Source organism: Euphorbia lathyris, chromosome 8 (genome assembly GCF_963576675.1).
Source record: "Euphorbia lathyris chromosome 8, ddEupLath1.1, whole genome shotgun sequence".
Classification (NCBI taxonomy): Eukaryota; Viridiplantae; Streptophyta; class Magnoliopsida; order Malpighiales; family Euphorbiaceae; genus Euphorbia; species Euphorbia lathyris.
The window spans coordinates 43,870,321-43,942,409 of record NC_088917.1 but is presented as its reverse complement, the minus strand read 5'-3'; the positions used below and the strand labels follow the sequence as shown (position 1 = coordinate 43,942,409).

General features: G+C 37.5%; 3 protein-coding genes and 1 non-coding gene across 6 annotated transcripts; 2 read left to right on the top strand and 2 right to left on the bottom strand.

Annotated features, from left to right (window-relative positions):
* Positions 1-28,451: 28,451 nt before the first annotated feature.
* LOC136202904 (probable beta-1,4-xylosyltransferase IRX9H) lies at positions 28,452-32,328 on the top strand. Its single transcript, XM_065993886.1, has 4 exons — positions 28,452-29,904; positions 30,818-31,067; positions 31,406-31,614; positions 32,104-32,328. The coding sequence occupies exons 1-3, from the start codon at positions 29,015-29,017 to the stop codon at positions 31,574-31,576; spliced, it is 1,311 nt and encodes a 436-aa protein (XP_065849958.1). The 5' UTR covers positions 28,452-29,014; the 3' UTR covers positions 31,577-31,614; positions 32,104-32,328.
* A 9,824-nt stretch (positions 32,329-42,152) lies between these two features.
* TRNAS-CGA (transfer RNA serine (anticodon CGA)) lies at positions 42,153-42,234 on the top strand. The gene has a single exon. It is a non-coding gene; the product is annotated as a tRNA-Ser (tRNA).
* Positions 42,235-43,938: 1,704 nt separating this feature from the next.
* LOC136203731 (TOM1-like protein 9) lies at positions 43,939-52,541 on the bottom strand. Of its 2 annotated transcripts, XM_065994950.1 has the most exons (11): positions 52,167-52,541; positions 51,327-51,461; positions 49,082-49,160; positions 48,799-48,897; positions 48,592-48,705; positions 48,267-48,427; positions 47,536-47,617; positions 47,218-47,303; positions 46,164-46,352; positions 45,094-45,545; positions 43,939-44,700 (listed from the first exon to the last, which is right to left on the bottom strand). In XM_065994950.1, exons 4-11 carry the CDS (start codon positions 48,853-48,855, stop codon positions 44,075-44,077), a joined length of 1,767 nt encoding a protein of 588 aa, XP_065851022.1. In that variant the 5' UTR covers positions 48,856-48,897; positions 49,082-49,160; positions 51,327-51,461; positions 52,167-52,541; the 3' UTR covers positions 43,939-44,074. The 2 variants fall into 2 exon arrangements, with proteins under 2 accessions (XP_065851022.1, XP_065851020.1); XM_065994948.1 differs by lacking the exon at positions 51,327-51,461.
* A 16,576-nt stretch (positions 52,542-69,117) lies between these two features.
* On the bottom strand, positions 69,118-71,626 carry LOC136203811 (D-amino-acid transaminase, chloroplastic). 2 transcript variants are annotated; one of them, XM_065995050.1, is made up of 5 exons: positions 71,245-71,626; positions 71,053-71,099; positions 70,783-70,961; positions 69,756-70,351; positions 69,118-69,401 (listed from the first exon to the last, which is right to left on the bottom strand). In XM_065995050.1, the coding sequence occupies exons 1-5, from the start codon at positions 71,432-71,434 to the stop codon at positions 69,301-69,303; spliced, it is 1,113 nt and encodes a 370-aa protein (XP_065851122.1). In that variant the 5' UTR covers positions 71,435-71,626; the 3' UTR covers positions 69,118-69,300. The 2 variants fall into 2 exon arrangements, with proteins under 2 accessions (XP_065851122.1, XP_065851121.1); XM_065995049.1 differs by having other exon boundaries at positions 69,756-70,432; positions 71,245-71,625.
* Positions 71,627-72,089: the final 463 nt, after the last annotated feature.

The following is a 72,089-nucleotide window of genomic DNA, read 5'->3' as shown; positions in this document are numbered from 1 at the left end:
GGATGTATTGGTAGATAGAATCTTGTACCTGGTCCCAATGCTTTTGGAAGAAGAAAGTTGGTAGACCATCCGTACCTGGGGCCTTTGTTGGGTTCATGTCAAAGAGTGAAGCTTTAATATCTGTCTGGGTAACTGGTCTAAAAATATTCCTCATCCGAGCATCATCCATATGTGGAAATGACTCTGTTGTGTGAATGAGCCCACCTTGCGGGTCTACCTCATCCGCGTACAACTGTTTATAGAAAGACAAGGCATGTTGCCTTATCTCCTATAGGATGTACAACCACTTTCCGCTTCCATCCTTAATGGCCTCAATCTTGTTCTGCTTTCTCGTGATAAGAGTGGAGAGATGATAGAATTTCATGTTGCGATCCCCTTGGGAGATCCAGTGCAGCGGGATTTTTGGAACCACATGACTTCTTCCTACCTCAAAATCACAGTGAGTTCATTTAGTAGGGATCTCTCAAGTTTGATCAGGTTGCTCTTGTTTCGGGCTGTTAAAGATTTCTATACACCTGCTAGCCGACCCAGAATTCTTCATTTTCGAGCAAAGAGGTTACCAAAGGTATATTTATTCTAGCTACTCACCTTGCTTTTGAACTCAGTGGCGGCTATCACGGGGTGCGGCTTCCCTATCCATGATTCATTAACGATACGGTTGAAGTCTGTGTGCTCTTCCTATGCCATTAAGTATCTAAATGGGCGAAGGCTCTTGCTTCCCACAAACCCTTGAGATTTGAAGAGGATTGGGGCGTGATCCGAGTGCCAGAATGGAAGGTTGATAACTGAGGCATCCTGAAATGTCGTTCTACTCTGCAGGTTGCCGTAGACTTTATCCAATCAAACAGCGAGGTACTGTCGTCGCCATGTATAGCGTAGCCCAGAGAACCCAAAGTCAATGACCCCACAATCATCCATCAATGCCTTATGGTTAATGGCTCTTGTGGCATAATGCACACTGCCTCCTTGTTGATCCTGGAGGGATCCAATATCGTTAAAATCCCTTAGAAGAAGCCAGGAGTATGAAGTATTCTTACTGACAGAGATAAGCTCATCCCAAAGATACCTCCTTTCGGAGGGGCACATGGACGCATAAACCACAGAGATGAAGCTTATCCGCTTACCATTCTGAGCAACTTTACAGTGGACAAACTGCCGATGGACCTGAAGAATCTGGACCTGCACTTTGGATTCCTACCAGAACACCCATATCCCTCCTGATTTTCCCCGAGCTTCCGATCTCTCACAGTTCCATCCTTTGAACTTTTTCACAATATTATCGGCTGCGCTTCCGCTAGTTTTTGTTTCTAATTGGGCAAAAATTATGGGTTTATAAAGCCTCAACATGTCTTTTAAGTGTAAGTGAGTGCTCTTACTCGTCGCACCTCTCACGTTCCATATCAAGCAATCCATAAATATAAGGAGAGAAAGGAGGCCTGACCAGTCCTCATTAGGGGGAGCGTTTTGCACCGGGTCCCTTCTTATTAGAAATGAGACTTTTGTTTTGAATGTTCTGCTTCTTATCCTTTGTCGCTTGATTGTCAGCTGGATTGGTCTGCCTCTGGTTGTTCAATGGAGGTTTGACGGCTGGTTCTTTTCGCTGGGCTAGGTTCTTTCCCTCAGTACCTTCAGGGTTCTCGAGCATAACCCTAGCTTCAATGCCTTCCATAATGGCACTACATGCTTTGTTTGTTTGTGCAGTTATGGTGCAGACATCCCGTGCTACATTATTTGGTTGCACCTCCTCTTCCATATCATACAAGACGTTGAAATGGGAGCCATCGCCCATCGGTTCTGTAGGTGCATGTTGTTTCCTGTCTTCCGTACTCTGATTCCCCGACCCTATTTGTTCGGGAAGCACAACTTTAATACCCTGTGTATCCCCCTCTATGCTTTCCTGTTCAGTGCCTTTCTTCCCCATTGTAGAGTGGAGTTTTGGTCGCCGTTTAGCTGGTTTTTTGGCCGTCATCCACGGGCCGTAATCATTGGCAATGACCTCACTGGTAATTTTATCTAGATCCGAGCTGTTCTCTGTCACCTTCCATCGTATCTCCTCCGCCTCTTTTTCTTCTACAGACTCAGGATAGTGTTCCTGGATGTGACCATACCTCCCACACCCATAGCAGATAGTATGCAGTCCTTCATATTCAATCCTGTAGATTATGTTCCGCAATTTGAATTTCGACAACAAGGGCTTGTTAAGGTCCACTTCTACACAAACCCTCGCGAATTTCCCTCTTTCAGCTGTACCAGATTTCTTATCGACCGAGTGGATATCGCCCACTTTAGCTCCAAGCCGTGTGAGAAAGCTATGGTTGTAGTATTCAATTGGTAGCCCAGGAAATCTAACCCAAGTGAGAATACGATTTACCTTAGCCCCATATGGATCAAAGTTGGTTTTCCATCTTTGGATTGCAAGAACATGATCAGCTACCAGGTACGACCCTCCCCAGATTGCTAGTTCAAAGTCATTAGAACTAGAGAATTTTGCAATGTAAAAGTCGTTTTCTAGATCAATTAAGGAAACGGTACCTTCTCTTACCCAGAACTGAGTAACCCTTTGCTGGAGAATCAATTCTTCTCCCTAAGACTTTGATGATCAGAGATTGGCGCCATGGCTTCCACAAGTTTCTCTTGTCTTCCACCGACAATTTTATGGAGGGGCAGAAGGGATCCTCTTCCTCGTCGTCAACTTCCCCGTTGTCCATAAGCAAGTCTTCCTGGAATAACAGGTCTGTTTCTGGGACACACTCCATGTCTGAATCCTCCTCCTCCGAGCGGCCCAGTACAGTGCTCTTCCATGTAACCTTCCTTCTAGCTGGCGATTGAAGAAACTCAGGGACCCCGAGCTCTCAGAAATTCCATCGGCCCCTCTGGCTTTTTTCTTGCTCCTGTTTTGCTGGTCAGGAGATGCAAGGAAAGTCACCGGCAGCGGATCCCCAGGGGTGCTGCTCATGGTGGGTGAACAGTAGCCTTATCTCTATTTGTGTTTCCTAGAGAGAAATGCTACAGTAGTCAACGTGATAGTTTTGTCCATTACTAATTGAAGGGAAAAAAAAGATGCAATTCCTAATTTTCAAACATGAATGCATACTTTAATTTTATTTATTTTTTATTAAACGATGTATACTTTAATAAACTATCATTTCTTGACTTTTATCTAATTTATAGATAATGATAAATTATAGATAAATGATAATGAATAATGATAAATTATAGATAAATAATAATAATAATGATAATAAATTATATATAAATAATTATAATTATAATAAATAATGATAAATTACTGAATACTGAAATTGAATGCTGAACTGAGCTGAACTGAATTGAACTGAACCGATTGTTACTGAAATCAAGTAATAAAAAACAAGACCTAACTCTTTTTATTTGGTAGGCCTAATGCTTCCCCAGCCTCCTTAACTTGTCCAAATTGGTCATTTTACCCTTCCAACTCATCGAATGTCATATTTACCCCCTTAACTCCATAAAAGTGATATTTCTCACCCCTCAACTTGTCTATTTACCCCTCAAACTCATAGAATGTCCTATTTACCCCCTGAACTTCATAAAAGTGGTATTTTTCACCCCTCACAATCCGTTATTGAGGCCTATATTGATACATTTTTTAAACGTTAAACCTATAATTGTGCTATTTTATACATGAAACCTAAATTGATACTTCCCCAAAAACCACAGGCCTATTTTGGTACATTATCCCTACATATAATGTCTTTAACTTGTTTATATTAATGTTTTTGTTATTTGTATCTTTTATTTATTCCTTTTCTATTCAACTTTTTTTTTCTAGTTAAATTTTGATTATCTAATTATTGTAATAAACACATAAAAGATCGATATAATTATCAAATTAAAACAAAATAAAAAGTTGATATTAAAAAAATATATTTTCGAACTCATTTGAATAAGTCTTATTAATTTTGCACTGTAAAAGGGTAAGAAATACCACTTTTATGGAGTTAAGGGGGATAAATATAATCATAAGGGGTGAGAAATACCACTTTTATAGAGTTAAGAAGGTAAATAGGACATTCGATGAGTTGGGGAAGGGTAAACTGACCAATTTGGATAAATCAGGGGGGTGAGAAATACCATTTTTATGGAGTTAATGGAATAAATAGGACATTCGATGAGTTGGAGGGGTAAAATGACAAATTTAGACAAGTTAAGGGGGTTAGAGATTAATAATTTTGTTTCAAAACAATTGATTACTCATATTTTTTCCACCAAAAGAAAAAATAAGTTTAATATATGTAAAATATGAGTGAAACTTTTTTTTACATTATATTGTCTATAAATATTTCATTTTACCATGAAGTCATATTTTTTATTTTCCAAAATCACAATTTTTAGAGTTTTTTTTCTCTAAAAATTCACTATCTTTCAACACCTATATGATCTTGGAATATTTTATTTTGAAGCCATCAGCTTTTTTTTAGGCATTGAGTGACCACGGGTGTTAAAATATGTCAAGTTGAATGACTTTTATGTTAAATTTTAAAGTTCAGTACCCATATTATTAAAAAAAAGTTCAGTGGCTATAGGTGTAATTTACCTTTTTCTAGAATATTATTATTGCCATAAAAAATATTATTATTGACTTTTGACAAAAATAAATCACTAGACATGTTGGGTTTTGTTTTTATTACATGGTGAACTTCCAACTTCATCTTCAACCAATTTAACAACAGAAACTCTGCTTCCATTTATGTAAAATCATTGGCCTGCATGAAGACCGCCTGAACAGGGGGGCTGAAAAATAAAATTTATAGGGATTACTGGCGGCGACTCGGGGCTTCACCCCTGGTGTCTGGTTCCGCCACTGTATTTGACCATAATATCTCAGATGGAATCGGACATTAAAGGTGAGTTTAATGGATCATTAGTTACTGAACTTACATGGTTATCTTAAAATTGTCACTTAACTTCAATTTGTTTCAATAAAATCACCCAACTTTGAGTTTTGTCTCAATTAGGTCACTCCACTGATTTCATTGGTTAAAAGGTTGTGCGACATGTCAATATTAGTCAACTAACATCTTTGATCGAAATGAAATGTGACAACCACATGTCGGTTACTTTTTATAAAAAAACACTAAATGTTATCTTTTTCCATAAAAATAACCTACACATGATAGCGAGCTGGCGCATATATGGACGTATGTGTCGTTTCAGTCAGAAATCTGAGTTTACTCATACTGATGTGTCACTTATACCATCATTCCGATACTTTTTAATCATTGAAATCGTCATAATGACCTAATTAAGACAAAATCCAAAGCTAAGTGATTTTACTGAGACAAATTAAAGTTGAGTGACCATTTTGAGACAACCATGTAAGTTCAGTGACCAATGGTACATCAAACCTCATTAAAGGTCCATTTAGTATGACGTAATGCAATGTAATATAATCAAAGTTATAATGTAGTATAATAAAATATTGATTCATTACCATGTTTGGTTGACAAATTAAAAAAATTATGAAATATAATTACCATTATAATACTTATATTTGCTTAGTTAAATGTAATCATTAAAATTTTATTTATACAATTAAAATTAACGAAAAATATGAAAATGTGAAAAATGAGAAAAAAAAACATGCAATAAACGAAAAATAAAAAAACCGTGAAGAATATTAGATTGAAGGATGAGAATAGAAATTACGAATTTCTTTCCAATAGTATGAAATACTTTTTAACTTGTTGATAATAGTTTTGCTCATGGTAAATATAAATATGTGTTCATATATCAATTTCATTATTATACTATGAATTTTTCGATTTTCAAATGTAAACTTTCATCATTTCACATAAATTTGAGAATATGTTTACAATGGACAACAACAATAAAGTCTTAGTCTCAAAATAATTCTGGATCGGTTAACATGAACCGTCATACGAAACCATGAAATCAAGTCTTGTCAGTGATATAAATTCTCTCCTTCCATTATGTCCTATCCACTATCATATTTTCCTCAACCCCAATAAACTCATATCACTCTCAATCACCCAATTCTAAGTTTGCTTAGGCCTTCCCCTACTCCTCACTACTGCATCCCTTTGTCACTCTTCAATCCTTCTAACCGGCGCATCAAGCTCTATTCATCTTACATGGCCAAACCACCTTAGTCGAGTTTCCCTCATTTTATTCTCAATAGATGTAACCCATACTTTTGTCCTAATTATTTCATTACTTACCCAATCTTTTCTCGTATAACCACACATTTATCGCTACATACGCATCTTATGAATGTGACAGTGTTTTACTGTCCAACACTCCGTACCATATACCAATACAAGTCTAATTGTCGTGCGGTAGAATTTTTCCTTCAATCTATTAGGCATGTTGGGGTCGCAAAAGAAACCCGTAACACTCTTCCACTTCGGCCAACCCGATTTAATCATATGAGCAACATCTGCATCCACTTCTCCATCCGTTTGAATAATAGACCCTAAATAACGGAAGCAATCCGAGCCCTGGATAACCCTCCTATTTAGGGTGATTGTCTCTGCTTCCCTACCTCTATCGCTGCTAAACTTACACTCCAAATATTTTGTCTTACTTCGACTCAACTTAAAGATCTAGATTCCAATGTTTGTCTCCATAGTTCCAACTTCCTCTCCACGCCTTCTTTTGTCTCATCAACCAACACAATATCATCTGCAAACAATATCCACCATGGTATACTGTTTTGAAGTGAACTCATTAATTCATCCATAACGACGGCAAAAAGAAATGGGCTAAGTGTGGAACCTTGATGCACTCCAATCATAATAGGGAACTCTTCAGTCTTCCCAACATTGGTACGTACACTCATGCACGCTCTCTCATACATGTCATTTATGATGTCAATATATTTCCACAAAATACCTTTCCTTATTAAGGCCCACCAAAGTACTTCTCTTGGTATCTATCATATGCTTTATCTAAGTCAATGAAAACCATATGCAAGTTTTTCTTCTTATTTCGATCGTGCTCCATTAATTGTCTGGATGACCTCCATAGTTGATCTTCCCAGCATAAAGCCAAATTGGTTTTCCGAGATCTTCACGCTCCTCCTTAGCCTTTGTTTGATCACTCACTATGACTCATTAATTTGATTCCTCGATAGTTGGCACAATCTTGGATATTACCTTTGTTCTTATATACAAAGGGATTATGATACTTTTCCTCCATTCTGATGGCATCTTATTGTTTCTCTAAATCTTGTTGAAGAGAGTCGTCAACCATTCGATTCCTCTCTCTCCCAAACATCTCCAAATCTCAATAGAGATGCCATCAGGTCCTACTGATTTCTTCAATCTCATCTTTTTTTATGTCATTTTAACTTCACCCATTTGAATTCTCCACATGCAGTCACGATTTATCATATCGTGAGGGATACTTATATCTCCAACATCTTATCCGCGATCTCCATTAAATAAGTCATCAAACTAGGACCTCCATCGTTCCTTGATATCCTTATCTCCAACCAGGATTCTTTGGTCCACATCCTTCACACATTTAACTTTTTCGAGATCTCGCATCTTCCTATCTCTCATATGGGCAATTCTATATATGCTTATTTCCCCTTTCTTCGTATCTAATCTTGTATATAGATCCCGATTCACCTTTGCTCTGGCACCTCGTCTGACCTTCTTTGCTTCCCTTTTAGCCTCTTTATACTTTTCGTAGTTCTCATCACTTCTGCATTTCTCCAATATTTATAATATTTTCGCTTACTCTTTATTGCTTGTCGTACTTCTTTGGTCCACCAATAAGTCAAAATACAATATTTAATTTTTGTTTATGTTTTCATTGGAATGGATTGCGTCTTAGTCTATTGCAAGCTCTATATTTTTTTGTTATTCGTGTTTTCATGTTTTTTTTTTCCGTTTTTTCGGATTTTTTTTTGTGTTTTTCAGCTTTTCAGTTTTTCAGTTTTCACGTTTTTCATGTTTTTTGTTTATTTTACTGTTTAATAAGAACTGCGCATAATAAGTATTAATAATAAAAAATGTAAGAGTTACTCATAATGAGGATTCGTGTATATTCTTTATGTAAAATTACATAAATTTGTAAGGAAAAATTGAGTGATGTATTTATGATTCCATTATAAAAAAAATATGACTAATCAAAACATGGTAATAAGTGTAACCCCCATCCCAGGTCACATTAAAAATACACAAGAATCCAATCAATTGTCATAATTGCATACAAAGAGCAATATAATTAAATAAAGTGTCCTTATTCAGTATTGACTATCAAAAATACATATTCAAACGGTTCAGTAACCAATAAAACAATGTAATCGATCAATAAAAGTTCACTTAATCTAAACAAAGTAATTCAGTTCAATAATCATTAAATCCTAATAAATGTCCATAAAATTTCTAATGAGAATGAGACGCTTGTGCTAACCAGTCTGAATGCAGGATAAATCTGAAAATCTAGCAAATAAGAGAACCTCTCAACCTAGCCTGAAAATTTCAACGTGGCAAGGGGTGAGCTGTCTACTCAATAAACATAATTACCTATGTTTATATACATAAATACATATATATAATTAATTTCATACATCGTAACATTTGATAACTCAAACAATCAACCATCAATCAATCAAGAATAAGATATAAAAACATCATCTCGTATGTGACTCGATTTACTTCAAACAACAAAATTTTAATTTATTATCTTTATATTTTAAGGGCCCAACTAGACCTAAGTGAAATATGTCTAATGATATTATGGTGTTCAACATCAAAATAGGTATGCGTTATCATCTACTCTTGCAAGACACACATCCTTGAGACTTCATAATATAAGTACTTTTATAGCGGTACTACTATCGTCTAATCTTGCAAGACACAGTACCTCCAAAATTTAATAACACCCTATCGTCTCCTCTTTCAAGACAGGTGTATACGATCACAGTATCAACAAACCTCCAGACCATTGTACCTATCCACTTAAGCTAGCTATTTTGTTTTCTTCTAACTCACATATAATCCAACACAATTTCATAATTCATCTGAACTCATATACGTTCCCCTTTCTACAATGGTATAATTTCATAACTAATTATCTTGATAGATAAATACATGAGCAACCCGATTTTAAGAGAAACAAAACCTTATATTAATAAATTCAACTATACAGAGAACATTTAAAACTTCACTCCTTAAATTACTATATGTATAAATAAACACAAATCAAATGATAACTAAATACTCAACATTTATTTTTATTATTCTATGATAACATATCAATAGACAATCACATAAATAGATAAATATATATAAACATAAACAATTAAGTTTACCACTCATCTCAAAGAGCTAATCAAATTATTCGAGTTTTAATGGACTTATCGCTTGCTCCCCGGAGTGTCGCCAGAGCGCGGTGGTCGGCCACCGGAAGTTCGCCGGAGATGTCGGAATCACGAACCTAGACTATCACGAGATAGCCAACGATCAGGGGAGTCCGAAGGTACATCCCTTACACAACTAAAATTATCTAAAAGGTCGAGATCTAACACTTTTTTGGTGAGAAATACCCACTCCGGTCATTATATCTTTTACTCAGAAAAATATCAATAGTGATCTTAAAATCTTCCTTATAGAATAAGGAATTTAATGGTATAATTTTTATTTCAAACGGTGATCGGAATAAGAAGTTAGGAATTAAAACAGAATGAAAGGAAATAGAAAAAGAAGCAGAGATGGAGCCGGAAGAAAAGAAAAAAAAGAAGGTCCCTGCTATAACCCCTCCTCCTCAAAATAAGCTAATCCTATAATAATAATAATAATAATAACAACAATAATAATAATAATAATAATACCCATCTTTAATAACTACTAACAACTTATTAAAAATAATAATATAAAAATTGAATAAGTACTGTTAACATTAATCAAAAGAATAACAATTATCATGTATATTAAAAATAATAATAATAATAATCTAAAATAATGGATGGGTGATTAATAAAAAATTAATAACTTGATTATATATATATGTATAATATAATTATATAATTAAAATTTTATTTCAAATACAGTCTATAAAATTCCGAATGTTACAATAAGTCTCTATTATAATGGACATTCCATTATAATGCAAATTAAAGTGTACCAAACAGGACCTAAAGTGAATAATTTTGATATCATAATTTACTATATAATTATACCCATTGTAATTGACAGAAAAATACATTGTAATTTACTATAATTGAAGGTTGAAAAAGCGAAAAAATTTTGAATATGGCTACAAATCTTTAAGTCTATATTATGAAATTAATAAAATTCCGGACCCATTTGTTTTACCTACTGTTTGCTGTTTAAAAAAACGATTTTCTAAAAGATTCTCTATTTTTGTAAAAGACTATATATAAAAGGCAACAGAAAGCCACTAACAAAACACAAAAACTCTTTTTTTTTTAAGTAAAAAGATAAACATGAGTATAAAAAGGAACAATCAAACATCAAATTCGTCAAAGTTTCCTAATTCCTTGTATTGAAAACAACTTTCCTTTTTAATTCATTTCCTCCATAAAAAAAAGCTCGATACCGAAAAAGACTTGTTACAATTGGAAGTCTCTTTTAAAAAAAAAAATTCCCAAAAACATATCTGAAATGATCTATCAAAGTCAATGCATTTAATTTCTACCAACATTTAAAGATTAATGATATGCAAACTGGATTTAGCTAATTTTAGAATCTTAATTGTTTTCAACTTTGAATTTTGGAGGTTTTTTTTTTGAATCAAAATTTTGGAGCTTAATACATCAGTAGTTAAAAAAATCGAATAAACACCTAAATTGGTTTTTTTTGAAGAGCAAATGAACGTTTATTAATCCTCATAAGGGAAAGCAGTAATAAAAGGAGGGGGAACAGACTCCCAGCTCCTTGGTTTAGACGAGGAACGCACTGCTCGTGCAAAGGCATGTGCAATGACGTTCGCTGAACGGAAAACAAATCTAATCGAACATGATTCGATAGAATGCAAGAGTGCTTTACACTGAACAATAATATAATTAAAATAAGAGGATGAGCAGGGGGCGTTGGCGAACGCCTTAACAACTAGAAGGCAGTCCGTTTCCATCACTACGTTTGTCTATCCCTGCTCCTGTATCCACTCGAGAGCCTTTCTGCAGGCTAGTGCTTCTGCTAGCAGTGCGTTCATGGGGCAATTTATACTACCGTGCCATCCTGCAACGAATCTTCCTTCGCTATCACGAGCCACCATTCCAACACCTACTAGCTGCTCATTCTCAAAAACGGCGGCATCAACATTAACCTTCAACTGACCTCTCCTCGGAGGAGACCAAATGGCAGGGGGAATCGGTGTCTCTAATTGTGCTGAACCACAACCGCGGGCCTGCCTCCATCGGGAAAGGTAAATCGTTGCTCTGCTAAAAACAACCCCTGCTTGTTCGTGTTGTTGCTGCCATACCAGCGCATTCCGAGCATTCCATATCGCCCAGCATAAGACCGCAGCCTATTCACCAACTCGATTATCAGTCATAATCGCCACATACGTCCAGAAGCTCACGATATTAGGGCAGACCGAGCTAACATCACCCAGTAGTGAAAAATGCCAAACTTCCTTCGCCTTTGCACATTCGATCAGCGCATGGAAAAGGGATTCCGGGGCCAATTTACATCTCGGACACACCCCATCAACCGGCACAAACCGAGCTTGGAGATTCTGTAGAGAGGGAAGGCAGTTAGCTGTAGCTCTCCAGATCATGTTTTTCACCTTTGGTTGGACATTTAACTTCCATATGAACGCCCAATGTGGAGCTGATCGATCCCCTGTAGCCTGAACCTCACCAACAACCTGGATGTACCCCGATTTGACAGTGAAAATCCCGTCTTTTTCATGACACCAATACCAGCGGTCAGGGTTCGGGCTGATAAAAATCGGAATCTGCAAGATCAACTTCCTGTCCCTCTTGTTGAACATATCCCGCAGTAAGTCATCATCCCATTGATTCGAACCCGGGAATCGCAATTGGTTGATCGTTGTCAGTTCCAAACTTGGGGGGCAGGGGCTCTCAATGCACGGATTTGGTGCATGAAGCCAAGGCGACTTCCATACCAACGTATCTTCTCCATTTCCGATCGCATGCCGCAGGCCCCTAGTGATAACCCGCGAAGCCAACACACTCCTCCAGATGTAGCTCGGGTTGTTTCCAATCTGTGCCTGCAAGAAATCACAGTGTGGAAAGTACCTTGCCTTATATACTTTTGCCACTAGCGACCTTGGATTAGCCATGATCCGCCATCCTTGCTTAGCTAGAAGAGCTAAGTTGAACTCATACAGCTTCCTAAACCCCATACCTCCAAATTTCTTAGGTATGCAGAACCTCTCCCAGGATTTCCATCGGATACCTCTAGCCTGATGTCCCGTAGTACCCCACCAGAATGAATTCATAATTCTCTCCAATTCAGCGCATAACAGCTGTGGCATTAGGAACAACCCCATAACATACGAGGGTAACGATTGAAGAACAGATTTAATCAGCACCTCTTTGCCTGCCCTTGAAAGGAACCTGGCCTTCCAACTCTTTACTCTTTTCTGAATCACCTCTATTAAAAATTGGAAGACCTGAGCTTTAATCCTACCAATAAGAGAGGGCAAACCAAGATATTTCCTGGGCCTATCGATAGGGGAAACACCAAGCAAATCACTCAATCTCGCCCTTACCTCTTGAGCATAGTTTCTACTGAAGAACATCGATGATTTCTCAAAGTTAATTTTCTGCCCAGATGCTAGTTCATAGAACCGGAGGCACTCCTTAATGGTATTTGTCTCTTCCGTAGAGGCCTGAAAGAACAGATAGCTATCGTCTGCAAAGAAGAGGTGCGATATCGGGGGTACTGACCTGGCTATTCGACATCCATAGAGTTTCCCTCTCTATTCCATATTAACAAGCATTGCAGAAAGGCCTTCCGCGCATAGTAAGAACAGATACGGTGAGATAGGATCCCCTTGTCGGAGACCGCGCTATGGAACAATCGGACCAATTTTATGTTTACCATTGACAATGAAGTATTTTGTTTTTGATACACACTGGGTAACCAATGCAATGAATCTCTCACCAAAACCAAGTTTGCGCATCATCCCCTCCAAAAAGCTCCATTCGACCCTATCATAGGCTTTAGACATGTCTAACTTGAGAGACACATATCCCTTCTTTCCCTGTGTTTTCCTGTGCAAGTAGTTGTTAACCTTAAAGGCGAGTATTACATTATTAGTGATTAACCGACCTGGAATGAAAGCACTCTGATTCTGTGAAATAACCGACGACATCACTTGTTTTAGCCGATTAGCGATGGCTTTGGACACAATCTTATAAATGATGTTGCATAGCGTTATTGGCCTTAAATCAGTGACCAGTTCAGGTTTGGATTTTTTTGGGATGAGAACAAGAGTAGTTTCATGTATAGTATCGGGTAACTGACCTGAATTTAACCAGTCCAAACATGCCACTGTAACCGACGGTCCGACAATCTCCCAGAATTGTTGGTAAAACCCCGGGTTGAACCCATCAGGCCCCGGGCTTTTGTCTGGATGCATGCTAAACACCGCCTGTTTAATCTCCTCTGCCACAAACGGTATCTCCAACTCCACTGCCATCTCACTTGTTACCTTAGGACGGACATATTGTAGTACATAATTGGCTGAAGAACCACCTGAAGAGAAGATAGCCTGATAGTAATCATGGATGTGGTTAGACAGACCAGAGTTCCAATCTAGCCATTCCCTAGAGTCATTCAATAGTCGCTAGATAATATTCTTCTTCCGTCGACTCGAGGCCGCTGCATGAAAGTATTTAAAATTTAAGTCGCCGGAGCTCAGCCATAGTTGATGGGATCACTGCCGCCAAAAGGACTCACATTGGTGTAGTAGAGTTTCAAGTCGATCCCTCGCAGCATGCACACGTTCCTGAAGCGTAGCGCTGTTCGCCGATTTGTACTTCCGGATTTCGTTGTGGCAGTTCCTCATGTCTTATCGGAATCGACGACGGAGCTGCTCGCCCCATTCAAATAGAGCCGATCCGCACTGATTCTGTCGACTCACAATGTCCGATCCTTCCATGCTCTCCCAAGCTCCCCTTACTTGATCACGCAACCCCTCCTCCATATACCACGAATTCTCAAACCTGAATTCCCGGTGCTTGAACCCATACTGATTCCAAACCGTTAATGCAATTGCAGCATGATCAGAGGCACACGCATCTTCATGGACTGCTACTGCATCAGGAAATAATGACAGCCAATCCGATGACGCAAACACCCAGTCTAGTTTTTCCTCGATACAGTTTGTAGACCCTCTACTTCTTTCCCACGTAAACCTGTGGCCTATGGTTTTCACCTCATATAACTCGCATTGGTTGATAGTATTACCAAAACCACTCAACAATGATTGTGATGCGGACATCCTAACTGGGATCACTGATCACACGTGCTTTGGCGGATCCTCAAACATCAGACCCACGGAGGTTGTACCTAAGAGGGCGGATCCCCAGGGCATACAAGCGGGGCGGATATAGGGTACGCCAGGAGGCGTATCAACATCTACCCTGGGCGGATCTCTAGGTTTACTTCCTCCCGAAGTAATTCACCCACAACCCTGACAATCCGTACCTGTACCATTGTACTGATTGTCGGGGCGTATCACCCTTTTACCCTTTTATGGATAGCCTTATCGGAACCCTAGTAGGGGTAGTCCTTGTCTTTTATTCTTATTAGTAAGAGGTATTTAAACCCTCATTTTGTAAGGATGTAACAACTTTTTATCAATCAAAATCATTCTCTTTGAGAACTTAAGGTTTATACCTTGTTATTGGGATTCACTCCTTCTAGTTTAGCTAGAGAAGAAACTCTTTGTTGGTTTACGATTAAAACCTCCATTTATCGCTTTCAATCTGTATCAGATTGGGGATGAGGATTCACACCACACTTATCTGCAGTAGAGAGCATATCGTTGAAATCCCCAATTATGATCCACGGGAGAGAGCTAGCCCATTTCAATTGCTGTATAAGATTCCACGACTCCCTCCGACGGCCCCGCTCAGGATAGCCATAGAAACCGGTTAATCGATACTCCGGAAAACCTTGAATAGTCACACTAATATCAATAAAGTTGTTTGAAAAACGAAGAAGTTTAGCAGAATCCCGCTGTTTCCACAAAAAAGCAAGGCCGCCACCATTATTAACAGAAGGCACAAAAAACAAGCCGTCAAAAGCCATTTTCATCTTTAACACCTCAACTTTTGCTTGGTTACACTTCACTTCAATCAGGAAGACAAACTCTGGGCGGAATCTAGACACTAGGTCCAGTAACATGCGAACTGTCCGGGGGTTGCCCATGCCCCGGCAGTTCCAGCTTAACGTGCTCATTGATCCCCGCGAGTCTGGACATCAGCACCCGCGTTGTTTGTAGAGTTCGTGCCTTCTCTATTTACCAGTACATTTATATCCCCCCTCTTCCTTCCTCCTCCTCTTAACATCATTGATAACCAGTGGAGGCCCTTCTGTATTCGAAGTTAGTGAGGGCTGCACATTCTCTTTGTTGCCCTCCTTATCAGCACCACCCTTCTTATTTTCATCACTTAGGCTGGCTTCCCTAAAGTTCCTCCCTATTGGTTGTAAATTGCAGTTAAACACCACTATTGTCCCTGCTTCTGATATACCAGACGCTGGTGGAGCAGAGAGGAGGAATTGAGATTGAGTCGGCGGCTGAGCTCTACGCGGAACTTGTTGGTCCCTTGTTTAGTTGCAAGTATAGTTCCAAGGGGGGGGTTAGGAACTATTTAAACTTTTTTGGCAATTAAGGCAGACTTCTTTTTCTAAGGAAAAAGGTTTGAACAGCAGCGCTAAGTAAACAACAAGATACTGGCTTAGTCAACTGGTGACTAGGTCAGTTTCTCAGCTTGAGTCAGGAAATAGCACTTAGAGTCTATTCCTGAGCTCTTACGTTTAATGCGCACAACTCAACTTGACCTCTTTACTTGGTCAGTTTTTTATTATTTAAACAAGCAATATAAATAAGGAGTTAAAGGTTTAGAAATACTTCACTCAGCAGATTTATCCAGGTTCGGCTTCTTCTAAGCCTACGTCCTGTCCCCGGAACACGTTCCGAGATTTCAAATCCTCTATTGAGCTCTTTAAAGGTAGAGCCTCAAACCTTTTACAATATCAGCAATTGAGTATGACAAGAGTACCTTCCTCTATACGTCTACTCAATCCTAATCTCTCGCTGAGTACTTAAAACCGAGTACTCAGCCTCTCCTTTCTATCTCTAGAAATGATAAGTGTTTTGTCCTAATACAAAGATGTGCTAAGACACTTTAGATGATTTACAATCACTCTAGACTTTTACACAGATATGAGAAATGTAGTGTAAGAATTTTGCTTTGCTTCTTGCTTGCAGAACTTGTAGAGATTTGGTCAACGTAATGGCTTGATCAAGTTCTGTGTGTTGTGAAGCTTGTGATGGCACTATTTATAGAGATGTCTGGGTCGTCGGTCATTTCGAATTTCGAAATAACCGTTGGAGGGAAACGGCTATGTGTCGTTGTCATCCTGACTTGCACAGAGCTCTCGGCCAATCACAATCATGTATCTTCTGTCCTTGGTCAGCTCAGCAGATGGTCTCTCCTTTTATGGTAAGGTCAACTGGACAGCATACTGTGTCGTCTGAACTTTGCCAAAAGAGGAAACACTTTGTCTGGAAGTTTTCCTTTGCCAGCTGCTCTTTTGTACGCTTTGTTGAGACTACTCAGCAGCTTCATCTTGAAGTTGTTCCCGAAGGTCTTCTAGATCCTTCCGTTTGCTGAGTTGCGATTTCATTCAAAACGGCAACGTCTTGACATACGCGGGCCAAGTGTACTGAGTTGTTTGACATGGGCCTTGGATTCCGTATTGGGCCTGGGCCTTTTGATTCTTATGTCTTATAGCATTTTAACTCAACATTGAACAAACACATTAGTAGAAATAAATCAAAGCATTTAAACTTAGTGTGTTTAGAATATGTATTTTAAATTATACTTAAACAATTTTGTCAAATCAAAATTATGTGGAAAGGTGTTTCAACAAACTCTCCCATTTTGATATTGGCAAAACTATTCAGCAAGGAACTCAGTATGAGCTCCCCCATGATAGTTGACCTAGTATAATTTAGCAGACTCCCCCGTAAGGGTTGAGCTACTGACTTAGTTTTACTTAAAACATTTAAGGGTTTAAATGAGTAAGTCTAAGGTCAGTTTTCAGATATAGGTCAGCTATATCACATATTCTATTTACTCAGTGTTAAGTGGAAGTTTTAGACATATAGAGTGCGCTGAGTAATTTGTTGTTCAATGAGTTCTTATCAGAATGTTTCATAAGTACATAGGTTAATGTCAAACATGTTATCAGCATATCATTTAGTCAATAAATATTATACGTATTAAACATAGTTGATATAGATGAAGATACATAACAACTCAGTACTTAATAGCATATATCATAACTCGGTATTTGAATAAGAAAAGTAAGTATGATATATATTGAAAGAAGTCAGCAAGTACATAGTAAAAGAATTAAACTAGACAAATAGATTACACTGGTATGGCCTAAGTTATGCTAGCCTATCTATTTCTTTTTCTTGCCCTGTGACTGACTTCGCTCGTACTGACATCGCTCATGCTGAGCCCTAGCAGCTTGCGCTTTCTCCCCCATTTTGTCAACTTCAGGGAGTTTGAACGCATCGGTTAAGACATCGCGAGTCAGTTCTTGTGAAAGCTCTTTTAGCTTGTCAGCACTATCGTTGACGCCATCAAAAATGGCAATGCCATCAGCTGATACTTCGACTGGTACTCGAAGATCAGCAGCACTGAGCATATTGCTGATGAACGCTTGAGCTTTGGCTTGCCAGATGAGAGCTTCAGAGAGGCCAGCAAAGACTTGGTGGAAAGTCTTCAAGAGAGCTGAGTCATAATGATGACGCTGGATATTATTATGATGGATGTGGTTGAAAGATTGCTGTGCGAGAGACAGCAACTCATTCTGCTTCAACGCGTCAGTATCCATCTCTTGCTTGTTGAGGTTAAGTAGCCTGATGGCCTCACCGATTTGCTCGACTGAGCACTGACTATAGGACACTATTTGCTCATTTGTCTTAAGTTGCTCAGTATGAAGCTGAGCAAAAAGCATTTTGAGTTCTGAGGAAGTGGCGTAGTCAGTGTTCACAGCAGACAACTTCTGAACTTGCTGATGGAGAGAGTTCAGATGTTGAATTGTTGACAGCTGTATCTCTGCCAACTTGGCAAGTGAATCCTGCTTAGCTTGCTGAGCTTGGAAGGACAAGACTACATTTAGCAGATCCTTGAGTCCCTTAACTTCGTTGAGAAGCTGAGTGACCTGGGAGAGCTGAGTTGTCTCAGGAATTGAAGATCCAGCAGCAGGCGAAGCGGAATGTTAAAGATCGTGGATAAGTGCTTCCACTGAGTCAATGAGCTTTTGGCCGGACTCAGTGGCATCCCGATGTACATCAGTATGACCAGAAGAAAGTGGAGTGAAGGGAGTACCCTAGTCAGTGACTGGATGAGTTGGATCAATCTGCACTTGAGTTGGAGGAATTGTTGATTGGTCAGCAGAGAGGCTTGTTGTGGAAGTAATAACCCAAACACTGTCTGTGCTGACGGCGGAAGGATGGGGAGTCAGCACCATGCTTGAGGAGACAGCATGAGCAGTGGGTGGTTCAACCTGACTGGTTGAAGTGGTTGAAGTATGGTGGTCGGCATGTTCCTGTTGAGAAGAAACAGAGGCTTGTTTTTCTAACAGCGTGGAGGAAGTTGAAGTGGATTGTCGCTTGAAGAATGTCAGTTTGACAGTAGAAGGGTCCTTTGTTGTCTTGGAGAGGACAAGTTCAGGAATAGATGGTGATTGCACAGAAGGTTCACTGACCATCTTCTCACTGGCCTTAACCAGCTTTCGCCTTCTTCGTGGTGGAGTGAAAGTAGGAGCAACTTCTTCTGAGTGAGTAGGAGTAGGTTCCTTTTCCTCAGTATGGGCCTGGTCAGCTTGATCAACTTGCTCAACTTGCTCAACTCCAGCAGCTAACTCAGTGTGAGTTTGCACATTTCCACCAGCTAACCCAGTGTTAGCATCCTCAGCTTCAATTTCGCTGGCAGTTTCTTCTGAATCCTCAGTGTCATCCTGACCGCTGGTTTCTTCTTCTTCCTCTTCCTCCTCAGTACTATCTCCATCAAGTTCTTCCTCAACTTGGGAGATGAAGTGGTCATCTAACTGGACCTCAGTTTCCTCAGCATCAGTACCTTGGCATTGAGTGAAATGAGAATCACTTGGTACAATAAAGTCGGTCGGCATGACGTCCAGAGGTGCCAGTGTTGAAGTCTTTTGCTTCTTCTGAGGTAGCTCAGCAGCTTCCTCAGTGCCAGGCTCATCTTGCCTGCTTCTCTTCTCAGCTGACTTTCCAGCTGACCTCTGCCTCTTTGTAGGAGACTCAACATTCGGTGACTCAGTAGATTTTCTCTTGCGAGAAGCTGGGGCCTTAGTTCCTCGCCCTTTCTTAGGCTCAGCAATAGTTTCCTCAGTTTGGCCAGCTTGGCCAGTAGCAGCAGCATCAGCTTTTCCTTTCTTCAAGGGCTGCCCAAATTTCAGTGCCCTCAGCGAGGCAGCTGCGATCTCAGTTCCTTTGAAAGATTCCTCACCTTCGAGGTCAATCTTGTGGTCGATGAGGATCCTAGTGATGATTGACCCTAACCTCAGTGTACCAGTGCTGCGTAGAAACCCAGCAACGAGAAAAACTGGTAGGTTGATGGGGGTGTACGTCAGCATGTGCCAGATGAAGCACTGTTCAAAGTTGGTTGCTGATGTAGTGCAGTTTATATTGGGGTAAATGAAATAGCTCAGCAGGTAGTGGGCCATCTTCTGGTGCTGTGCCATTGAAGATGCTGAGATCTCTCCTGAGTGACCCTCAGGTTTGCAGAAGGTATGGACGTAGTCGGTTTTGTCCTGATCGCCAGACTTCCTCAGCCTTACTCCCTCAGTTTTGAGCTGGAGGAGATTTCCTATGTACAGAGGGTTGATGAAGATGGTTTTCCCTCTTACTTCAGTGCTTAGGTAGTCGGCGGAGTCACTGGCAACCTTGATGTTGTGGTAAAACTCCCTTACCAGGTCAGGATATGTCTCATCTCTGACCGAGAACAGCCCAGTCCATTCGTTCTTAGAAATCCATTCGGCAAATGGTTGTTCATGTTGCACGAAATGCTCAGAGACCCATCTGGAGGGCTCAACCTTCCATTCGCGGACATTTTCGAAGACCTTGGAGTAGGTCCTGATCTTAACAGCTTTCCCTTTGCCAGAAGTTTGGCCAGTTTTACCCTTGCTCGGTGTAGAAGGGTTTTGTGACGGTTCATCGGAGCTGGACTTTTGGTGGCCGGCACCGGAGACGTTGAAAGATAACTTAGTCATTTTTAGAAGATGGGAAACTTAGAGAAATTTGAGAGAGGAGAAGTTCTAAGTGATTTCTTTGCCTCTAGAATTGATTAAGCGTAAAGAATAAAAGATGGGGAAATACCCATAATTTATAGACGAAATGAACGGTGTGGATCTTAATCGAATCCATGTGTCAGTTTTGCCTTGGGATCATGTACCGACAATGATCCTGGCATTTATGACACATTACGGCGAATACGTCATTCTAGGCTATACGCGTGCTTTGCATTTATGCTAACGGATTAATCACTCAGTATTTAGAATGTCAAGCGTTTGATATTCTGAGTGGTCAGTGTAGTATTTAAGGATGATTTTAAGTTCAAGTTCTAAACTAATTTACTCAGTGTGCAAGTTTACTCAGTATTGTAAGTTCAGTCAGTTTCGATGAGTTACTCAGCAAACAATAAATCATTCAGCATGTAATTCACTCAGCATTCATATTCATTTAGCACAGGAGTTTACTGAAGAGGATTAAACATACCAATTGCTTCTCTCAGTATGCTGAACTGCTCACGGGCCAGTGGCTTCGTGAAGATATCCGCAAGCTGTTCGTCCGTTGGGACAAAAGTCAGCTTGATCTCACCCTTGAGTACATGGTCTCTAATGAAGTGATGTCTGATGCTGACATGCTTCATTCTGTTGTGTTGAATTGGGTTCTTGGAAAGATCAATTGCACTTTTGTTGTCACATTTGACTTCAATTGTCTTCGTTTGAACACCATAATCTTCAAGTTGTTGCTTGATCCATAGGACTTGAGCAACACAATGACCAGCAGCAATGTACTCAGCTTCAGTGGTGGACAAGGCTACTAACGCCTGCTTTTTGCTGAACCAGGATACAAGACAGCTTCCTAAGAAGTGGCATCCTCCAGAGGTGCTTTTTCGTTCCAGCTTATCTCGTCCATAGTCAGCGTCAGTGTATCCGATGAGTGTAAAATCATGAGTATTTGGATACCACAAACCTGCGTTCACTGAGCTTTGCAAATATCTAAGGATTCTTTTTACAGCAATGTAATGAGATTCCTTAGGGTTAGATTGATATCTAGCACAGTAGCATACTGAAAACTGAATGTCCGGTCTACTGGCTGTTAAGTAAAGTAGAGAGCCTATCATACCTCGATATAATTTGCTGTCTACTGACTTACCATTCTCATCAGCGCAGAGGACAGTGTCAGTGCCCATAGGAGTGGATATTGGCTTGCAATTTTCCAAGTCATATTTCTTTAAGATCTCCTTGGCATATTTCGCTTGACTGATGAAGATGCCATTCTTTCCTTGTTTAATTTGAAGACCGAGGAAGAAGTTGAGTTCTCCCATCATGGACATTTCAAACTCAGTCTGCATTTGTTTGCTAAACTCCTTGCACATTGATTCGTTAGTTGCACCAAATATTATATCATCAACATAAATTTGGGCCAGCAGGGTATCTTTACCCTTTTTCTTAATGAATAAGGTTGTATCAGCTTTGCCCCTGACATAATTTCTAGTCAGCAGGAAACTGGTCAGCCTCTCATACCAAGCACGTGGTGCTTGCTTAAGGCCGTACAAAGCCTTTTTGAGTTTGTAAACATGGTTTGGGAACTTAGGGTCCTCAAAACCTGGAGGTTGATTTACATAAACCTCCTCGTTTATAACTCCATTAAGAAATGCACTTTTGACATCCATTTGGAATAATTTAAAATTCATGTAAGATGCATATGCACATAGTATTCTAATTGCCTCTAGCCTTGCCACAGGGGCAAAGGTCTCACCGTAGTCAATACCTTCTCGCTGACTGTAGCCCTGAGCTACAAGCCTTGCTTTGTTCCTGACTACGTTTCCTTGTTCGTCCACCTTGTTCCTGAAGACCCATCTTGTTCCGATGGTCTTTTGATTCTTTGGATGAGGCACTAACTCCCATACATCATTTCTTCGAAATTGATTGAGCTCCTCTTGCATTGCGTTCATCCAGAATTCATCGTACTCAGCTTCAGCGAAATTCTTCGGTTCTTGTACTGAGACGAAAGCAACATTACTGAGGTACTTCCTGAGTTGATTCCTCGTCATCAGGGTATTCCCAGCAGAATCAAGGATTGCACTTTCGGAGTGCCCTCTTGGAATTCTTATTTCTTTGGGTAGATTTATGTCTTGTGCTGTTCCTGTTTCAACAATCTCTGCAGAAGTAGACGGGTCAGTAAAAGTAATTTTAGGTTCACTCTTACTCTTGGTCAGCCTTTTAGTGAATGACTCAGTAGCTAGTTCTGGATCAGCAGTGGTTACTGAGTTTGGATCATCTTCGGTCAGCGGCTGGTATCTACCTGCAGGGTCAGTTTCATCGAACTCTACATGTATTGACTCTTCTAAAACTTGAGTTCGCTTATTAAAAACTCTGTATGCTTTGCTGTTTGTTGAGTAGCCCAAAAAGATAGCCTCATCAGCTTTTGAATCAAACTTTGCTAAGCTATCTTTGGTATTTAAAATAAAACATCTACAGCCAAAGGCACGAAAGTATCCAATATTGGGCTTTCGTCCTTTCCAAAGTTCATAGGGGGTTTTCTTTAATATAGGTCTAACTAGAGCCCTATTAAGAATATAGCATGCTGTGTTAACAGCCTCTCCCCAAAAATACTTTGGAAGCCTATGCTCATCCAGCATTGTCCTTGCTATTTCAACCAGAGTTCTGTTCTTCCTTTCCACAACCCCATTTTGCTGAGGTGTTCTAGGAGTAGAAAAATTGTGGTCAATGCCGCTGGCTTCACAGAATTCAACAAACTTTTGGTTTTTGAATTCTCCACCGTTATCACTACGAATATGAGCTAATTTTAGGTCTTTTTCATTTTCAATTTTTCTAACTAAATTTGAAAATGTCTCAAAGGTCTCATCCTTGCTGGTCAGCAAGATAACCCACGTATACCGAGAGAAGTCATCTACAATGACCAAAGAAAATCTTCTTTCACCCAGACTCAGCGGCTGGACTGGACCAAAGAGATCCAAGTGTAGCAACTCTAACAGACGTTTAGTTGAGACAATATTTTTGCTATGAAAAGATTGCTTGGTTTGTTTTCCAGCTTGGCAAGCGTGGCATAATTGATCTTTTTGAAATTTAAGTTCGGGCAGTCCCTCAACCAATTGCTTTCTGGCTAGTTTGGCCAGGAGGTCCATGCTTACATGACCAAGTCTGCTGTGCCATAGCCAGGAATTTTCTTCCTTTGTTACTAAGCACACAGTTTTTGAAAACTTTTTCTCTAAGTCTAGCATAAAGACATTATCTATCCGAGGGGCAGTTAAAGTTAACTCATTTGTTTTACCCTCATATATTTTACATCCAGTAGCATCAAATATAACTTTTCTCCCATTGTCACATAGCTGAGCTACGCTGAGTAAGTTATATTTGAGTCCGCTGACTAGGGAGACAGATTCAATAGTAGGATTACCTCCGATGGTTCCTGACCCTACTATCTTACCCTTCTTGTTGTCTCCAAAACTTACGCTCCCTCCTCGTTTACGCTCAAATGTGATGAACTGAGTTTCATCACCCGTCATATGCCTTGAGCATGCGCTGTCAATATACCACATCTTTGACTTCTCGGCACATCTCAGGCTTACCTGCATTGTAACTAGTTACTTTTAGGTACCCAATTCTTTTTGGGTCCTGACTTGTTAGGTGCAACAGGTATAGCATCATATTTTATTTTATGGCGGTATACATGGACAGTATGGTCATACTTTCCACAGAAGTCACAACTGACCTTCTGTTTAGGATTTTTTACTGACTTGTCAGCACCCCAGTTCTGAGCGTGCCAGCACACCTTAGTTGGTTCTGGATGGTTGTGACGTCCTTCCTCAGTTTCTTTGAAACTGTCTGGACTTCAGAGACATACTCATGCATGATCTTCATGTGATCATGCAGAGTCGAATTGTCCTGAAGAAGGTATCTGAGGTCACTCAGTTTGACCTCTTCCACTTCGTCACAGCGCCTGCTGAGTGCTCTAACTTTCTTATTACACTTCTTGACAAGTGTATATAGATCACTCAGGGCATTAACCATATCGTTTCTGAGCTGGGGAAGAGAAATTACCTCATTTGATTGTTCCTCATCATCTGATGCGATGGATGGGTCAGCATGCTCGGAGACGCATGGCTCAGCAAGTTCGTCAGCCATGAAGCATATCTTCGCTGACTCGGTGGCCTCAGTTTCTGTGGATGAAGACTCATCGTTGTCGCTCCAAGTAGCCACCATTGCTTTCTTCCCACTTTTCTTGTCTTTCCTCAGCATGGGGCAGTTTGACTTAATATGGCCAGTTTGATGGCACTCAAAGCATGTAATGGGCTTTGAGCTGTCCTTTCTGTATTTGCTGTCACTTGAGTCGGCCTTATACTTATCAAACTTTTTGTAAGGCTTTTTAGAGTATTTGTCACTCTTCTTGAATAGCCTTTTCATCTTCCTTGTGAACATAGCCATCTCCTCATCATCAGTTGAACTCCCGTCAGTGGAGTCAGCTTTCATGACAAGTGACTTCTGCTTCTTGTCTTCAGATTTTTCCTTCACCTCAAAGTTTTTCATGGATATCTCATGGGTCAGCAATGAACCGATGAGTTCGTCATATTTGTAGGTGGTTAAATCCTGAGATTCCTCAACTGCTGTCTTCTTTGCTTGCCAATCTTTAGGAAGACTCCTGAGAATCTTTTTGACTTGTTCTTCCTTAGTGAAGATTTTCCCAAGTCTCTTGAGCTCATTAATGATGTTGGTAAACCTTGCATTCATGTCTGAAATGCCCTCATCATTGTTCATCTCGAACAGCTCGTACAGTCTCATCTGCTGATTCACCTTGGATTCTTTTACTTTATTTGTTCCATCGTAGGTGACTTCCAGCTTTCTCCAGATCTCTTGTGCCGACTCACAACCTGAGATTTTATTATATTCTGCAGCATCGAGCGCACAGTGAAGCATATTGATAGCCGAAGCATGGTTTTGGAGCTTCTTAAGATCATCCTCTGTCCATTTGGCCTCAGCTTTTACAACTGTTTGGCCAGCCACAACCTCGACAGGTACAAATGGGCCTTAGACTATAGATAGCCAGGCACTCATGTTTGTAGCCTGAATGAAGTTCTTCATCCTATTCTTCCAGAAGGTATAGTTTGACCCGAAGAATAGGGGAGGCCTAGTAATGGACAGCCCCTCAGGCAGTATTTGAGTTGTTTGGTTTCCAGGGAGAAACCGAGTGCTGTTTTCGCCCATGGTAGGGATCAGCTCAAGGTTGTTAGACCTTTTAGAGTGAGCTTTTAAGCTCTGATACCACTTGTTGGTCCCTTGTTTAGTTGCAAGTATAGTTCCAAGGGGGGGGGGTTAGGAACTATTTAAACTTTTTTGGCAATTAAGGCAGACTTCTTTTTCTAAGGAAAAAGGTTTGAACAGCAGTGCTGAGTAAACATCAAGATACTGGCTTAGTCAACTGGTGACTAGGTTAGTTTCTCAGCTTGAGTCAGGAAATAGCACTTAGAGTCTATTCCTGAGCTCTTACGTTTAATGCGCACAACTCAACTTGACCTCTTTACTTGGTCAGTTTTTGATTATTTAAGCAAGCAATATAAATAAGGAGTTAAAGGTTTAGAAATACTTCACTCAGCAGATTTATCCAGGTTCGGCTTCTTCTAAGCCTACGTCCTGTCCCCGGAACACGTTCCGAGATTTCAAATCCTCTACTGAGCTCTTTAAAGGTAGAGCCTCAAACCTTTTACAATATCAGCAATTGAGTATGACAAGAGTACCTTCCTCTATACTTCTACTCAATCCTAATCTCTCGCTGAGTACTTAAAACCGAGTACTCAGCCTCTCCTTTCTATCTCTAGAAATGATAAGTGTTTTGTCCTAATACAAAGATGTGCTAAGACACTTTAGATGATTTACAATCACTCTAGACTTTTACACAGATATGAGAAATGTAGTGTAAGAATTTTGCTTTGCTTCTTGCTTGCAGAACTTGTAGAGATTTGGTCAGCGTAATGGCTTGATCAAGTTCTGTGTGTTGTGAAGCTTGTGATGGCACTATTTATAGAGATGTCTGGGTCGTCGGTCATTTCGAATTTCGAAATAACCGTTGGAGGGAAACGGCTATGTGTCGTTGTCATCCTGACTTGCACAGAGCTCTCGGCCAATCACAATCATGTATCTTCTGTCTTTGGTCAGCTCAGCAGATGGTCTCTCCTTTTATGGTAAGGTCAACTGGACAGCATACTGTGTCGTCTGAACTTTGCCAAAAGAGGAAACACTTTGTCTGGAAGTTTTCCTTTGCCAGCTGCTCTTTTGTACGCTTTGTCGAGACTACTCAGCAGCTTCATCTTGAAGTTGTTCCCGAAGGTCTTCTAGATCCTTCCGTTTGCTGAGTTGCGATTTCATTCAAAACGGCAACGTCTTGACATACGCGGGCCAAGTGTACTGAGTTGTTTGACATGGGCCTTGGATTCCGTATTGGGCCTGGGCCTTTTGATTCTTATGTCTTATAGCATTTTAACTCAACATTGAACAAACACATTACTAGAAATAAATCAAAGCATTTAAACTTAGTGTGTTTAGAATATGTATTTTAAATTATACTTAAACAATTTTGTCAAATCAAAATTATGTGGAAAGGTGTTTCAACAGAACTGCCCTTAACCAGGCCCCATACAGACGCACCACATTAGCAGGGTCAGTTTCATCAAGTAGCTTGGCACAAAACCTCTCCGGATTCCCTATACAACCACAGTAGAAATAAAAAATCGGTAGCCTCTCGTATCAGAATAGAATCCAGGAAAAGCACCACATGCTTTGCCAATCTGCATTTTCCGTTTTAACGGTTTGGAGACATCAATCCTAACTCGCACTCTCATGTAGGTCCTCAGTTCCCCGATAAAATTGTTAGGGTCGGCTTCCATAAACGTCCCCAGAAAGTTACCCACGCTCATGGCTACACGTTTCGACATAAAGCCTGGCGGAAGGTCGGCCACCTGCACCCAAAAACTTCCATGTTGCAACGTAACTGTGAATGGATCCTGGTCCTGCGATATGCATTCAGTGAGGAGCAGATGTTGATCAAAAGTCCATGGACCACCTTTCACAACACGGTCACGTTCAAAAGGATGAAAAAAGTCAAAACGAAACAAGTTAGGCGTTAAATCCACGATACACAGACCTCTAGCAGGTCTCCACAGTTCAGCGAAAGTGTTCTTCATGACAAGGGCCCTGAACGGCCTATCCGTATGAAGCTTCCCTACGAGACTCCATCTCGGGGGGCCCGACTCCTCCTCAGAAGGATCATTCGGTAGCTCAAGTCGAAGTTGATTTTCTTCCTCAATTGTTACAGCATGAACAAAAGCTGTTTCGAGATCCATGACAGCAGTACAGGAGACAATCGGATTGATTTCTGGTAATTGGAACAGTCGATCAGCTCAGACTTAGCGAAACCCTAGGTTGGTCGTAGCCCTAGCCGCACGTAACCCTCGTCAACAGCGAGACTTTCTTAATTCTTAATAAAAAGCAACACCTAAATTGGTTTAAGTGGCTTATTACATAGCTGAATTTGTTTATTTTTAAACTTGTTTAAAGTTATATAAATTTTAATTTGTGCAAAGTTTGGTTTACTTATTTTTCTAATTATGTTTGTATTTTTATCTCAAAAGGGAGAGTTTTAAAAACAACATTCTTCAACAGCAAACAATATATAAATCAAACGGATCCTTAATTTATTCGTATATAATGTTATCACCAAATAATCTTGAGCCATCTCTCCTCCAAATTCACCCAATTTATCAATTCTTGCTTCATGTATGACACACTATCCTTGTTTTTTTCTTTTTCTAAGAAACAAGGATGAAAGTGTTAATATACAAAAATCCAACGGCTAGATTACATTGATAGCAATTTCATCCCATTACGACCCGTGAGTGAGTGAGAGACGTAAAAGAATAAATAAATAAATAAATACTAATGTCTCTGAAGTGAATCGCCATGACGGGTAAGGGAGACTTTTTCAGTAAGTATTTCTTCTCCATTTCCCTGATTCCGGAAAACATTTTCTTTCATTTCTTCCACCTTCCTAATTAATTCTTCTGAGAATATCAGCTAAGATCCAGAACCCAATGATAAATTGATTACCCATTTCGTTTCAGGAACGAAACTCGACCATCTTTTGGGTATGTACTCATCATTTTGGTTGTTTCGGCTTCTTTTATTCATTTCTTCTCCCGCCTCCTGTTTGCTTGTTATAACTGCATTTTGGGGTTTTGCCGCTTTAGTACAACATTAAGATTGACCATCTCAATAACTTCTTCAATTATGTGATTTATGATCTTTGGTTAGGCTTAAGGCAATACTTGAAGTTCAAGTTGGGTAATTTCATTTAATTACTGCTCATCTTGGTTAAGATTTATTGCTCGACTAATAGCTATGCCGATTGATGAGATTTTAACTGATTTGAATGCTTCTGTTGTGATTATTTGAATATTGGATTTGAAATCTAACAAGTAGTTCAATTATTGGGGATGGCATCTATAAGGAGAACTTTGTCTCCTGTTCCAAGAGCTGGAACCTGTATGAATGGCGAAGCCTGTCAGGTTCCTTCTCCCTTGTCCAAGTCCTCAACCTCCTCTCAGAACTTCCAAACATCAAGAGGATTTTTGTCTTCTCTTCTTGGTTTATCAGATTCTCAAGCTCTTCTTCTTAATGTCTTTTCACCTAGATCTTCTAAACAACCATTGGATAGGTCAAAGCCTAAAGGGCAAGTTTGGAGGAAGGCCCTTTTCCATTTCTTGGTTTGTTTTGTGACTGGGATATTTATCGGACTTACTCCATTTGTATCTATGAATTTATCCTTGAATCCTATGTATAACAGCCAAGCCTTGTCCTTTGAGATGGTATCAACTGTTAGGAAATTTCATACTCACAAAGGTATGACCGAAAACATGACATCATTATTGGAGCGAGGAGGTGCTGAGAACCACACCACATTGGAGTCAGTTGGGAAGCAAGTAAACTTAGCTGATGGAAGTTCCAATGATATGAATGAAGAGTTGGATCTGATGGTTCGCAAGCTTTTGATAGTTGTAACCCCAACATATGCTCGACCTTTTCAAGCTTATTATCTGAATCGATTGGCATACACATTAAAATTGGCCAAGCCTCCACTATTGTGGATAGTTGTAGAAATGACATCCCAATCTGAGCAAACGGCAGACATCTTGAGGAGAAGTGGGGTTATGTACAGGCATCTTGTTTGCAAGAAAAATCTCACTGATGTTAAAGATAGAAACGTTCACCAAAGGAATGTAGCCTTGTCACACATTGAGACTCACTGCCTTGATGGAATTGTCTACTTTGCAGATGATAGTAACATTTATCTGGCTGATCTTTTTGAGCACATGAGACAGTTCAGGTAAGGTGGTTTCACATTATCCATATCCATACAACTTTATCATTTGATACCCATTTGTATTTTGCAATATTTAATTCTTCAGTATACACACTTGTTTTTAAAGTCATTGTGGAGTTAGATTCATGTTCTGTTGTCTCACTCATCAACTCAACCTCACCTATTCATTCTTCCATGGGTACTGTATTGAAGATTGTAGGAGGATAATGAGAACGATAGCTTTTATTTGTGTTTGTTTTGTGAGGTCAGTGAATCAAGCAGCTCATCTTGTGGCAAGTTCTGTTGATTCTTCGACATCTAGGGGGAGGTTTCTCCTTCTGTTCGCGCTGTAACTTATAATGATGCATCTTGAATGAATTATCTTGTTTTGGTTGACAACAAGAGTCTGACTGTTCCATAAGGATTCAATTCCTGTCTTTTTTTTTTCTGCCTCTTGATGAGCTGGTGCTGTTTATAAAATCTAAGTTGCATCTAGTATCTCCATGGCGGACTCCTACAAGGATCTGGATAGAACTTCAATAAAAAGAAACTAATAACGTGAAAAAGAAGTGTGAAAAACGGAATTCATAAACGTAGGAAAAAAATATAGCATATAGTTAATGTACTTTGAGACAGTTGTAAGGTTTCGATATGTCTGTTATTATCATTTGATATGCTAGGATCATAATTAACTTCACAGTGGTGATCAAAACTATGTTCATCTTTAAAAGTGTCTTTATTCTACAGCAGATAGCTTATTGTTTCCATGATTTCCAGTTGTCTGTTACCTGGGTGTAGCCCGTTTTGTATAGTTTCAATAGGATTCTTGCAAGGGATAGATCATCCCTTTCTCCTCTTTAATGATCTGCACATCATCAATTGCGGGTCTTTCTGAACTATTGTTCTGAGAGCACACATTTTTGCACCCCAACTGCAGGCGGTTTGGGACATGGATAGTGGCCAAAGTAACAGGAAGCCGAAGCAAAGGTTCATTAGAAGGCCCCATTTGCAATGGAAGTCGAGTTATTGGATGGCATGCACAAGATTCAAGTAGGAGATTCCGGCGATTCCATGCTGACCTCTCGGGTTTTGCCTTTAATAGTACAATACTTTGGGATCCAAAAAGATGGCACCGGCCGACCCTTGAACCTATTAGGCTACTTGACACTGTCAGAGATGGCTTCCAGGTAACTTGCTCAGTCATGGATCTTGCTTATATTTCGGTATTACAGGGTGAAAAAAAAAATATATAAGCTCTTGTCCTTTGTTTTAACTTTACTAGTGGTACAAAACAAAACCTGACGGATCAACTTTTTCCATTTTTTTATATATATTTCTTGGGACAGCTAGAAGGAAAAACTTTTATTTTTTTCAATTTTATTTGTTCCATATTAAACCACAACCATAAGTGATATTTTGATGCATTTAACCACATGTTCTAACTTCTATAGTCTTTATGGATTATTCTCTTTCTACTCTGCTAAGTGATAAACTTTTGGCTGGAAATCAATAAATTTTGTTGCAGGCTAGCACATTCATCGAACAAGTTGTGGAAGATGAAAGCCAAATGGAGGGCCTACTTGAGAATTGCTCAAGGGTCATGGTCTGGAAATTGCAGTTAGAATCATTAAATTCCTTCTATCCTCCTAAATGGTTCACCATTAGTAATCTGGATGTAACCACCCAGCTTGCATGAAATTGTTACATTGGAGGGAGCAAAATCGAATGGTGAAGGTAGCTTAATGTTTTGAGACATTTGTCTCCACTTTGGTTGTTCTCAAGTAGTTAATTGATTCGTTTGTTTGAAAGATAAAGAGAGATTTAAATGCTCAACGAGAAGAAGCAGCTCTCTTGAGAACTTGCATGTTGAAAATTTGCAGTAATCATTCAAGTAAAAACAAAATAATAGATTTGGGACCACTCAGTGCAAGTAAGCAAAACTTTCCATTTGAGTCTTCCTATCCAATGTTAGCAAGACTAACCTGAGGCCGGATGTCGTGAGGACGATGTTCGATGCTTTAGATCATAGAGGGAATTAGAAAACTGATCGTACAAATCTTAGTCATGTATAAAATCCTCATAGCAATGCTAGTGTAGGATTTAGCTTGGTGCCTGAGCACGTATATTGAGAGTCCTGGGGTGAAGTAACTGAGTGCTAAACCATGTTATGTTATACAAGATTGGTGCTTTGTTATAATCTTAAAATTTTGTGTGAATTGATAGGAAGGAATGGTTGATGCACATAAAGACAGAAGTTGCAAAGTGGAGCAAAGAATGTTAATGTACAGTTGTTGATTTTGATATTCTTGTATTGCCAATGCCAATCAAGCTATAATGTTTTTGACAAGTTAGGAAAATGGATGGTCCAACTCTAAACCCATCCAAACGTGACTTTCTTTATATTAATATATTTGAGTTTCTTCTTTTGGATAGAAATCTATCCTTTTCTATTCAGGTTTAATTGTTTTTGCATAGGTTTCAATTCTTACCAGTCAAGGAAATTTTCTAGACTTTATGTTTAGTTATAGGTCAAACATAGGAAATTATAAGATTAACAAAGGTTGGCTTGACTTGAGTGATTAAGGGTTTCTAATTCATCATCTTGCAATTGATTAACAACTATCAAAGTTTCTTTTTTCTTTTTTTTTTTTTGAAGAAACAACCATCAAAGTTTTTGAACAAATTTAGTAACATTTTTTCTTATATAAGATTTAGATCCAATTTGCTTTTGTTTTCATATGTTCGGTTACTTATATTATTTTTTATAATGTAGTGGAAAATTTTCGCCTTGTTAGATCCGGATATGTTTCAAGAAACATCTGGTTTGATCCTGTAAAATAAGTAATAAGGCGGAGGACTCTCTGATGTTAAGGTCGGTCTATGTTTTGATATAATTCTCAGTAGCTTATGGAAGAGTACTTTGGTTTAATGTAATGTGTATCTTGAATGTGTCAACTCTTATATAAGGAGTTAGAAATTTTATTTAGAATACTAAATATGATATAATTCTTCTAATAAAGGAGCTATTCTCACTCGTTTAAAACTCCTAAGTGTAATATGGTTGAACTATCTTAATAAGAGATTCTAGAAGTTCTCTCTGGATATTCGGTCTAACAGTCTTGATCACATGCACTTTAATGACCATATAGAATTTGGTCATTCACCGCTAGATCTAGACTTATTAGAATCCTAAGGTGGAGATTCAAAGCATCGTGAGGCTTAATTCTAATAAGTCTAAATCTAACAGTGAATGACCAAATTCACTTGGTCATTAAGGTGCATGTGAACATTCCTGTCCGGTTTAATATAAAAGATCCGGTCTGACTTGTTCTATGAACTAGTCCAAAATATTTTTGGAAGAATTGACAATCTTTTCGAGAATGGTTTATTTATCTACATACAACACATGTCCTGCCATTTACCCAAGGAAGAAGAAACATTTCTCTTTTCGAGAAAGTCCGAAGTTCTCAATTATCTTCTCCCTCTCTGACATTTTTCTGAGAAAATGTGCTCCCCCAAAGAAACAATATATCATCGTTTTCCCTTTTCACAAAATACCTATATACCCAAGGAATCCGCTTAGAAAGAGAAGCTTCTAACGTCTTCTGATGAACCAATGACTACTTACTTCAAAGCATCATCTTAAACCAATTCAACCATTCTCAAATATTAAAATTACACTACATACAGTAAATATAAACCAATATTTGGAGAGGGGGCTATAAGGGGCGAACTAACCGCTATTCAAGAGTGGAGCCGGTGGTTGGGGGGCCGGAGCCCCCGAATTTGGGCTGGCTCCACGCCTGGAATAAGCGTTCTGTTGTTGACATTCCTTCTACTTCCGAGAAGCAAAAGACGAGGAATCCACCTTTTCATGAAAACAAAGGAAATAAGGTGGATAAAATAGGTACCTTTTATTTCGGCCCTTCCCCCTCCAAATAGTTTTTGTAAGAGTTTGTGTAATTGCGTAATTGTTATTGATGTGTGAAACCAATATATACATGAAGCAATTCACATTGTAGTGAAAGTCTAATCCTATAAGTTAGGTACTAAGTATTTTGAATATACAGATAGGATAAATAATATCTCTAATACACCCCCGTAGTTGAAAGGTTCGGAGGGCGAACATTGAGACTATTCCTGAAGTCATCGAATAGTGGTGAGGGAAGGCCTTTGGTGAAGATGTCAGCCAATTGATACTGAGATGGAACATGGAGCACGCGAACTTCGCCTTTTGCAACTCTTTCCCGAACGAAATGGATGTCCATTTCTACATGCTTTGTGCGGTGATGTTGTACTGGATTTCCTGTGAGGTAGACGACACTGATATTGTCACAATATACTATAGTAGATTTTGCAATTGGGCATCGAAGTTCAATCAAGAGGTTGCGGATCCAGCATGTTTCTGACACAACATTTGCCACTCCATGGTACTCTGCTTCAGCACTGGAACGAGATAAGGTGGGCTGCCGTTTTGCCGACCAGGAGAGGAGGTTATCGCCTAAAATTACACAGTAACCTGACGTGGATCGGCGGGTGTCGGGGCAACCTGCCCAGTCAACGTCGGTATATGAGATCAATTGACCGAGAGACGAAGAGCTCATGTGAAGACCGAAATCAAGAGTGCCGTGAATATACCGAAGCACCCGTTTGAGAGCAGCAATGTGAGAAGTTTTGGGATCGTGCATAAATAGACATACTTGCTGAACTACATAAGAGATGTCGGGCCTGGTAAGAGTTAAATATTGGAGAGCACCTGCCAGTCGCATGTATTCTATAGGATCATGATAGGATGAGCCAGATGATATACTCAGTTTTTTCTTTGTATCAACGGGTGTGGCTGCAGCATTACATGAGCTAAGGCCATCCTTTGCTATAATTTCTGATGAATATTGACGTTGAGACAAAAACAGAGAGCCTGGTGACTGAGTGACTAAGATCCCCAAGAAATAATACAAAGGGCCCAGATCTTTCATGGTAAATTCGGAGCCCAATTTGGCAATGATAGAAGCCTGAAGTGTGTTAGATGGGGTTACAAGAACTATATCATCAACATATAGCAAAAGATATGTTGTGTCCGGTCCTTTCTGATAAACAAATAGGGAGTGGTCATAGACGCTGTTAATGAAACAGACTGATGTGATGAAGGTTGCAAATCGCTGGTACCAGGCCTGTGGAGCTTGTTTGAGCCCATAAAGGGATTTCTTGAGCAGACAGACATAATCAGGATGTTCTTTATCACGGAATCCTAAAGGCTGATGCATATATACCGTTTCATGTAAATATCCATAGAGAAAAGCATTTTTCACGTCCAACTGGCGAAGATTCCAATTTTTAGATAGTGCAATGCTAAGAACAGCCCTGGTTGTAGCAAGTTTAACCACATGACTGAACGTGTCTCCACAGTCAACGCCAGCCAATTGTCCTGAACCATTTCCAACCAACTAAGCTTTGTAACATTCAAATGACCCATCAAACTTTGTTTTGTGCCTGAAAATCCACCAACTACGAATAACATTAACATTTTTAGGATGGGGTACGAGGACCCACGTCTTATTTTGAATAAGAGCCTCAAATTCATCAGTCATGGCATGTGTCCAATTTAGATCACGTGATGCAAGAATCGGTGTTTTAGGAATAGGAGAGGGGACAGATTGTGTGGAAGCAGATAAATTTAACATACGTCTAGGTTTGTAAATGTCGTGATGTGCACGAGTGACCATTGGGTGTGTGTTAGCAGTGGAGGGTGAATCTATTGTGTCTGAGGGAGACGCAACAGCAGGCACTGGGCTAGAAATTGCGGATTGGGACGAATTTTGGTTAGAAGATGAACACGGAGAGGACAGACGGAGAGACAACGGGTGATGACGTGACAGAACGCGATGATGGTGAATTTATCGCAGAGACAGACTCGATGCGGGATGGCGGAGACGGACAGGACGAATTAATACGAATAGAAGGAGGCGGACGGTTGGAAGATACGGGCGGACCCGGTGGGACAAAGGGAGCAATTTCGGTAGGGGGCTGTGTGGGAAGAAAGCCGTCGACTTGATCAAGGACGGTGGAGACAGATTGTCAATTTGACGGTGTCGAGGAGAAGGGAAAACTCGATTCATAAAAAACGACGTGACGACAGACGATTATTCTTTGTTTAGACAGGTCATAAAATTTGTATCTGCGATGATTCGACGGATACCCCAAAAACACACAAGGGTATGAACGAGCCTCTAGCATATGTCGAGACGTAGAGGGAACTAGAGGAAAGCAAAGACAACCGAAGACACGTAGATGACTGTATTTTGGTTCATGTTGGTACAGTATTTTGGTGGGAGAATGGTAGCCTAAGATTTTGTGAGGATATATATTGAGCAGATAAGTTGCAAGTTCTAAGGCATGGTGCCAAAATCGGAAAGGAACAGATGCGTGGTTCATGACCGTGCGCATAACGTTATTTATTGTGCGGATAGTGCGTTCAGATTTTCCGTTTTGAGGAGATGTGTATGGACAGGAAAATCGAAATTGCATTCCATTGTTCTCATAAAACTGATGAAATGAATTATTATTGAATTTGCCCCCATTATCACACTGAAAAGTTTTAATGTCATGTTCAAATTGGGTGCGAATATAGGATCGAAATGTGAGAAATACAAAATAGACATGTGATTTGTGAGCTAACGGAAAAGTCCATAAAAAATTGGCGTAATTGTCAAGAAAAAGCACATAATAACGGTGACCATTGGAACTTAGGATCGGTGAGGTCCAAATGTCACTGTGTATTAAATCAAATGGCATGCAAGTAAAATTATAAGAGGAGTGAAACAATAATTTAACTTGTTTTCTATTAACACACGAAGAACAAACAGAATCATTCTTAATCCTATTACAAGAAATTAAATTTTTATTCAGAAGATTGTTCAAAATTGGAGGCCTTGGATGACCCAAACGATTATGCCAGATTTCAGACGACAGTGCAGTAAGAGCGGAAGGAGACGAAAAAGGGATTGAAGGGCGAGACACGACTGGATAGCGATCCCTCGCACTATTACATCTCATGATAGGTGTCCCCGTCTATAAATCCTTCACAGAGAAACCCAACAGATCAAATTCCACAGAAACTTTATTATCAACAGTAAATTAACGAACAAAAATAAGGTTTTTGATGAGCCTAGGAGCATGCAGAACATTGTTCAATTTTAACGGACGGTTTTTAGTGACTAAAGATGCATTACCAGAACCGTAAATAGGTACACACTAACCATTACCGACAACAATATTACCATTGAGGCTCGAATTAAAATAAGAGGTGAGTGTACCTTTGTGAGCTATCATGTGAGATGTTGCTCCGGTGTCCATATGCCACTGTTCAGGAGGTGCTGTGATTGACATGATATGCATAGCTTCTGCAATGTTAGTAGGCACATATGTTGGATTTGTTGCAGTGAGGTGTGCTTGCTGCATGGCAGGACGTGGTCCAAGGATTCCGGAATTAGGAGGATGGCGACCGGAATAATTCTGATTTTCGTCGGGAACAGACACGGTGGGGTGGCCCATGGTTGCTGCGGCGCCTAGGGGTATGTGAATGCTTAAGGCGTGAAGGTGGATTGCTGATAATAGGGCCCCGTCGGCGATCTGGGATTGTATCGACCCCCTCGACCGCGGCCATGGCGGCCACTGTATCTTCCGCTACGGTTAATTTAAGTCGGGCGGTGAGTCTGATGTGCGGGTCGGGGTGATTGGAAATTAGATGGTGCGGGATCGGTGGATGCCACGGTGAGGGAAAGTGATTCCCGAGGAAGATTGTGCTTACGGGCACGAGATGTTTCTTCAAGGATTAACATGGATCGAGAATGTTTGTTATCAGAAAATATATCTTGCAGCCGGCTCCATGCTGTGGCTGCGGTAGAGTCAGCTTCAATGATAGTGTGGAGTAGATCCAGGGAAATGGTGCTGTATATCCATTTAAGGACGACAACATCAATACGAGACCATAGGTCAAGGTGCTTTTGTTGCATAGAGTTGGCAGAATTATCAGAGTTGGGATTGGGAATGATATGGTCCATGACCTGAAAAGCTTTGGCATGGAGTTTGAATAGGGTAGCCCAGGTCGGATAGTGACCTTTTTCCATGTCTAGGGTTATCTTGATGAAGGTGGATATATTGGAGACGGTGAGGGACGGGTGAGTGGTAGGAGGTGTTTCGGTGTTGGCTGTTGTGGAGGCAGCAGGGTCGGTGTTGGTTGGGCCGGTGTTTGAGGTTGCAGAATTTGTCATTGCGGCGGCGATGGGAGGGGGGGTGTGCCGGCGGTGCAAAAATTATTTGGAGGAAGGAATTCAGTGAGGAGAGAGAGAGAGAGAAGAGATTAGGGTTAGGGTTTGGTCTCTGATACCATGTAAGAGTTTGTGTAGTTGCTTAATTGTTATTGATGTGTGAAACCAATATATACATGAAGCAATTCACATTGTAGTGAAAGTCTAATCCTATAAGTTAGGTACTAAGTATTTTGATATACAGATAGGATAAATAATATCTCTAATAGTTTTGCCTATATTTTTCTCACTCTTATCTTCCACTTTCTACAGGGTATTAACCTTTCATTTTTTGGAACATCTTTATGGTTCGGAGATCCTCAATTGTAAAGGATTTTCATAGGATCTCCACTATGCCTAACACTAAAGATAAAATGCTTAAAAAATATCTTCACAAGAACATTCTTCACCTGGCTCAAAAACATATCTATGTAATTGCTTAAAAGATCACAATCTATTTTTCCAATTTCTCCATCGAATTTTTTTACCGCACCTTTCTAATATCATAGGTGCTTCCTTACACTATTGTGATGGAAAACAACGGACTATTCTTCATTAGTGAAAAAATAGACATTAGTCACATACTTTTAGGTCAATAGGATGTGTATATTGTGTCACTAAAGCCCACATTGCAAATGCTCAGCGAAATGGAATTACAGAATAAATTTTGCAAATACTAATCCTGAATTTTTTACACATGAAATGGAACTCACGTTCTAAAGGTTCTGTCGAATGTTTTATCGAAAATTTTGACATAATCTCCCCTATAAAATGAATATCATCCTAAGTAGGGTTAATCCTACATAAAAATAAACTTCTAATATATTCAACAAATGAGAATTATCACTTTTAACATATTCACAATGAGGGAAATCCTTTAGTACTAAGACGTAATAGTATTTTTATCCAATCCATCACAACATACTGTATTTTCAAATGGAATTTTGAATCACTAATGTTATCATTAATATTTTCTTTAAAAGATGTATAGTGTACTACGTACTAATGGATTTTGCTTACAATATATTCTGCCATTAAATCACGAACCTCATTTATCTCCTCCACCAAATACGTTGTTTTTTAATATGGAAAATCTTGAAAAGTATCAATATTTCAAATACCAACATCACAATAAAGTTAAAGTAGAATATATATATGCATTATATATATAGGCTTAATGCATACCCAGCTCCCTAAAGTTGTCCGTTTTGTTCATTTAACCCCCTCACCTTACGGGACAACCCTTTAACCCCCTAAACTCCATAAAAATGGTATTTCTCACCCCCTTAACTTGTCCATTTATCCCCCCAACTCATAGAATGTTCTATTTACCCCCTTAACTCCATAAAAGTGGTATTTTTCACCCCTTACAATCCGTTATCGAAGCCTAAATTGATAACTTTTTTTAAACGTTAAACCTATATTTATGTTTTCCATAAAAGTGGAACCTAAATTGATACTTCCCCAAATATCATAGGCCCATTTCGGTACATTATCCCTACATATAATGTATTTAACTTGTTTATATTAATGTTCTTGTTATTTGTATTTTTTATTCGTTTTTTCTCCATTCAACTTTTTTTACTACTATAAAGGGATAAGAAATACCATTTTTATGAAATTAAGAGGGTAAATATGATCATAAGTGGTGAGAAATATCACTTTTATGGAGTTAAGGGGGTAAATAGGATATTCGATGAGTTAAGAAGGGGTAAAATGACAAATTTGGACAAGTTAAGGGGGGTGAGAAACACATTTTTATGGAGTTTAAGGGGTTAAAGGGTTGTCCCGTAAGGTGAGGGGGTTAAATGAACAAAACAGACAACTTTAGGGGGCTGGGTATGCATTATATATATATATATATATATATATATATATATATATATATAACAACTTCATCAACACTTACCCGTGCTAGTTTTGTACTTTGATGGTGATTTTGCATTATTTTGAAGATATAGCATTCAAAATGTTTTGGTTAGGTGATTGACAAATTGTTGTAAGGAGGTGGAAATCGTTTGTCATATGATCGGTTGCACCTGTATCAATAATCCATATATTTTTCACAGTAAAGTGTGCACAAGACGTACCATATGTGTCATCAAGGACCACATGAGCAGTAGGGTTGTAGGAAGGATGAGCATCATCATCCCTGGTAGTCGTTACAACAGCCACATTAATCTTATTTCGAGGTTTTGTTTGTGAAGTTCCACCATTCAAGGTAGCCAATTATTCCATAGCATCGTTGCTTGGAGTGTCCGCTTTCACCGCAATGAGTAAAATTGAAGTGATTTCTTTTACTAGTATCCGTTCCTTTTCTCGAGGCAAAAAAAAACTGTGTTGTCTGTTGCAAATTTTGATTCTTCCATGGTATGTCGCTGGTTGTAGTCCTTTCAAAAGTGGATATTTTTCATAGAATATCAGGATCTAAAGGTGGATCTTTTCGTAGAATCTCACTTCGGAGTCTAATCCAGCCAGAAAAATATGAACATGAAGACGATACATGGTTTTATGCAGTGACACGATTACAACAATGGTCACCTCTTGTTCTATAGAACCGGCATCAATTTCTTAAAATACATCAACTAGTTCGTTATAGTACGTAGATTAGGACATGCCATTTTGGTGAGTAGTGAAAAAACGGTGATTTAATTCATACAATTGTGTTTTGTCTGTACCATCATACAAAAGTCTTTGCAACAGCCTCCCAGATTTCTTTCACAATTTGAAGACGTATGAAGCGTTGCATCAAGGTTGCGCTCATTGAGTTAATCAACCAACTTTTGACACGAGTCCAGCAATGGTCACCTATTGTTCTACAAAACGGGCATCAATTTCTTAAAATGTACGAACTAGTTCGTTATAGTAGCAGATTAGGACATGCCATTTTGGTGAGTAGTGAAAAAACGACGATTTAATTCATACAATTGTGTTTCGTTTGTACCATCGTAAAACGTCTTTGCAACAGCCTTCCAGATATCTTTAGCGATTTGAAGACGTATGAAGTGATGCATCAAGGTTGGGCTCATTGAGTTAATCATCCAACTTTTGACACGATTATTGTATATCATCCATGTTTCCAAGTTCGTTTCTCCATTAGTTGGTTTCTAGTGTTGTTCCAATGAGAAAGCCAACCTTATTCCGAGCTCTAATGCTTAGCTCCATAAGTTACGACCATAGTTGATAGTTTGCATCATCTAGAATAATTCCATTTGGTAATGGTGCATTATCATTTGAATTTTGAACAATGGTTTGTGGTTCAACCGTGGTAGTTCTTCAGGGTTGGTCCTCATAATTTAGGGGCTCCCGGCAAAATAAGCAATAAGAATCCCTTTAATATAAAATGTAATAATTAAAGTGTAAAGGTTGGACAAACCTTTTAATTTTTTTTTTTTTTTTACAATAGGTTTTCAGAAAGAATTAGGTCATCCTATATGATTTTATCACCATATATATTAAAAAAAAATTTAACTTTCATACATACATATAATACCCAAAAATTTTTTGGGTTCCCCTCCAACTGTGGGCCCTAGGACGGCGTATTCCAAACCTATGTCTAGAGCCGATCCTGTAGTTCTTAGGAGTTTCGGTCATGGTCACAACAAGATTTGATGGACGCTCAATTTTTATTTTTTTTTTAGTAATACCTTTTGATACTGTGTAGATTTATAGAGGAATTTCAATCCTTTTTAATGTCTCTTAATGAGTAATAAATCCATCTAAAATTAACATTCCAAGAAGAATAAATCAATTCTTAAATTATAGATATATATAAAAAATAAGTTATTCCTAAATTATAGATATATTAAATGATTTGATGTTTGTAAAAATGTAAATTGACTGAATAGGGAGTTTAAACTACATTCTTCACTAAATTATTATTATTATTGTACGTAGCATTACAGCTTAGATGTGATAAAATGTTTGTCTGGTTATGTAAGTTAAAAGGAAAAATGAATCACGTAAGTCGATATGTCCGAGTGGTTAAGGAGACAGACTCGAAATCTGTTGGGCTATGCCTGCGCAGGTTCGAATCCTGCTGTCGACGTTTTGTTCTTTTTTTTTTTTTTTTTTTTTTTTTTTTTAATTTAAATTTAAATTGACACAAAGCAATGTTGAAGTTAGATTCTATTCTTTACTTGTGGGTTGTGTGTTGCTTTGGTTTATTTTAAAAAGGCAGAACAGAAAAGAATGATAATAAGAAAGAGAAGAGAAGATGGTAGAGTTAATCCTGATAGCATTTCTGTATTCCTGTTTCATAGTATGTGTTGTTGTTGCCTCTCTTTTCTTGATTTTGAATTGCCTAATACTTGCTTTTTCAATCATCATCCTCTCCCTAATTCTTCTTGATTTACACCAATTATTCAATTACTTGTGTTGTTTCTATTTTCTAACACTAGACCCTACTTTTGATCTAATTGTTTCTATGCTCATCAACTATGCCATTCAACTTTTCCTCCCTTTCCAACCTTCCTATACAACACTGCTCTCCAAAATTAAGCTCAAGGCTGCACTTTTTCTTGCATAATCTTCATCATGTATCTTTTGTATCAACTTCTAATGCTACAATCACTATAAATATGCAACTTTCATCATCATCATCTTATCTTATTGCCTTCTCATTTAATATGGGAAAGCACATTTAGCCTCCATGTACGAAACAATGCAACCTTAAATCTAACGTTTACTAAGTGGTGCAATTTCAAACATCATTAATAAAATAACAGTTTATTTCATATACAATTTCATATTTTGGCCACCCTCCTCTAACCTCCAACAAGCGGAACAACTTGGCGTACTCCTTCATAAAAGAATACAAATCAAACCAAGACATGGTACCGATCAAGTTTCTAGTCACCTAAATAAGATTTGAAATTGTACGGAAAAAACTCATTTTTGCGCACCAATTAGGGATGTCAATGGCTACATACTGGAAATTTGGATATCCATTGGAAACAAATCGTTATTATTTCTTGTATTAAGATTCTTTATTAATCGTTATTATTTCTTGTATTAAAATTCTTTATTATTTCTTGTATCACATACCAAATAACGAAACTTGTTGATAAACTCACTTTAACATGTTTGTAACTTTGTTAGTGATGCAGAAAACATTTTGAACATATTTAATTTAAAAACTCTAATATGACAATTAAACAACAGCATGTTCAGATTTATTTATCTAGTATTGATAAAATTAAGGCTTAATACATCATTTGCCCCCTGAACTTGTCCAAAATGGTTGATTGGTCTCCTGAACTTTCAAAGTGTCTCGATAGCTCCCTGAACTTGCATAAAATGGTCAGTTAGCCCCCTAAACTTGCGTAAAATGTAATCAATTAATCATTCGGTTATAAAAAAGTAAATCAAATGCGGAAGATATGTTACACGTGCCTTAGAATGTTATTAAATACTTCACAAAATAGATTAAAACATGTTAAAAAAGAATTTCTTACTTATTCAACTATAAAACATTTTCTTCTCTAATATTATAATCGCATACCTTGATCTTGGTTGTTTTACTTTTTTTAAGATGCATGCAACATATCTTCCGCATTTAACTTACTTTTTTTACAACCGAATGATTAATTGATTACATTTTATGCAAGTTCAGAGGGCTAACTAAACATTTTATGTAAGTTCAGGGAGCTATCGAGACACTTTGAAAGTTCAGAGAGCAAAAAACGCGATCTAGGATTTGAAGCGATTTCAGCTCATCAAGGATTACAAATAAAGTTAGCAACAATGAATAAATCCATGTCTAACATATTTTTTTCTTCTTCTCTACAAGGAATGTACAAAACACAATAATGAGAACAAAAGGCAAAAATGTAAATATATATATTGAAAAAGTAAAAAAATGACAAGGAAAATAAAATAAAATAAAATCACATGCTTCCAGGTGTAGATTTAGCAGGCTTGAATTTTGATAGATCAACGAGGTCTCCAAATAGCTTATCTTCAGGCTTAGAAGGTTTGTTAAGTGGGACATAGGATGAAGTAGAAACCTGGTAAGATGAGTTTCTCCCATTATCCTCCCTAACAGAAAGGCCATACATTCTCTGCTCAACGTACTGTTGCTGCTGACCATACCCATACCCATATCCTCCTCCCATCTGGACTTGGTTCCCATACATTTGTTGTTGTGGGTACATTTGCCCACCTTGCATTTGCATTCCCTGTAGCTGTAGCTGTAGCTGTGGCTGTGGCTGTGGCTGTGGATGTGGAACCATGCCCATGCCCATATACGGTGGTCCGCCACCACCACCGTGCATTTGCATCATCTGATTGTTCTGCATACCCTGACCGTTAACTGCTGACAACTGCCCACTTGCCATTGGCTGTATGTACATACCCATAACTGGATTGTTCTCTAAAGGCATACCACTTGCAACTGGCTGTGAGTGTGTTACCACTACCTGAGTAACTTGCATTGGCTGAGGGTACTGCGGGCTTCCATCTGCTGCTTGAGCTTCCCATGGAGGTGGAGGCAGTGCTCCACTGCTTTGACCACCTTTTCAATTTCCAAATATCATAACTTAAGCTACACTAGCAGGTCATTAAATAAATTATTACTGTTTCATATGCTGCCATTCCATTCCTTCATACATCTAAAATATGGCAGTTGATTTTGTTATACAATAGGTTAAATGGGTGAAACAGTTTAACAGGTCATGTTATTTTTTACTCTCTTTTTATTCATTTAGTTGATCGGGTTAAACGAGTCAACCTGTTTCATAAATGGGTTGTGTTAGCGTTGACCCTTAATGGGTCACCAGAGTATGTCAAGACGACCTGTTTATGACTTGTCAACTCATTTTGACAACCCTAAATTCTAAAAAATGACATACCAGCAACGAAATACTATATACTGTTATAATACACTTTAAGAAGAAAAAGATATTACCAAAAACTGGTGACGCTGGCTGCTGCTGTGTAATCTGTCCATTCCAGACAGGTCCAGCAGATTGCATGAACGGTGAATTATCATACCCTGGTTGTACCATATTTAAAACACTCCCATTTGGGTACATTCCAGCTTCTTGGGGCTGAAAATTTGGTTGCTGATGGACTTGTGGAGTCAAAGAATTGGGTACTCCAGGCAGCTGAGTAGGTTGCACGTTGGCAGCATTTGGAGGGTTGTTACCATCAGAAAACATGTCAAAAAGAACAAGGCTATTCTGCTGAGACGGAGGAGTGGCTGGTTGCTGCTCCCCCACAGGAACAAGGGTCAGTGCGTTATCAGCCTTTGGCGAGCTGAAATCATCCCCGCTCAACAGATCCATTTTGGGATTGGCAGTTGCGCCATTAGTTGTAGGAGGTGCAGGGAGTAACAATTGGTTCAGAACAGAGGCAGACCTGCAAAAAGATCATCTCATCACCCAGCTCCAATAGCAGAAGTTGCTCAATCTTTTAACCATACAAGAACTCAAGCACTCAACTTCTTTTAAGAAAATTATTTTCACAAAATCTTAACCTTCATACACTGACTAAACCTAGAAGTGCTTAAGATGCTGCCATCACTTACAAGAACAGGGAAATAGGATTTTATGAAGCTCAGAAAGCCTCAAACTCATTTCAATACAATCATATAACCTATTAGAAAATTCCTCAGCTGATTAAATGCAACAAATGGTATCAAAACCATTGGTCAAATTAGTGGTATAAGATAACAAACCATACACATCAACATATCCCAAAAATTTAAATTATAACTAAACTCAAACCAAATTCGAGTAATGATGACCAAATTTAACAAATATATGCAAACAGTGGAAAAAAAATACAATCTTAAAACCAATAACAATGAGAAAATGAAAAGAACAAACTTCTAATGTCAGCGCCCATACTACCAACTTATGTATGCTTCAATACCATCTGGTTAATGTATAGAATAGAACAAAAGGCTGATGGATTTACTACAACCTATATGCAAATTGGAATCAGATATATACTATTCCGAATGAATGCACTCACCCCTGCTCCGGGTTTTTGTTGTTGTCTCCAGTATCAACTAGAGGGCCATCATCCACAAGCGATCCTCCAGATTCAAGCTTTGGTTTTACAGTCACAATAGGGGTTCCTGAAGCAATAGATTCATGCTTGGCTAGTACACGCTGCAAATCATCATTTAATGCAAGCCCTTGACATAGCAAGGATTCATCCCTGAAAAATAAGGTTGAAAGTAATGGGTCTTAAGCATTTAAAATGCAAAACTAGGCAGTCCTTTGCACTAGTGTTCTGTCCTGCACCAAATTGACCAGTTAAGTTAAACTTGGGACCAGTCAATGAATGATCTGGTTTGGTGCAGTCCAGTATTAAGATTTAGTTTTATTTTGATATTTACATCTTTAAGAACCATTAAGATATGTTTGATTTTCTTAGTTAAATTATGTTAGACCAGCATTTGATTTATATTTGATATTTTGCATCTTAGTAACCAAGATATGCTATTTCCTTTGCTACAATCATGTTTCACCAGCATTTGAGCAAGTTGAGAGATTGTGCCGGTTCACATCCACCATAGTTTCTCAAGTTTCCAAGAAGCACTAGACTCACCAATATATATATATATATATATATATATATATATATATATTAGCAGACCAAGCTGATCCACTGTCTAGTCATACTGACAGCAATGCATATAAATATAATTATATAGATATAATTAATAATTATGAAATAGTACATAATATTGATTTGAAAAGACAATATAACAGATTATCTTAGATGTTTTACTATTAATATAAGAAGGTATTTTTGTGCATTCTTCTAGGTTCAAATTGTAGTGCATGCAACAAACAACTTTAAAAAGAAACTGTCATTGATTTTGAAAACCATTGTCTTGGGTAAGAATTTCTGAAAATAGCTTTAACAGCTATAACGCGTTGCACGCCTACAAAGTGCTTGTGTCAACCAATAATACATGCAAGACACCATGTAAATAAAAGTGCAAAAAATGATTGAGAAAGGAGAAGCGTGGAAACTATGTAAGAAAATGAGTACTGATATATAAATTGCTACGCACGAAGTTGAATTGACAAGATGAACCACTCTTTGCTTGTATGTACGGCACTGTTCCACCAGATCAACAATAACCTCCTGCCTAAGTCCCTAAAAAGCATAAATTTGGGAAAAAGAATAAGCTTGTAAAATATGGAATGAACTCTAGAATCATGTTATAAATGTGAAGTGCAATGATTATAGCTTTAACGCACTTCCATGTTCCAACAAGCAAATCTTCTAATTAAAGATATGTATTACACCAAGAAGCTGATCAGATTCCTTAAATCATATCAACTGAGATAGATAAATTTGACTAGCCAATATTGTAGTAAAAATTTACCTCTTTGTTTTCAGGATCTAGTGCACTTAACATCTCTGCAAGGACATCCATTATACCCCGGGCATTCTGAATTTCTGTCAAGCTAGTGAAATAAATCTCAAATTAAACATAAACATGCAAAATCAATGCTCTAAATCAAGCAGCTCCAAATGAAACTTTTTTAAAGAAAGTGACTATCCACACAAGACCGGAGTAGAAAGCCTTCTCTCAAATAAACCAAGTCATAAACAAGGCTGCAACGTATACTTTCAAGGTCATTTGCACAGCCATCTAGAATCAAGGATGCATATTATTAAGTGAAATCTGTGCTTCTCCATACCTGAAACCTAATTTGTAAATGATCATCCCTACTCCCTAAGATATCAGTCAGAGGACCACAGTTTTGCATCAAGTTATTGCTCCCCTCTATTCATATTATTTGTCAATTTGCAACGAACGGAATATAGGCTATGCTAGTGCAAATGATCATGCAAAACCTGTGTTTTCTCGAGCTACGAATACTTTCACAACAAATGCAAGTTAAAACTGCGATAAAAGTAAAATCACGCTACATGAATTGAACTGTTACAAAATACACACATATCCTAATACCTAACCGAAAATTTAAATATCAGATATAGATGATATATGACTAGGAAGGAAGAAACACCAACAGAAGTGTCTTATCAATTGGCAAATTTATTTTTATGTTAGATTTCATGAAGGCATAAAAGAAAGATTAAAAACTATACCTTAATGTCGGGAACTCAGACTCAGCAGAAGACTCTGCTGCATCTTGCCGTAACTCATTATTCCGCAAATTTTGAGGATAAGATGCCAGTGGTTGTGTTTGTGGAGGTGTGAATACAGGTGCAGACCTCTCCGTTCTCTGAGGGAACACTGCCCCCGCACGCTGAAACAACAAGAGATTTGTCCCAGAAATGGTGATACTATATTTCTCAATACTACATGGATACCAGTACATGAAATAATGATGAATCCTATCTGTTCGTTATCTAATCAAAACTGCAATATTCAGCTTCTGATTTCAATTAGAATGTTTGTGCAAGAACGTACCAACAACTCCTGATATGCAGCATAATATTGTGGATATCTTGCCCTTGGTCCACCAAAAGCTTCTTGCCAGGTATCTATTAGAATCAGTACCTTCTCTTTGACATGAAAGTCCGGCTATAATTGAGCATCACAAACACTATGAACAAGTTTCTCACAGAAAATGAATATGACATGGGCAAGAAAGCAAAGAAAAACAAGTATCCTCACCTTTTTCTTCACTATCCTCACCATCTCATGTAGAACATCTCTTTCTGCAACATGCATATGGACAATGTCCCCACAATTCTTTACAATGGTCTCCAAAAGCTAAAACGTAGAACCCAAGGCAAAATTTGAAACATTTAATCATCTTATCAAAGTAGTTAAAAAGCTAACATGAACATACTCTCTCAATCAATTTATTCACCAAAAAATACTCATGAATTCAGTTTTTGCCACATGAAAAAGTAACCTATAACAATTGATGAAAAAAAAAGTTCTCAAAGCTTACCGTCAGAGCAAGAAGTTGAACTTTTGGATTCTTACTCCCAATGCGCTTCTTTACACCTTTAACAACATCTTTTGCTTGTCTGACAATAAAGAAAAGCCAAAGATTCCAAATTTAAAAACCGACGATGCTTTATAACTAACCATCATCAAATTATAGTTTTCATTTAGGTTAGTGATAACTTTTTCATAGTACCTTCATATAAGACTGACAACCATAAAATGCTTTGGCAAATTTTCCAATAAAGTCAGAAAAGAATATCATTCTGACTTTGTGCGTTACTTGCATTGTTGTTAAAGGCGCGCCTCGAGCAAGGCTCAAGGTCTTCAGCCTTGAACCTTGAAATTGAGGTGCTGTACAAAAGGCTCTCGCCTTGTGCGCCTTGAAATTTGGTGTTTTTGACATTTATGATTTAGTATTATGTTTTTATGTGGTTTTATTTTGTTTGTGTGATCATATGTGTGTTTTTTTGGTTTACTCTTAACTAGTAAAAGAGTATATATTTTTATTTTATTTTATGTGCCTCATGTTTCTAAGACGCGTGCCTCGCCTTGCGCCTAGGCTCCAGGACCCCTTAGCGCCTTATTGCACCTTGCGCCTTTAACAACTATGCTTACTTGGATTGATGATCACTCGTATGCCATTCCATGTTATAGTTACCTGGAATGAGGTACTTTTGGGGGTCATGGTAGTCCTATGACATTTTGGATATGGCTCAGCTAAATATAACGCACACAAGGTATAACATGTAGCTGCTCCAACAGTCTCCATCATGGCATGCATATTACAAAGCTTTTTATTACTGAAACTTCTAGAACCATTTCATAACTTATTCCTTTGTCTTGCTTTCTTAGTTCAATCTCTCTCCAAATTTCTAGTGCTTACAAGTCGACAACCATATGAAATTCATAGCAAGTTTTCCAGTAATGTCACAAAAGAATATTATCGGCTTTCATCATTTTTATGCTTTACTTAGATTAAGAATTACTGGCATACCATTCCATGTCCATGCCATAGTTAACTGGAATGAGGTTTTTTTTTTTTCTGTAGCACGCATAAAGCCTGGGTATACCTCAGCTAAATATAACATATAGAAGATTACCATGAGCTGATCCACTAGTTACCATCATGGTATGCTATTTCAACTATTCAGCTTGCTAAGCACTTTATAGTTGAAACTTCTAGAGCATTCTGTAACGCATCCCTTTTGTCTTGCTTTCTTACTTCAATCTCTCCAACTAAGGGAAAAATTCATCCTCAGAATTTCTCTCCAACTTTTGAAGAAGGGTACCCAACATATCCAAGATTGTAGTACCAGAATGCATTGTGGTTGTGGTGGAGGATTGGGAGGACAGGTTGGAGGTTTAATTTGATAATGCTTGGCTAATAAGCCATATTATTTGGAGACAACTTCTAATTCCTCGAAAGCTTTGAATAATGAAGAAGGCAGGCTATATTAAAGGGCGGCCCGGTCGCATTACGCGTCCCCGCTGAGCGAGGGTCCGGGGAGGGGTCCCACCACAAGGGTGTATTGGGGGCAAGCCTTCCCTTGCCAATTTAATTGGCAAGAGGCCGCTCCTAAAGGGCGGCCCGGTCGCATTACGCGTCCCCGCTGAGCGAGGGTCCGGGGAGGGGTCCCACCACAAGGGTGTATTGGGGGCAAGCCTTCCCTTGCCAATTTAATTGGCAAGAGGCCGCTCCTAAGAAGCATAAATTGCTAATGAAGCAGTTGATAAGGCTGAGGAAAAAAAAGAGATGGCTTGTTGCTAAATTGGATTTTTAACAGCCTAATGGTTGAGCAACTTAAGGTTTCTTGACAATTTTGCAGAGATACTTTTGCTGTAATAGGATCAATAATAATTTGTATTAAAATGACTGACTCCAAATTGAGATAGTTTCAGCATGCTTCAAATAAAAGCATCCAATTCTTCCTATAATGAATGAAATCAATAAGAAAACTTTCAAAATCCCATACAGGAATTAGTTGCAGGATTCAGAATCTACTTTCATTTGTTAACCAAAAAACTCATTGAGTTTTCCTAACAACTGTTCGATTAAACTATGCTATCCTCAATAACAATTGTATTATGCTATACTCTTGTTGATTGCAAGTAATAATTCTAAATCTTCAAAGATTCATCCAGATTATTCTTCCCCGTCTCTCTCAGCACCTTTTTTTGTCAATATTCTACCTAAGTACATTGAGGAGAGAGTTACTACAAGGTTTAAACATGTAGGACATACTCACATTACATCAACCTGTTTCAAGCTGAGATTGAGATAGCCTTTCTAGTGAATTGTGTCTATCTTAGATATTTAGGAAGGTCCCAGCAAAAAATTTAGTTGATCATCTAGCCAGTCTCCACGTCGCCTTTAAGAACTCCTGCACATTAGTTAGGCTTTGGACTTGGCCAAGACTTTCCCTAACGTGAAATTTTGTAATATGGCGAAAGAAATTGTTCCAAAGAGCACTCAACAAAAACCTTATTGAAAATAATACGCATGAGTATTAAAATTCGTTTTCCCTAAACTAGATTCTGCTGTATTGTAAATCCATCCAAATAGTACTAAAATGGATGAGTATTAAAATTCGTTTTCCACTTCCCTGATAAAACAATCAAGGAAACTGCAAATGAAGACATAACGTTCAAAGGGCCCAACATAAGATGACAGAATTTTCTTTTGTTTCACCAGAGTTGGAAGGAAAAGAATTATCTCTAATTAAGACATTGTTTCAGCAAGCTTTAAAATAAAGGGGCGGCCTGGTCGCATTACGCGTTAAAACAAAAAAATCCAGTTCTTCCACAAATTGAAACTGAGTGAAATCAATGAGAATACTTAAATAATCCCATACAGGAAATAGCTGCATCATTTAGAAACTAGTTTCATTCGTTAACCAGAAAAGTTATTTAAGTTTTCTAAACAACTTTTCGATTAAACTATGACATCCTCATGAAGTCCGTTCAAAAACACATATCATGCAAATTGTAATGATTCAAAATCACTCAAACTTGATCACAAAGTAACCCAAAAAGAACAAAAGCATAACGAGAGAAGTGAATAGAATAGAATCAAGAGCAGCGCTTACGCAGGGTCGTGATTACACATATCACAGATCTCGATGTTCATGGCCCAGTCGGGCCCGATCAACATGTCGGTTGTGGCCCGTTCTACCAAGGAATTCACCATCGCTGCTTCCTTTTTTTTTTCCCTTTCCTCTTCTTCACTACTTATCCCAAACAACCAAGATGTATCCTATTCCGGCACCGTGCACAAACTTTTCCGGCAAGAGATCGCACCACACAACTTAAGGTTCCACGTGAAATTCCGGCAAAAATCGTTATAAAGCAATCAAATAAATCCAATTAGGTACCGTTCTCTCTCTAGATCGAACAGCAGAGTCCTTTATCCCACCCAGCCCACTTTCTCTCTCTCCCTCTCTCAAATTTTTATTTTTTTCGTCTTGCCCTCCGCAGAATTTTTTTTTTATTTTTCTAAAAGAATATTTTTTTTCCTCGTTCCTGTTTCCGTTGAATTATTTTTGGGAGAATATTTAAAAAAATAAGACCAACGAGAAAATGACACGTATGTAAAGATGGAGTCCGAGTAGGACTGCGCCACTGCGCTGTGTCGTCCTTTCCACCGTCCGTTCACCGACCATTTTCATCTGACGGTTTTTATCGTTTATACGGTGGTTTTTGTGGGCCATGATAACGCCATTAGTTAAACGAGGTCGTTTCTCTTACGAGTTATTTTGCTAGACATATCTCTTTAATTTATTTTTGGCTTAATATATTAAAAGCCCTGAATTTGTCTTGTCCTTATTCCTATTGATTTCTTCTCGAAAAAACTCTCTATTATTATTGAGAGTTTCAAAGGGGATCTCCTTGTTAGGTCTACCCAGAAAAAAGAGGTCCACCTCGTTGGTTGGAGCAAGCCAAGAGAAGGGGTAGTGAAGCTGAATACGGATGGCTCCTGTATTAGCAATGGCAAGATAGCTGCCGGAGGAGTTCTTCGTGATGCGGGTGGCGTCTGGCTGGCGGGGTTTACCCAGAATCTGGGGATGAGTTCTTCCTTTTCGGCGGAACTTTGGGGTATTCTCTCGGGTATCAAGCTTGCCATTAGCCTGGGTGTTAAAAGGTTATCTGTGGAATCTGATAACATGGAGGCAATCAACAGGATTTCTGATAACCAGGCTATTTGTCTTAACAGCCAAAATCTTATCAAAGCTATTTTAAGGCTTCACCCTTCCTTTGAGTTCTTAAAGTTCAGCCACATTTATAGGGAACAGAACCGGGTTGCGGATCGCTTGGCGGCAGCTGGGCATGAGGGGATGTTAGGTGTTTCTACCATTTCTGATCCTCCCATCTTTATTTCGTCTCTTCTTTTAGAGGATAGGATTGGGTTTAGCCTTCCTAGGCTGATCCCGAGTTAGTTTTCTTTGTTTGTGTTTTCCTTTCCTGTTTCTACCAAAAAAAAAAAAACTCTGAATTTGTCCCAAAAAAAAACTTAATTGGTCTCATAAATTTATATGATGTCCAACTTGCTTAAAATATTAGCTATTTGACTTTATCTAAATTGATTTATTGACCCCTAAACTTGTTTGCAATGATCAAAGAGACGGGAAATTTTAGGATGGAAAAAAGTTGGAGAAAAAAGACGTCAGAAAAGCGGTGTGTGGCCCCCACCTGCCGCCAATGTTCCCCACACGCCAAGTACCATGTGCGCTATATGGCGCACTGCGATTAGGCCATGTGGCGCACGAAGTGGAGAATAGGAATTCATCAATTGGCAGCATGTGTGCCACACGCACCGACCATCCAAGTGTCGCGTGAGTAGGAATATCAACGGATGGGGTATCCGTGGATAGTGTCAATCTCAAACTCTTACCCGTTTATTTTTTTAGCTATCCATATCCGCCCCATTATCCTAACGGATATACTTTTTGCATCTCATACCCGTCCCATTTAATTTACGGGTACCCTTACCCGTTAAGAATCACTACATAAAACAAAAAAAATATTATAAATTTAATATAAGGAAAATTATAAAACTGGTTCAAATGAGAGTAGGGATGTAAACGAGCCGAGTCAAGCCGAGCTTTGGCCTGCTCGAGCATGGCTTTGCAGTTTCTTATCGAGCTCGGTTCGAGCTCAATTTTCTGTTCGATCTCGGCTCGTTTAGCAGCTCGATTGCTCACGAGTCGAGCTCGTTTAACGAGCTTGCTCACGAACAGGTCGTTTTAATTGTTCGTGAGCAGCTCATCTATTGTGCTCGTGAGCTTTGTCCGCGAGCAGATCGTTTGTTTTGCTGACGAACGAGCTCGTTTATGGTGTTTACGAACAAAATAATATCAAATTCGGTATATCAAATAATATTAATTGTAAACACATAAAACATCCTTAAGTAAACTAGCAAACTATGATTTAAAATAATAAATAGATGAAAAAGTCTTCGGCTTCATGAATCCTCTCTTTTTCCATACTAAATTAGCAAACCATGATTTAAAATATTTATATATCAAGATGGATCTCTGCATTGCGTGGACTAAAAACTAGTAAATTAATAAAATTGGTCACCATTGAGTTATATGCACTTGATTTCGACTAACATTTTATTGCTATTATTAAAATATAATTTATGTAAATAAAACAAATGAAATTTTATTTTTTGTTTCAATAATATTATTTTTAACAATTTTGTGATGTTTTAATATCGAAATGTTAACGCTGTAAAAAATATAATAATTAATTTTTTTTGAAGCATTAAAATTTTATTTTTTGTTTCAATAATATTATTTTTAACAATTTTGTGATATTTTAATATCGAAATGTTAACCTCAAATAGTTTACAACACAAATATACAGTCTTGTTCACATGCACCATACATCTTAATGACCATGTAGAATTTGGTCATTCACCATTATATTTTTGCTAAAAAAACACAAATATTATATCATAGTTTTATGTGTCAAAAATATTATACCATCTAAAATTATCGGTAGACTTATTAAATTTAAATTTTATGATATTTCCAATCTTCACCGTAAAATTCTAATAAGTCTGAATCTAAAGGTAAATGCATCCAAGGTCCATATAAACATAACTACTAGAATTATAAATAAATACTTTATTAAAATATATTATTTTTTTATTAGTTAAATGTTTTTTTTATTGAAGGTCGGTTAGCGAGAGGGTGTAAAAAACAGACATCCCAGCTATACTGGCACCTCTGAAAATCACAGCAAACCCGAACCTATATTATTAAAGAAGAAAAGAAAAGTTACAAAGAACCAAATACAAAAGTTCAAAACAAAATCATGTCAAGCGAAGCGATAAGAACCACGCCTCACAAGATCATGCAAAAAAGTCGGGCAACAAAAATCAGGAATTAAATCTCACCAATGCAAACTATCAACCATACGACCAAAAGAGGCAAGAGAACCAGCAACCGCATTTCCTTCACGATAAATGTGAGAAATGACAAGTTGCATGGAATCTAATTTTGATAAACAATCAATCCAACTCTGATAAACCACCCAAGGAATAGTAGTCGACTTACTACGCAACAACTGAACAACATAAGTCGAGTTAGTCTCTAACCAAAGGTGACGCCAACCTTTGTCAAAAGCCGTATGAATCGCATAAATGGTAGCCTTCAACTCAGCTAAAAAAGCAAAAGAAACGTCAAACGGGAATGCAAAAGCACCAAGGAACATACCATTTGAGGAACGGTAAATACCGCCACAACCCGCAGCACCCGAACTACCCAAAACAGAAGCATCAGTATTAACCTTAGTCCAACCGATCGGAGGATGCTGCCAAACCACATGAATAATACGAGGTCCATTAGAAAATCTTCTATCAATTTTCAATTCCCTAAAAATTTGTAATTCAACAGAAAAACTCCAAGTAAAACCACGACCCTGATTTGCCGCTTCACGAATTGCGCTCCAAATACGCCGAAGAACCAAAGAAATTACAGGTTTCTCATCATTAAAAATTTGATTGTTCCTTGCTAACCAAAGAGCCCACACCGTGCTAACAATTGCCACAGACCAACGTTCAACAATTGTGAACTAAACCTTTGTTTACTAGCCTCCAAAATCAGAGTTTGGAAATCACCATCCAAAGGCAGATGCCTCCTAAACAAAGCAGAAATACCTCGCCAAACCTCCTGCGAAAAAATACATGTTAGCAAAGTATGATCAGTCGTCTCCTCATGAGAAAGACACAACGGACATCTAGAAACAATCAAGCAACCTCGTCGTCTCAAATTCTCATGGGTAGGAAGATAACCCAAAAAAGCCCTCCAACAAATAAATGAATGCGCAGGGGAATAAATCGGCGCCAAAGAAAACAACACAAATGTGATAACAATGGTCGCATTTGTGACGAATATTATCGCATTTGTGACAAAATTACTCCTGTCGCAGATGCAACAGCGCATATGCGACAACTGTTGTCGTATTTGTGACGAAGTGCGATAAATTTCATCACAAATACGATAGAAATTGAGAAAATTGAACGATATCATTTTCTTCCATATAATTCTTCTTCTTCACCGCTAAAAAATCAAATGATACCATTTTCTTCCACATAATTTTTTTCTTCACCGCTAAAAAGTCAAACGATACCATTTTCTTCCACATAATTCTTCTTCTTCTTCCACAAATTTGCCCTATTTAGACCCCTTCAGTTGAAATGAAGAAAAAGAAGAAGAAGCGGAAACAGGAGCAGAAGCAGAAGTCGAATGGAACTAGGGGTATATTTGTCCAAAAGGGATGAAAATATCTAATTTGGTGAGATGGAAGCAAAGTGGGTCAAATATGTTAATAGACCCCTTCAATTGGTCTAGATTTGTAATTTGCCCAAAAAAAATTATATATGATTATAATCCTATTGAGTTCAGTTTTATAATTTTTGAAAGCTTGTATGTACAGTAGGTATAAACTTAATCAAAGAACACAAAATTATATAAAGTGAAAAATTAGAAAACAGTCTCAAATTCAATTCACCATTTTTATGTTATTATTTAAAGGACTCAATTAATAGTTTTAATTGGGAATATTTGGTGACTTAAATAAATATAGGGGAAAGAAGAACCAAATAAGGTTTCACTTATTGCTATGTAATGTGGCTTAGATAACAACTACACATTGTAAATGCATCTACGAGACATCCAATAATAAAATAATACTAGTAACATTCTAATACCTCATTTTATTTGTTTCGACAGGATCAATTTGTTATTTCACTATTAAATTAAATCAGGCAAAAAGCATTATGAGTCTCATGATCTTTCATTGTTTGGTATATTAAGTTCTCGATCTTTCATTTAGACATATTGAGTCTCTCATCTTTCATTGTTTGATGCATTAAACCCTCGATCTTTCATTTAGACACATTGAGTCATTGATCTTTCATATATGGGTGTATTAGACCATTTCGTAAATCAATTCATATATTGGTGTATTAAGGCTCTGTTCTTTATTGCTGAAAAAAACTGAACTGAACTGAACTGAATGCTACTGAATACTGAACTGAACTGAATTTAACTGAATGCTACAAAACTTAACCGAACTTAACAATAATGATGATATTAGACTTTAAAATAATTTTAATGATAATATTAGACATTAATAAGCTTATAATCATAATTATTATTATTAATAATAATAATAACAATAATAAATAAATATATTATTAAAGATAAAACTAAATTGAATATCAAATAAAAGTTTGGCTCGATAAAAGCCTATAAAATTAAATAAAAATAAGTCTAATTTAAATTAAAAATATAAATTACATACAAACACAAATTTACATACAGTTGAAAGCCTATGAAATTAAATACAAATTTTCATATGAATACAAACTCTTAAGTTTTTATTACAATTACGGGGTAAGATACAAAAAATACTCCTAACATTTTGGGTCAGGAGAAATTTTACCCTAACGTCTATAATGGTACAATTTTATCCCTAACATTGATAAATTGGGTAAATTTGAGAAATAATTCATCAAACTGTCTTCTCGGTCATGAATCTTGTCATCTACACATCACACGTGCGTCATTTTTTTTATTAAACGATGTATACTTTAATAAACTACCATTTCTTAACTTTTATCTAATTTATAGATAAATAATAATAATAATAAATAATGATAAATTATAGATAAATAATGATTATAATAAATTATATATAAATAATTATAATTATAATAAATAATGATAAATTATTGAATGTTGAAACTGGATGTTGAAATTGAATGTTGAACGGAGCTGAATTGAACTAAACTCAACTGAATTAAACTGAACTGATTGTTCCCGAAATTAAGTAATAAAGAACAGGGCCTAAGCCCTTCTGTAATTGAGATCATAACAATTGTGTAACACGCGCGTTAGTCATATTTTTTACTTCCTCAACCACTTTTTGAGTGACACGTGTATAAGAGAAACCTATCCATTTTAGAGGTCACGTGGAAAAAAAGAAGAATGAATAAACTACAGGATCTAAACTAAAACATAAGTTCTTCCTGCCCCTTTTCAATTTCACGATTAGAAAGAAGAAAACTCCTAGAATTGTATTCTGCTCAACCTTCGAGATTAATGGCAGAACAACAATCAAACTTCAATAATCAAGCTTGCAATGCTTGTGTGGTTTGTGAATGTGGTATTCCTGCAAAGTTGAAGGTATCATGAATTGAAGCAAATTCTGATCGAATTTTTTGGAGATGGAGTACAAGATCAAATGTAAGTGAGATACACTGTTATGATTTCAGTTACAGAAGGGTCTAATATACATCAATGGCTCAATGTGTCTAAATGAAAAATCGAAGGCTTAATGCACCAAACAATGAAAGATCAAGGGCTCAATGTGTCTAAATGAAAAATCGAGGGCTTAATGCACCAAACAATGAAAGATCAGGAGGCTCAATGTGTCTAAATGAAAGATCGAAGACCTAATGCACCAAACAATGAAAGATTAGGGGCCTCGGAATGTTTTTTTACCATTAAATCAAAGTGTATTATAATCTTATTATGGAAATTCAAAATATAAATTCAATAAGCCAACATCTGAATATCACGGTATGATGCCATAGACAGGTCCAAACAATGCGTTTCCCATGCACCAGTGTAAATTTGATTTGATTATTAATGGTGGAAAAATCAAATAAGATTTATTTTGTCAAAAATAGTCTAACTCTTGATTTGTTATATTATGACAAATAAATATATTTTTCAGCCTGTAATCTTTTAATTTTTTATTTATTAAATCCCTCATTTGTTTTATTGGACTGAATAATGCTTTAATCATTTATTTTTAGTTCTATTAAAGCATTTTCAAGAAATTTTTAGTATTTGTCTAAAAATAATATAAATAATTGACTGTTAATAATTTAAAAGTATCAAAATATATATTGCAAATAATACTTCTCATACTCAATTTTTATTTATTCTTTTAGACATTAAAATTATTATGTATTGTTATATTTACTAATAGTGAGAGGAAAAAGACTCATCAATAATAAATTATTAATAAAAAATAAAATAGTAAGGGGACTAGAAGTTGAGAGAGTCTCCCCAATAATACAGAGGGAAAAGCGACTCTTAGTGATTTGAGGAGTGACTAAGAATCTCTTAAAATTTGTTTTTAGCTCAAACTCCTCAAAATTTAATTTAAGAGTTCAACAAATGAGTATTTTGGAGATGTTCAATCCTTAACTAACAGATCTAATGGAAGTGCAATATACACTCTCCGTGTAAAACGAGTGAGATATTTTTGGCCAATTATTAATTGACACATGGCAGTGAGAGAAGAAACAAAAGATTGAAGAATCATGTGTTCCCTTCCTTAGGTCTTTTTCTCCGTGCTACGATCAACTAATGAGAAAAATAATACAAATTTTATCTCTACTTTTTATCGTTCTTTTTCGGATAAATTACATACGTGGTGTACAACCTTTATCCATTTTCACATTTTGGTGTACAACGTTCAATTTTGCACACTAAAGTGTATAATCTTTTGGTGACCTTACACTAAAGTGTACAACAGGTAATTGTGACCAGTCAACCCGAAGTCAACGCGCTAGCTCAGCAATTTAACTTTTCTAAAAATAAAAAATTAATCCAATTAATATAAAATTACTTTTATACTCTTTATAATATCATCTTCTTCGACCTTCATCCTTATTTTCTTTCTACACCATTTTCAAAAATTATTTTTCTCTCTAACTCTCATCTCTCTCTAATTTTTCCTAACACATTTTGCTATTACTCGGGGGTACTCTCTTTTCATCTTCTTCCATCTTCAAATTTATTTCTTCCTCTCTCTTAAATTTCTCTCTCTCTAACCTCTCTCTGATTGAATCATAGCAACACCTTTCTGTCTCTTCAAAAAAATCCCCGGGTTCATACATCAAAAGCATAAACAATTTCATACATCAATGGCATAAACAAAAATTGGATTAGTTTTCTTTAATGGGTTCTTGCAGATTATAGTTTCTGTCTCTCTCAAAAGCTCTCTCCAAATACGTAAAGGCCTAGTAAAAGCTCTATGAACATTCTCTTCATGTCTAAGCTTCTTCTTTAGCTTATCAACCTGAAAAAAATGGAAACAAACATAAATATCAGATTGAAAAATTCCATTTTTTTTTACAATTAACATAAAAAAATAGAACTGAATTGAGTTTAAGATGAAAAATTGAGTACATCTTGTAGTAAGATCAACTTCCTTTCCCTGTTTAAACGACGCGGATTCACTGTGGATTTCTGAGGTTTCATTCCTCTACTACTTCCAGTGTCCATCTTCTCCTTAATTTGATAATGAAATTGAATAAATTTTATTGAATAATGAAGCTCATATTAGTTGGATAAAAAAAAGAGAAAAGCAAAAGCAGAAACTGCTATTCTTTTCTTGAGATGAGTGAAAGTACCCAATGCAATGCAAAGGTTTTTGGATCTAAAGTTGGGAACTTAATTTGTGTTATGGGAAAAGAAACTATAATTTGAAAGAACTCATTAAAGAAAACTAATCCAATTTTTGTTTATCCCATTGATGTACGAAATTGTTTATGCTTTTGATGTATGAACCTGGGGATTTTTAGAAGAGACAGAAATGGTGTTGCTATGATTTAACTAGACAGAGGTTAGAGAGAGAAAGAAAGAAATTTGAAGAGGGAAGAAGATAAGAGAGAGTACCCCGAGTAATAACAAGATGTGTTAGGAAAAAATTAGGGAGAGAATGAGAGAGATGAGAGTTAGAGAGGGAAATAATTTTTGAAAATGGAATAGAAAGAAAATAAGGATGAAGGTTGAAGAAGATGATGTTATAAAGGGTATAAAAGTAATTTTATATTAATTGGATTAATTTTTTATTTTTAGAAAAGTTAAATTGCTGAGCTGGTGTGTTGACTGGTCATAATTACCTGTTGTACACTTTAGTGGGAGATCACCAAAAGATTGTACATTTTAGTGTGCAAAATTAAAGGTTGTACACCAAAGTGTGAAAATGGATAAAGTTTGTACACCATGTATGTAATTTATCCGTTCTTTTTCAACTTTAGTTGTGACATACTCGTTTAAAAAGTTGCCAACTAAAGCACACAACCGTCGTTTGGTTATTCTTTCATGTACAAAAATTTCATATGATTAATTTGTCTCTAATTTCATTAAATTGATTCTTCATCTATCAATTATTATGTTCCCACTTCCAATCATTTAACACCCCTCTTAAACAATATCTTTCCTCTTGTTTTGTAGCTTTAATAATCTCTTAAACATATTTGCTTCCACAATAAGTTGCTTTGCTATAAAGCTCCACTATTTCCTTCTACCATTTTTAATTAGCTCTTAAAAATTAGGAATCCCATTTCTACCTATTTAATTAGCTCTTCAAAAAAATTCAAATAATTAATCAGTGAATTGACCAGCTTAAATGGTTAGACAACCTTGTTGCGACAAGATCAAACTAAAACGAAGCCCTTTGACTATTGATGAAGACCAAAAGTCTAAGAGTCAGTCAATTCTATTTGAAATCGAACATCCACACTTTAATTGAGGTTTAGTTATGCCCTAAAAATCTATGAGATGAGTAGAACTCGATATTAGTGTTCCAACGCATCTAACTGGGCTAGATTCAGATCCGTAACAAGCAAGTTACGATCCAAGGAAGCTCGGGATGCAATCAATTTTTGACCAATACATTGATCATTTTTAGAGTATAGTTTTATCCTATAGTAGTATAGCATCCTGCCATGGACCTAAGGAAACTGATCGGGCTCAAATCAGACTCCCGATTTGAGAGCTACGCATCTTGGAAGTTCTGGGGGTATAAATATCTATTTTTTATTCTCGATTTAAGAGCTACACATCTACAGGACCATATATACTTGTGTCATATGGTATGAATTAGGACCACGTATATACAATCCTTGTCATATCTAAGATCGCATATATGCAGTCTTGTGGTCTTGCCTCATGGTACGATTAGGACCCCGTTGCACGGGATTGTGTATATGTAGTCATGTGCATGTCCCCCACGAGACGAATCTAAATTGCATATATGCAAACCAGATCATCCGCGAGACCCTGTATATGTGGTCCTGATCCATCACAAGTCCGCGTATTTGCGGACCCGTCAGAGCCCCTCAATCTGAAACTAATCAAATTTTTAACAATGGTTATGAATTTTGGGTGATTTTTAACCTAAATGGGACACCTTTGCCCCTTATTAAGCCTATAAATAGGTTTAATTTCACTTGATTATGGGTTGAAAATGATTCTTGGAGGGCTAGCACTTAATTGAGGTTATCAATTAATTAGAAGAGGTTAGTGTTATCATCGTAATTTATAGTATTTTTCGTACTTAATTAATACATTTTTCGTAATTTTTTTGATGAGTTTTAATAATGGTTTTTGTATATTTTCATCATTGTACACATCTAAGTCTCTTTTCGTGTGTTTTCAGGCATTTCCATAAGATTTCAACATAAATGACCAAAGTCGGGACTCAAAACGAAGTTTCGGAAGCAAAACGGAGCCGAAAACATCATTTTTTTCACTTTAGTCCCTTCACCTTGTCGAGGTGCATCCCAACCTCGTCGATGTGGGGATTTAGTGAAGTTTATTCACTTAAATCCTGGCACGTCGTCGAGGTGGATGTTGTAAGTGAAAGTCCTTTTGTTCACATGGCAGGTAGATTTGACACATTTTCGTATTTTTTATCGTATCTCCTTCATACGGACTCGGATTGAGGCGATTCAAAATGCGTTGGAAAGCAAAGAGAAAGATGAAAAAAATGACTTACAATAATCATCTCCAAATTCGAAGTTTAACAGGCTCAAAACATGTCCTAATTTGGGATAATTTTATTTGGTGTTTTCTGACGGATATTTCCGTCTACGAGATTTGTGACGGAACAATTATTCTAATGTTTTTATTCCGTCTTTCAGCTTCTGTCAGATTATGTGACGGAAAAACGTCACTAACAAACGTCACAACATTGTAATGTATTTTTCCGTCAGCAATTCCGACTTACATGCTGACGAAATTCCGTCACCGACCCGTCAGGAGAATCCGTCAGGAGAAACGTGACAGAAGTTTTGCGTCAGCCGAATCTCCCACGTTCAGGTTCCGTCATAAATTCCGTCAGTAAACCTCTTTTGTGATGGAAATGATTGGATTTCTGACGTAAATTTTCGTCAGAAATCAGCTATTTTCTAGTAGTGTCTGGAAACTATTATCAATGAATTTGTGGGTAAATTTCATCAATGGTGTACAACCTTTGCTCGATTTCACACTTTGGTGTACAACCTTCATTTTGTCTCACTAATATGTACAAACTTATGGGTGACCTCCCAATATGGTGTACAACAGGTAAAAATGACCGGTCAAACCTGCCATGTCACCTTTTTCAACTCATTCCTTACAAAAATATGGGACCCACCTTATGTTCAATTACCATTATACCCCATCCTCTTCTTTTCTTCCTTTATTTCTCTCCCATTTCTTAAATTTTTCCTCTCTTCCATAAATATCATCTCTTCACCTTCCATTTCTAAATCCTCACCGTGCACCTTTAAATCCATGGGCAGATTCCACTACAAAGAAAACCACCATTTCTTCTAATCTTCAACCCCAAATCATCTTGAACATTTCAAACTCTCTACTCTTTTTCTGCTCAAACATCATCTTCTTTCGCTCAATTTAGTTGCAGTCTAAAGAGATACCACCAACGTCTAACAGCGAAGACATGTTCGGTCGGTGTTGTACATTTAACACCCACAATTATCAGTCACTGACCTTCAATATACACTTCGAATGCGAGGAAAAATAGCAAATAACTAATGTTCATCAAATGAAAGCCCAATCCTAAGATCCGTCTGAACTATTGTACCTCGCATAAACCAAGCAGGAGAAGAGAAATTGGGTAAAGAGCAACCAAAGACAAAACTTATAGAAAACCAATCAATTCACTGCTACTACTGAAAGTAGAAACCAACTTGGATGATTCATTGGAAAGAATGAATAAAAAATTCAAATTCATTAATTTGGTGGTTTACTCATTTCAATCAATCCTCCACTCAACTGTTAAATCTTTAAATTTGTGTCCATTCTTCCATACCCATTTCTTTTTCCATAAAATTTACCACGTGTGATCAATTCCGCCGTTGCTTCCGTCATTCCCTTTGTTTTTTGAAAAGTTGTGGTGACCATCTTATTTGAATTTTACAACTTGAATTTTATCAGATTAATTTCCCAAACCCAAATAGAAATGGAACTGTCTGAATGTGTTAATGCCGAAAATGTGTGTAAGGAGGAGCCACTAGTTTGAATTTGAGAGAGAGAGGTTACAACTGGTTTTGGAGAGAGAAAGGAAGGGTTAGAGAGACGTAAATAACAAAGGAAGGAGAGAGAAAAGAGTGGATGTTAGACAAGGGTATAAAAGTAATTTCATATTAGATTGGTCAATTTTTGACTTTTTAGACCGGTCAAACCGCTTACATGGCGCGTTGGCTGATCATTTTAACCGGCCATACACCATAATGTGCGGTCACCTATAAGGCCGTACATATTAGTGAGACAAATTAAAGGTTGTACACCAAAGTGTGAAATGAGATAAACGTTATACACCATGTATGAAATTTATCCATGAATTTTTAGCTGATTCGTGATTTTTGAGCTTGATATCAGCGAAAACTAAACCATCCTTTTGAGTGTTAATACTTAGCTTCCTGAATTTCTTCTATATCTCCAAATTAGAAAAAATTATCAAGGACTTGTAAATGATAATAAATTCTAAGGATAATTAATCTCTTTATGATATACATATGAGTTTGTGGTTTTTTTATTTATTAATTGGAGAAGGAAAGCATTTATTTATTTGCAGAGAAAGAGAGTAAGTTAGAGAGAGAAGTTAGAGAGAAATAATTTGCAGAAAAATGGAAAAAAGAGAAAGGGATAAATGGAGAGGCAATAAAGAGAAGTTTGCCTTAAATAAGGGTATAGAAGTAATTTTATCAAAAAAGTTTGACATTTTGACCAGTCAAAGCTGAGGTGTTGCGTTGACCGAACGTTGATAGATCATTTTTACCTGTTTTATACCATAGTGTCCGATCACCTATAAGGTCGTACATATTAGTGAGACAAAATGAAGGTTGTACACCAAAGTGTGAAATGAGACAAATGTTGTACACCATTAATGAAATTTACCTATAAGATGAGATTAAATCTTGACCTAGGATGAAAAACTAATGATTAAATCTTTATGCAGTGTCAATTAGCTAAAGATGTTTGGAAGCTAGCCAACTTGAGTTTTGAGCTTGATCAAATGCTTGCACCTAACATTGGCGAGTCCGTGCATGGACAAGCTTTCTCAAGCCGAGCTACAATATGTGGTGATAGCTTTGTGGTGGATGTGGTTCCGAAGAACAAATATTTGGACTAATTCCTTAGTGCTTATTGATAAAGTCAGGGAGTATATCCAAGGGTACAATGAAACCTTTGTAAGTCACTATCTCTAGCTCATCTTTTATCTAACTCTAGCTCTTCAACCCTTGGCCCTAGAAAAGTTTTATGTCCTCCTTAGGGTAGGTTTAATAGCTAGGGACTCCTTAGGTAATATTATAGCTTCTACATGTGTGCTTATCTCATCCTGTTTGTCTGTGGAAGCAGCATTACGTGCTATTTCGAAAGGTTTACATCTAGCTAGAGACTATAGCTTCAATGAGATCATTGTTGAATCGGATGCAAAATCTTTTTTGTTGATGTTCAGCCTAGATCGTCTCCTCAATCTACTTTTTCATTTATGTACGAGGACGTCAATGTATTATAGTACTATTTTCCAATCTTGCTTCTTTTCTTTCGTGCCTAAAGATGGTAATAGAGTAGCTCATTCCCTTACTTTGTGGGCAAACAATATTAATTCACCTATATATTTCATTAAAGACTCTCTGATTCCGATCTGGTACAAAGTTTGTAAAAAAAACGTTTCCTTCATAGTATCTTTATTTTGTCAGAATATCATTCACATTCTCACAGGTCTTTCTTCTTTCCATTATTATTGTTTGATTTTTTTTTTTTTTCTGTGAGTGTACTAAGTTTCTTTCAAATTATAATTCATCTAGGACTTTTTTTAATATAATATAAAAAAGGGTTTTTCTATTTACCTCTCCAAATTACTTATTACCGCTCTCATTTGGAAAATTTTGCCCTTTTCATAAATTTTTTTCAAAACTGATTTTTTTAGAGAGAATCGGCCAAAATTTGGTCTAAACGGATGCCGCATCCGTTTGGCCCATGGCAGGGGTGGTTGAGGCATCCGTTCCCACCATGGGCCGAACAGATGCGGCATCCGTTTAAGCCAAAATTTGACCGGTGCAAAATCGTAAATTTTTAGTGACGAAAAATACTAAATCGTTTAATTTTATATGATAAAAAATAATAAATCGTTCAATTTTATGTGACGAAAAATACAAAATTCTCCAATTTTTTATGATAAAAAATATAAAATCGTCATAAAAATATATTATTTGGAAAAATTACAAAATTGGGTCAAATGGGAGACCCACTTACATATTTAACCCATCAACCTACTACATATCTAGACTATGTTTGTGTGACTTTTCCAAAATACCCTTAATATATATATAACACCTTGAATTTTTTTAGTCTTTCGTCTTTCTCCCTCCCGTCTGACTTCGCAGATTTCGCAGTCTGCGAAGATAATGTTTGGTTCAGTAAATGATTTTAATTGGCAAATTTCGCAATATGTGAAGTCTGGACGTGTTTTTAACAAAATTTACGAAGTGGTATATAACAAAAAAAAAGGCACAACAACAAGAGATTCTAACAATAAAATCATAACATTATCAAAATTAACAACAATTGCCACAATAACAACATTAAAATCATAACATTATCAAAATTTACAACAAAATTACTACAATAAACTCCTAACAAATCATTTTAAGGTCAATGTGACCAATCTGGATGGAAATTTCTCCCTGTATTGGAAGTCTAGACTTTTTGGGATGAGAAATGGAAGTCTAGACCTTTTGGGATGGATGTTTCACAGGTTCCACAATAATATTGCCACAATAAACTCCTAACAAATCACTTCAAAGTCAATGTGAGCAATCTTGATGAGAATTTCTCCCTGTATCAGAAAGAAAGGCATCTCCTCTGCATCCCAGTACACCGCCTTCCTGAAATGGATGTTATGTATTCAACCACTTTTAGAAAAATTTAATCGTGTTAGGCAGAAAAAATGAAGGTTTGGCTTCATGAAGTATGCGAATATAGATGTGGATGATTTTACTTCGCGAAACGATGATTTCGCGAAGTCTGCGAGGAGAAACGTGATGATTTGACTTCGCGAAAACAAATTATATGAAGTCTGCGAGGGAAAAATCATGAACTTTTCTCTTCGCAGACTTCGCGTAATCCGTTTTTGCGAAGTCAAATCGTCACATTTCAAGCTCTTTCTCTTCACAGACCTTCGCGAAACCAGATTACGCTAAGTGAATTTCTGGAAAAAATCGCAGAGAAAACAGTAGATGCTTACATTTTTCCCACCTTTCACCATTAAAATCATCAATAACCAACTAGGAAAAACGATGAAAATAATGTAGAATAACAATTGTTTCGCTCCGCACAAGAAGAAAGAAACCAAAAAATGAGCAGAAATAGGAAGATGAAGAACCATGACGTCGTTTTCTAGCAATAGGAAGATAAAGAATCAAGAGATGAAGAGAGGAAGAAGAGAAAGACATGGTGATGTAGAGAAATGGTGTAGATTTCACGAAATATAAAGGAAGAGAGGAAGATCAAAGGGCTGGGAATCATTCAGGGAAGAGCAACCGTTTGCGTAACCAGAAAGGGGAAGGGGGAAGATGAAAGGTTAAGGGTATTTTGGGAAAGTGACACAGACATAGTCTAGATATGTAGTAGGTTGAGTAAATGAGTTAAATATGTAAATGGGTCTCCCATTTGACCCAATTTTGTAATTTTTCCATATTATTTTCATGAATTCTTTGATAAAAACGTACATTTTAATGTTTCCGACTTGTAATCATCCATTTCTGGGGTTCGGGTTGTCACACATCAATTATTTTCTTAATTTCAATTATTATTGTTCGGGTTTATGATTTTGGAGAGAGAATTTTCAGTTTTTGATCAAAATTATAAGAAGAGCAAAAAAGTCCAAATGAGAGCGGTGATAAGTAATTTGGGGGCAGTATTAAGCGACCCACTATAAAAAAGATAGCTTAATTAAAAAAAAAATGGAAGAAGATTAGGAGCTTAAAAATGATATTTTCTTTGTGGGTGTCTTTTATGCTTACTTTACTTTGTTTTTGACAAAGTAAGCTTTACTTTGGTTTTTCTACCATTTGATGAGCTTACTTTGTCAAAGTTCATCAAAAACAAAGTAAGACTTACTTTGTCAAAAACAAAGTAAGCATAGTCTAACCCTTTGTTTTTGTTCCAAATTTCAATGCTATAAATTAAAATCTTCAATAGAATAGAAGAGTAGTTAGAAAATAAGGTATTTGGATCATTTCGTTATGCTCCATACCATAAATCAGCTTAACTTGGATTTGCATACAGAAAGTTGATCTTACAAAGCACCCAGTTTAACTTGTATACAACAAACTTTGGCAACCCCAGCATCTCCCCTTCAATTAACTGAACAACAGCTTTTCACCTGTCTTTAAGTTTAATTGAATCCCGGAACTGGTATTCGAACCGTTGGAGGGCCAGACTTCATATCCTCCAGAATAAGGTTCAAGAGACTCATAGTTACTGATCCTTCTTTCCCTTCATAACAACATATGCACAAATCTATTAGTCATAACTCGGAACATGTTTCTCTTATTCTTCTATATGAAACCACATAAAAACTTCTGCATGGAAGAATGAAGAACGGTAAATGTCTCATCATACAGGGTAAGAATGAAAACATACTGCGTAACTTCAGAAGAACACAGTCCGTTTACCAATTGAAGCATTTCCCCTCAATTCAAGAGAGGATCTAGTAACATATGGATTTAATTGATAAATTCATGCTTATGAAGTTATAGTAGAAGCAACACTCACATTTTCAATGAACAAGGGTTATTAAAATCCATGATGGTTCAATATGAAAGATAGATATTGTAGGAAATATCTTACCATCACCAATCATATGGTCATCCCACTGCACGACGGGGCGAACTAGAATTCCACTGCCAATAAGCATCATCTCATCTGCTTTCTTTCCTTCCTCTACAGTCACATTACGTACCTCTACTTTACGAAGTTTACCTTCCCTCGCCAGCCCCTCAGCAAGAGTCAAAACCCTCTTAGCTGTACACCCACTTAAAATTTTGTCGAAGTAAGGCATTAGAAGGTCTTTTTCCTGTGTAACAAAAGCTACGTTCATGTTTGGCCCTTCAGCAATGAAGCCATCATTATCCAACCAAATGGCTGCAAATGCACCATTTTCTTCTGCTTCCATCTTTGAAAGCACATTAGGAAGGTAGTTTACACTCTTCATGGTGGCGAACTGTGGGGGTTTTATTGGGATTGATGAAGTTACTACCTTAACACCTTTTGAATCAAGTGAAGAAGACTGATCTTGGATGACAATGGCATATAGAGCAGGCTGACGGCAGCCACTTGGAGAGAGCTGGAAATCACCGGGTCCTGTGGAGAGCCAGTATCTAAGTGATCCTTTCTGGCACTTTGAAACGCTTGCTGTCTGTATGAGTATTCTTCTTATACTTTCCCTATCAAAAGGAAGATTAATTTTGGCCTTGGATGCTGAATTTAGAATCCGGTCAAGGTGTTGATCCAATTCATAGAGGTGTCTGAGATTTAGAAACATGATAGTGAAAAAGAAATAAAAATCTGCATATTTTCTTTGGTCTTATAATTGCATGAGGCCACTATTTCTATATTTTTTTCTTTAGAAATTAAAATCAGATATTAATCCGACATTCATCCATGCGCACAATAAGATTTTTAAACTGGAAATAATCAAGGAGTACTATAAGAATCCAGAAAAATGGATTTCTGAAGAGCTCTTCAATTAACTAAAGTGTGAATCAAGCATATGAAATGTGATGGAACTGAGAGTTGAACTAGCGGATTTATGATTGAGAGTACTATAAAGGACTAAATTATTTTGAAGCAAATTAAAGTATACTAACTAACTAACCCATTCATTATTGCAGCAGTATCAAAAACACCATGACCTCTGTGAACCATATGATCATCCATTGGGATCACCATAGCAGCTGGATCAGTTGTTATTCCCCCAAATAAGCTAGAATACATGGCCAAGTATTGTTGCTTCCCTCTCTTCTTTTCTTTGTTGCTTCTTAGCCTTTCAATAGCCTTCAAAAACCATATATACAGAGATCAACTTAACAACACAATACAATCACCAAACAAACTAATATTCCTGAAACAAGAGTTGCAATTTAACCTGTGAACAAGTCAGAAGCGGGACATCAAAATCTCGGGTATTAGAATCTGGAATTTACAGAGAAATTATATCTCTAACCAAGCCAAAATCACATTCAATTTAAAATAAATAAATAAATAAGTAAATTGATAACTGAAATCCTTAACAAGATGATCCAAAACGAAAAAGAAGAGAGCAGGTGAAATGACTTGCCAAGCAAAGCTTCAGCTTGATCAGAATTTCGAACGATCGTAGAATCTGTTTGCAAATATCGAAATCCCAATTTCGGAAAAGAAAGATATCTGGAGAATAGAGAGGAATTGCACAGATGATGAGGGATTTTAGAGGGTAGATGTGGGGCTTGAGGGTTGGGAAACGGGGAAAAAGCAGAGGAGGACGCCATAGAAGCGAAAAAACAAAAGCAGCAAAACTGCAAAAAAAAACAATCAAAATAGAGTGAAGAGTAGAGTATTGAAATGGAAGTGTTGATCCAGGTAAGTGACAATTGTTATTCCAATCCAACGCAACAGCCAAATCCGATTTGCATTATAAAAGTCTGCTGGAAAACAACTATTTGTGTAGTTTAATAACCTATGCTACTAATAGCAATTTACATGGCGACAACTTTCTTATGTTTTAAATTAAGGTCTGATGCATACCCAGTCCTCTAAAGTTGTCCGTTTTGTTCATTTAACTCCTCACCTTACGGGATAACTCTTTAACCCTCTAAACTCCATAAAAATGGTATTTCTCACTCCATTAACTTGTCCATTTATCCCCCAACTCATACAATATTCTATTTACCCCCCTTAACTCCATAAAAGTGGTATTTTTCACCCCTTACAATCCGTTATCGAAGCCTAAATTGATAACTTTTTTTAAACGTTAAACCTATATTTATGTTTTCCATAAAAGTGGAACCTAAATTGATACTTCCCCAAAAATCATAGGCCCATTTCGGTACATTATCCCTACATATAATGTATTTAACTTGTTTATATTAATGTTCTTGTTATTTGTATTTTTTATTCGTTCTTTCTCCATTCAACTTTTTTTAC

What these genes read in the sequence shown, in the direction of transcription:
- LOC136202904 (XM_065993886.1), top strand. Translation starts at nt 29,015, where the DNA reads ATGGCATCTATAAGGAGAACTTTGTCTCCTGTTCCAAGAGCTGGAACC. An exon ending in GAGCACATGAGACAGTTCAG is followed by an intron (nt 29,905 to 30,817) that starts GTAAGGTGGTTT and finishes CCCCAACTGCAG; the next exon opens with GCGGTTTGGGACATGGATAG. An exon ending in CTGTCAGAGATGGCTTCCAG is followed by an intron (nt 31,068 to 31,405) that starts GTAACTTGCTCA and finishes ATTTTGTTGCAG; the next exon opens with GCTAGCACATTCATCGAACA.
- LOC136203731 (XM_065994948.1), bottom strand. Translation starts at nt 52,267, where the DNA reads ATGGTGAATTCCTTGGTAGAACGGGCCACAACCGACATGTTGATCGGG. An exon ending in TCTGAGTTCCCGACATTAAG is followed by an intron (nt 47,618 to 48,266) that starts GTATAGTTTTTA and finishes TTATTTCACTAG; the next exon opens with CTTGACAGAAATTCAGAATG. An exon ending in TAGATCCTGAAAACAAAGAG is followed by an intron (nt 47,304 to 47,535) that starts GTAAATTTTTAC and finishes TATGCTTTTTAG; the next exon opens with GGACTTAGGCAGGAGGTTAT.
- LOC136203811 (XM_065995049.1), bottom strand. Translation starts at nt 71,434, where the DNA reads ATGGCGTCCTCCTCTGCTTTTTCCCCGTTTCCCAACCCTCAAGCCCCA. An exon ending in CGCTTCTGACTTGTTCACAG is followed by an intron (nt 70,962 to 71,052) that starts GTTAAATTGCAA and finishes TGGTTTTTGAAG; the next exon opens with GCTATTGAAAGGCTAAGAAG. An exon ending in ACTGCTGCAATAATGAATGG is followed by an intron (nt 70,433 to 70,782) that starts GTTAGTTAGTTA and finishes TCTAAATCTCAG; the next exon opens with ACACCTCTATGAATTGGATC.